This window comes from Diceros bicornis, chromosome 14 (genome assembly GCF_020826845.1).
Source record: "Diceros bicornis minor isolate mBicDic1 chromosome 14, mDicBic1.mat.cur, whole genome shotgun sequence".
Taxonomy (NCBI): domain Eukaryota; kingdom Metazoa; phylum Chordata; class Mammalia; order Perissodactyla; family Rhinocerotidae; genus Diceros; species Diceros bicornis.
Genome location: NC_080753.1, coordinates 34766862 through 34838950, shown reverse-complemented (window position 1 = coordinate 34838950; position 72089 = coordinate 34766862). Strand labels below are relative to the sequence as shown.

Genomic DNA, 72089 nt, shown 5'->3' with positions numbered 1-72089 from the left:
AAAGCTTGGTAGTAAGATAGGCCAAGTAGAAACCCCTGAAGTAGCCTTGCCACCTCAGCTAAGATAGAAAATAAAAATAAAATTGTATCTTGAGAGTAATGAAAGAGATTAATATTACCTTCAAATATATAAAGGATGCAGGAGCAGAGGGCAGCCCCAACATACAGACATTTCATTAACCAGTCTGGTTATTGCAAAAATTGTATAAATAATGGTAGGTGATAGTGGAAATTTAACCCCAATTAGCCTAATTGTAGCAGATGTGCTGAATGTGATATGTTTAATAGAACAGTTTTATACAGCTTCTGGTATGTGATAAGGTTATTGATGCCTAAAGTTATTCTTTAACTCAAGTTAGTTGCATAAACAAGTGGCTCAGACCTTCATGTCACCTACCATTGTTGTAACTTTGCCTTTTCCTCAGCTCTCACCTATGATCTAACAGAGAGTTCCTATGACCAGCTGACATAAGGAAAAAACTGAACTTGGCTCACAAATGTGTCAGTTCAGTATGTTGGTATGAGCCAAAAAGTGACTGCTGCTGCACTATAGTCTCACTCTGGATGACGAAAGACAGTGTTGAGGGAACTTCCTTCCAACGGGCAGAACTTCAGATGCTGCTCCTACTCACCCACTTTGTGTAGAGACAAAAGTGGCCTCAGGTAAGAATATGCACAAACTCACAGGCAGTGGCAATGGCTTAACTGGGAGGGTCCTGGACAGAGCAAGATTGGAAGATCAGGGACAAGGATATCTGGGAAGAGTCATGGTGACCCAGGCTTCAGGGGGATATTACCTATAGGAACCTAGTGGGAGTCAGATAGCATATTACCTAAAGAGCACAGTTAACAATGGGTAAGTTTATCATGCAGATTTAAGTCTTCATTTTCCATTCTGATAAGTTTCTAGGTAAGGCCATCCCCCACCCTCTTTCTGGTACAGGGAAGAAGATACATTTACAAATGGAGATTTTCTTTACAAATGTAAATGTATTTTATAAAGGGCAACCAGGACTAAGAATGGGCTTAGCACGGACCCACCCAGACACCGGAGATGTCTATAGTAATGGCCTTTTCTGGGAGCAGGCCTCCCATCCCAAACTCCTTTGGTCAGTTGGGGGGGGGGGGTCAAAATGTCATTCAGGCAGAGGCATATTTTGAATTGGCAAATTCCAATCCCCCGTAGTTACTAGCTGCTTAATCATCAATGGCTGTTTGCCAGTTTCAATTTCTCAAAATTATGAAATCTTAAAATTTGGATATTGATGGGGAAATGTTATATAATTGAATGGTTAAATGTACGGTATGCCAATCTGCCAAAAACATTGCATACATTTAATGTAGATTTAATTTTTTCCTTCAAAAGCTATTAAAAAATTAAGTGCAGCTTAGAAGTGATGAAAGTGCTGACATATTTTGAAGACTTTCCAGGTGCCAGGTGCCAGGCAAAGTCAGCTGTTCAAACCAAGCTGGAGAAGCACAGAGTCCTCATGGAACCCAATGACAAATGACCTTGTATTCCTTGTCTACCTGAGAGGTTGCTTCTCTAGATGTCAACCTCCACAGTCCCTGCCATCAGACAGGGTGATGAGGAGGAGGTCACCAGCAGTGTTTCTGATCCTGGCTAAGATGAAGAGGGGATTTGGTCTGCAAAGAAGACAAGAAGTGAAGAAACAAAGACTCCCAGATCTAACACCTGGTGAGCCCAAACACACCCCTAGGGAAGCCTCATGGCTAGAAAGATGAGGAAGGTTAACAGTCTCCCATCTCTGTGCTGCCCCATGTGGCCAAGCTCTCCCTTACTCCAGCTTAGAATAATGTCCCAGGGAGCCCACAGTCGTGAATATTGTAAATATGTCTTTGCTCATCTCCAGAACAGATCACCATGGCCACCCACTCCTGGGAAGTCCTATTCTATCTCTATGTATTAGTTAGGATATTAATTCAGGTGTGTTCATCAGATACTCAAATAACAGTGTCTAAACAGGATGATGCTTGTATGTGTCGCACATGACAGTGAGGCAGGTGGTCCAGGGCTGCTAGGGTGACTCTGCACCACGAGGTTGTCCAGGCATCCAGGTTCCTATCACCTTCCTTCTCTGCTGTCCCTGGGATGTTGCCCTTATTTGCATGACTCAAAGTACCTAAGACCATGTCATGGTCCGTGAGCAGGGCAGGGAGACCAGGGAAGGAGGAGAAGGGAAACCTTTCAAAGGCAAAACCCACAACTTCACATCTGCTTCATCATATTGGCCAGAATTTAGTCCCATGGACATAGCTAGTCTCAAGGGAGGCTGGAGAGTGAATGTAGTTTTTAATCTGTGTGGCCCTGTGCCCAGATAAAATTCTATTACGATGAAACAAGGATGATTTTTGCTATACTTTGTAAATTTTTTAAAATCATCGCACCAGAATTGTCATTATGAATATCTTAAACTGAACCAGGTTTGTATGTAAAAAATGGAATAATCTCAGAATATCTTAATTGAAAACAAAGGTGCAGGTAGAGTGTGTAGTGACCTGATAGAAAAGGAAATCTCTATAATGCTGTAGAAACTGGTAACAGTGGTTGGATCTAGGAAGGAATTTCGAAGAATCATGTGAGGGATTGAAAAGGAAATTTACTTTTTACTGTATATAGCTTTTATTATTTGAATTTTTTTAAACCTTGTGCATGTATGCTGTGACTTTGTTAACATTTGTTAAGTAGAGCACAGGGTGTGGACTAGTTCAAAAATAGACCAGAAGAGAAACTGAAACAGAGAAGTTTATTACTCACAGGTCCTGGAGGAAGTACACGACACGCCTCGAGGGGCCACATGGGGAGATAAAGGTAGGGTGTGGGCAGATTGATAGATAGGACGCGGGGCATATGCCTTTATTAGGGTCTGTGGGTGGAGTGCTTTGGAGTTCCCAGGCTAAGACCAGATTGGTGAATTCAAGCCAAAAAGAGCAGAGTTTTGGTAAGGCCTTAAGGAGCCACAAGGGGAAAGCCCTGGGAGGCAAGGGAGACTGTTGCTCACAGGGCTGATCAGGAAGTCATATCAGGAACTCACATTTCTTTGAGACTCTGCAGGCTGTTATCTAGGACATGCAATTGCAGGAGGGGCTAGTGTCAGTTCAAGGTCCCTGCAGGCCCCTTGGCCACACAAAGTAAATGCTGAGGCAGGAATATCATGGAGTAGTTTAGCTAAACTCTAGACAATGTTGAAATAAATTTTGAATTACCAAAGAAAATCCATGTTTTTTAGCAAACATTTGTTAGACAGTTCTTATGTGTCAGGTTCTCTGCTATGCCTCCCTGAGTGAAACATCAAGGAATTCACAATGGGGCTTAACAAGCTGGTAAGTGCAACATATAATTAGTGCTGGGAAACCACTTCCAGGAGGAAGCAATGTCTAACCTGACACCCGGAGGAGGAGTAGAGTGAATCCAGGTAAATGGGCAAAGGAAACCTTTTAGGGAAAGAGCATCACAAACAAAGGCTCAAATAGAGAGAGAGTGAGCACATGGGGAGTGTGGAGGAACTGTTAGCAGATCAACATGGAGATTAGAGAGAGAAGCTCACGGTGATGAAAAGCAAGAGGGGAGTGGTGACCATGCTCCAGACCATGAAGGCCCTCTCAGCTTGTTGAGAACCTTGGCTTTTAACCCTAGAACAACATGCAGCATATGGCGGCATTGAACCCAGGAAGAACCCTGATCAGATCAGCATTTTGGAAGAATCTGTCCAGTTGAAGTGTGAACAATGAATTGAGAGACACTAGACTGGATATATGGAAAAGGGGGTAGGCAGGGAAAACTGTCTCAGGAACAAGAGGAAGACTGCTAAGATGGAGGAATGGAGTAGAAAGGACCCAGAGAATTCTGAGGGATCAATACAGTACTCATCATGGAAGCAGTAGTGTGTGGAAAATGAGGTGGGAAAAAAGAATGGTCCCCAAATGGTCAGCATTCCACCCGGAAAAATGACATACAAGAGATTTTGGTCCATAGCTTAAGGAGTGAGTGCGTTCATACATTGGTGTTGATTAGGGAGGAACAAAGTTTAGTTCAACTCTACAAACATTCATTGAGTGCCAGGTATGGTGCTTCCTGCTGGAGACATAAGGAAATCAAAGATATACACCTTATCCCTTTGTGACTTATATGTCTTCTGATGAGGAACTTGCCAATCCATGATTTTCCAGGACTCCTACTAATTTTGTGGAGTCCCTATTTGGGAAGTGAGTTGAGACTTAGAGAGTCTCATTTGGTCTAAAACTTAGTAGGAAGGCTTGGTTAGAGAACACCAATTTCCTAATATAATTGACTAATCAATACAAGAGAAACAAAATAACTAAAAAAATAACCTGAATGAAGGGAAAGAAACAAAGTAGAATCACAAGAAGGGCCTTTGTGGGATCCCATATGAAAGCCAGCTGGAAGAAATAGTGGGACCCAGGATTTGCTGGCAGGATGACACATGGAGGAAAAAACCAGTTCAGTTTAGTGATGGTGCTTTCCTAGAGATGTAGGAGGTCTGAAAAGTGAAGGGGAAAATGTTCAGAGACGATGCTCTCACAGGTTCACACAGAACTGGAGAGAAAACTTCCCAATGAGAACTTTGCTTCTTGTATCCAGGACTGTGCTTTGATAAACACAGCTCAGCTCTGCAGATCGTCTTGTCCAGTGTGTAACCCACAGCTATAATGATCTTGTTCAGTGATCGTCCAGCCTGTGCATGAACACATCCAGTGCAGAGGCTTCACTAGCTCCGGTTCCTGCTGTCTTTGACCTGGAAGGTCCCTGTGCAGACAGATTCTAAGATGGTGCCCAGTGATCCCCTCCTCCTGAAATTCACACCCTTGTGGAATCTCCTTCCATTGAGTGTGGGAGGGACCTGTGACTATCTTTTAACCAACAGAATATGGCAACAGTGATGTCAGTCCTGTGATTAGATTATATAAGATCATGACTTCCATGTTGCTAGTCTCCATCTACTGCCTTCTCTTCTTTCGAGCTTTGATGAAGTGAACTGTCCTCTTGGAAAGGCCCAAATGGCAAGAAACTGAGGTGAGCCTCCAGCCAACATTTAGCAAGAAACAGAGGCCCTCAGTCTAACAGCCCACAAATAGTGAATCCTACCACAACCACATGAGCTTGGAAGTGGATCCTTCCCCAGTTCAGCCTTCAGATAAGAGCCCAGCCCTGGATGATGCTCTGAATAAAGCCTCACTCTGATTAAAGAGTGAGGAACTCTGCAGGAGAGGACCTAGTGAAGCCATGCTTGGACTCCTGATCCATAGAAAATAAGAGAAAGTAAACTTTCTCTTAATTTTTTAATTCTCTTATTTTTAAACTGCTACGTTTGTGGTAATTCGTTATGATGGGGTTCAGGGCAGGCCGTCCCAAGATGCGCCACTCTGGTATGCAGATTATTTCAAGCTGAAGACAATAAAGGCTCTGAAGACTCAGGAAAAACATTTGACCTTCCCCCAAATTGCCTAAAAGAATTTAAGATAGAAGGCCTGTTCCAGGAAGGAGCTAATACCACGAGATAACTATAGAATAATGTAAAATAGGTGTGATAAGAAAGCTACCTACAAGCCCATTTTATCCAAGTTCTATCTCTTGGGCCACATTCTCTATAGGTGGCCCAGCAAACAGTTGTCTAACAGGTGTTTGCTTTTCCACCTCCATGTGAATTGCCTTCCTTCCCTTTAGAAGTCCCAAATCACTACCCCCAGCGTCCTCCTTTATCTTTAGCTGAAGATGGTATTTAGGTGGTGACTTCGGCCACTGTGGCGAGTTGCTCAGTTTTCCTGGGTTTCTCCCATGTACACATGTTATTAAACTTTGTTTTACTTTCTCCTGCTGACCTGCCCTATGTCATTTTAAGTATTTGACCAGCCATAAGAACCAGAGGGAGGGGGGTGCAGAATTCTGCCTCTTCCCCAACAGTTACACAGCAATAGGTAACTGATAAACCTCCCATAGGTTTTACTGAGTTAAAGGTCCCTTAAGACCATTTAAAACTACTCTCACTCCTCTTCCCTGGGGCAGCCCTTCCCTTTCTTGAAGACAGACATCCTGCTTTCTCCTTGCCAACATAAATTTCAAGTTCTCTTACTATCCTAGTTGCTTTCCTCTCACTGAATCCAGAAGGCCCCAGTAGGGAGCAGCATGAAAGGTGGGAAGAAGTGAGCAGGAGTGTAGCTATTCCTCTCCTCACATTTTCACCTTGGAGAGCAGATGTTACCAGGAAGTCAGTTGGAAGAAGAGAAGTCAGGGGCAGCAGGGATGGGAAGGAGATGAGTGAACACCCCTGTGTCTCCCAAGCACATGTGTGGCTGTGCTTTTGGGCTGTGAAATAAAACAGTGAGGAATAAACTCTGCATGGCCATAGCTGGTCTTCACCCCTTCAGCATTCTGGACAGCCCACCTCACACCCCAAATGCAAACACCATTGATTCCCCACAGCCCAGAGGTGACCCTGCCTTCCTGCCACTCCATTAGTCAACATAGAATCACCTCTCCATCACTTCAAAGCCCATGGACTCACCTGTAGGGACTATGAGAAATGCCGTAGACTCCCAACCAGTCTCAGGGCCTAGAGAAGAAGCAGAAGCTGTCAGAGTCCACAGAAGGTGATCCTTAATGAGGCACGTGAACAGTGTACAGGAGTCAACATGACAGAGTGGGAACTTGGGCTCAGCAGTCAGACTGTTTCCTTAGAGTCACAGCTCAGCCAGTTGAAAGTTACTTCATTTTTTGGTGGCCTCAGTTTCTTTGTCTATAAAATGGAGTTGAAAGCTATATCTATCTCATTGGGGCCTTATGAGGTTTACGTTATTTAATTCATGTAAATCCCTTAAATCAGTGCCTGATAATTTTACAATCCTAATGCCTGTAAAGGGAGGGTGTCTCACCCATTTAGCTCCTGTGTCCTTATTCCAAGTGTGATGAGGACCAGTTCTTCCCAATAGTCATCATCCTGACTCCCTTCTTATTTGCTTGCAAATGGTAAACTATTATGTCCCTTACAACCCATGGGGTGCAGATGGGGCCACCAGTAAAAGGCCAGGGTGGAGCTCAGGATGCGGCAGTCTTAGAGTAACACACACACACACACACTGCAACACATACACATATAAACACCCATGCATACTTATATATGCACATATACACAAACCCCAACACAAACAAATACCCATACATGTTTATATACACATATGACTGACACAAACAGACACACACACACATTATACACTCCCTTCAGATTTGACAATTCAGTTTGGGGCCTGGTTTACTTTATCTCTTGTAAGAAATTTAGGATCGTGATGGAGGAAGACCTGGGAATTTTTGTCCAATGAGAATGAACTTCTCTCCCCAGACACTCTGGTACTTCTGGGCCTCATGTGGCCCTGCTCCTGGAACACTCACAGAGGAGCAGTGCATTGGAACTTAGATCAAGATCCTGGAGTCCAGAGGCAGCCATGTGCACTGGCCCACCCTGGGAATTGGGGCTCTGGGAGTCCGATAGGTCACCAGCCTCCCACCTTACCTCTAGCTTCTCAAACTGCCCTCCTACCAGCCAGGAGTCCCTCCTAGGCTTTGCTGCACAGCAGGGTGTCTGCACATTGGCTCCAGAAGCAACAGGAGCAGGATTTGCAATTTATCCCCTTGGGGTGAGACACTTTTAGATCAGAATGAGGAAGCCCAGATCCTCTTCCCCACCTGAGCTCTTGTTTCTCCAGAACACAAGCCCTGTGACCACAGCTCCAGCAAACACAACTCCAATGACGAAAGCTCCAAGGAGATCCTGATGGGCAAATGCTCCCTCAATTAGGAAGGCGGGCTGATAAGGTGGCTCTGGCAAGGGAAGGAAAAGTGAAGGACTCTGATCCCCAGATCTGAGTCCTGACCCTGCTGAAAGTAGCCAGAAGGGCTCCTGCTTTCCTTAAGAAGAGGCTCCGCCTCTCACCCCTCTCCTTATCCCATCTCAGGGGGACAGGCTCAGGAAGCCCCTCATGCTGCAGCTAAAGGAACAGATGTATCTGTGCTCCACTACCACTTTATTTACAAAAATAGGCAGTGGGCTAGATTTGACCTACGGGGCTGTAGTTTTCTGATCCCTGTGCTAATCCAATCCTGGATGTATCACTCTCCTCTTAGAGTGGCTTGCTGCTAGGGTTTGACAGTACCTAGATCATGAAAGGCATATGTGGTCCTATGGTCCTTTGATGTTCTATGATCAGATTCTCCATCTCTCCCAGGGCCCAGCAACATTCTAGGAGCTGTTTGTTGAATGGTGTATAGTTCTCCATAGCAGATGGGCACGCTTGTTACTCCAGAGACCTAGGGGTCTGCATTCAAGACCCTTCTATTGGAAACTAGCAAATTCCGCACGGCAAGGTTTCCTACCACACACACCTCTAGTACTATATCTGCTGGGTCAGATGGCCTAAAGAGCAAGGCTGCTTGATATAGCCTGGACCTGCTGGTACTGGGTTCCACTTAAAACCAGCAACCTGATATACAGGTCAGAACAATATTGCCATAGAATGAAATATGCTGCCTCTAAAACCTGAAGAGAGCTAGCAAATGTGGGGCTTCTTTCTTAGTAGCAGGAAGCACAAAGTGCGATAACCTGTCCCTTACCTTGGAGAGGATGTTCCATCATGCCACGGACCACTGGATCCCTCGAACTTTAACAACGTGGCAAGCCTCTGAATCTTTTTTTTTTTTTTTTGAGACCTAATTAACATATAACATTATGTTACTTTCAGGTGTACGACGTAAAGATTTGATATATGTATATAATGCAAAATGATTATGACAATATGTTTAATTAACATTCCTCACTTCACATAGTTACAATTTTCCCTTGTGATAAGACCTTTTAAAACTTACTTTCTTGACAACTTTCAAGTATACAATACAGCATTGTTAACTATAGTCACCATGCTGTACGTTGCATCCCCCAGGACTTATTTAATCTTATAACTGGAAGTTTGTACCTTTTAACCATCTTCATCTGTTACCCCGACTCCCTATCCCCCACCTCTGGCAACCACCAATCTGGTTTTTTTTTTTAATGAATTCAGTTTTTTTAGATTATGCTTAGATTCCTTTCTCTTTATCTATTGTGTATCTATCATACTTTGTGTCTACCATGAGGCTTACCTTATACTATATATGTTATCTTATATTTGAAACAGTCTATTTTAAGCTGATATCAGCATACTAAAGCACTGTATTGTTACTCTTCCCACACACAGGTTTTATGTTTTTGATGTCACAATTTACATCTTTTTACCTTGTGTATCCATTAACTAATTATTGTAGTTATGGTTGTTTGTACTACTCTTGCCTTTTAACATTTATATTAGATTTATAAGTGATTTACTCACTACCATTACAACATCAGATTATTCTGAATTTAACTATATAATTACCTTTACTGGTGAGATTTATACTTTTATATGTTTCCCTGTTGCTAATTAATATCCTTTTGTTTCAGTTTGAAGTTCCTTTAACATTTCTTTTAAGGCCGGTCTAGTGGTGATGTACTCCTTCAGCTTTTGCTTGTCTGGAAAACTTTTCATCTCTCCTCCAATTCTGAAGGACAAGTTTGCTGTGTAGAGTATTCTTGGTTGGCAGCTTTTTTTTTTTAGCCCTTTGAATATATCATGCCACTCCCTTCTGGCCTGAAAAGTTGCTGCTGAAAAAGCTGCTGATAGTCTTATGGGGGTCCCCTTGTATGTAACGAGTTCCTTTTGTCGTGTTGCTTTTTAAGATTCTTTCCTTGTTTTTAACTTTAACAGTTTCATTACCTTGTGTCTCAGTGTGGGTCTCTTTGGATTCTTCTTTTTTGAAACTCTCTGAGCTTCCTGGATCTTGATGTCTGTTTCTTTTCCCAGGTTAGGGAAGTTTTCAGCCATTATTTCTGTGAATAAGCATTCTGCCCCTTCCTCTCTCTCTTCTCCTTCTGGGAGCCCTATAATGTGAATATTGGTCCACTTGATGATGTCCCATAAATCCTTCAAACAACTTCACTCTTTTTCATTCTTTTTTCTTTTTGCTCCTCTTATAAGTGATCATAAGAGAGGCCATCTTGTTAAACCAAATGGCCCCAGCCCCTCCTCTGCATGACTACTCATTGTTCTGCATGTACTCTAAAAAATTCACATACTCTCCTGATTTATGGCCTTCGCTTAGCATGTACTCCTCAATAGCTTGATAAATTAAAAACTTTGTTCTACGAGTTTCTTTCCAGGAACAGGCTGACCACAGGCGGGAAACACACCTGCACAGTATCAATCACAGCTAACACAAGAATAGAACAATGTGATGCCCGGAGCCCGTCATGCCTGGGGACCAACATCCCTGGACCCCCTCCTTACTGTCCATTTTCCCTATATAACTGCCTCAAGATTCTGTAATCTTTGAAGATGGGTCTTTGAGACATTAGTCACTTGTCTTCCAATTTGCCAGCTAATCTATTTAAACTTTGTTTCTCAATCTCTAACTCTTCGTGATTAATTGGCTCAGATCGTGGTGAGCAGAGCGAGGCCATTGCTCAGTGTCACTCTGATTGGACGAGCTCCACTGCCCTGTGTTTGATTTCACTCATCCTTTCTTCCACTTGATCTAATCTGTTGTTGAACACTTCTATTGAATTTTTCAGTTTGGTTATTATATACTTCAGCTCTGTGATTCATTTAGTACTTTCTTATATTTTCTATCTCTTTGTTGAAACTCTCACTTTGTTCACGCGTTATTCTCCTGACCTCAGTTGAACATCTTTATGACCATTATTTTGAACTCTTTGTCAAGTAAATGACTTATCTCCATTTCATTAAGGTCTGTCTCTGGAATTTTATCTTGTTAATTTTTTTGGAAGATAATCTTATGTTGCTTTGTTTTCCTTGACTCTCTGTATTGATTTCTGTGCTTAGATAAAACAGCCACTTCTCCCAGTCTTTAGTGGTCTCGGTAGGACCATCATTCTCAGGTAGGACTTATCGTTCAGCCTGGCCCTAGCTATTGATTGTCTCTCAAATTTTTGTGATTGTGCAAGCCACTTTCTTTGTTTTTAGTGGCTCCCAGAAGTTGAGGGTGTGCTAAGACCCCTCCCCCCAAATAGGAGGGTTTCAATTAGCACCTAGATGAGGGCTGATTGGAAACTGGACCCTCAGGCAGCAGCTTTTAAAGTATGCAGATAGACCTCTTTCAGGAACTGGGAGCTGGGCATTTCTAACTGCTCCCTCTGTGCTGATCCCTAGGGGAAAGCTGGTTAAGAACTCTTTCTTTGCTTGCTACAGTTTTGTGGGACCCATGAACACAAGGCCCACTGGTCACAAAAGTCAGATGATCAAGGAGACTGTCCCCTGGGTGGCAGCCACTAAAGCTGGGGTGCCAGACATACGTACAAGCCCATTCCACGAGAGACACAGGCAACCCAGAGTGGGCCACAGGGAGAGTGCAGAGATGGCTCTTGCCACCTCGCCAGTCTCTAGGGAGGATCACAGTTTGTTGCTAGAAGTGTGCTAAATTAGAAGCTTGACCCTCAAGCAGCAGCTTTTAAAGTATGCAAATAGGCATCTTTCATGGAAAGACTGGGAGATGGGCCTTTCTGTCTGCTTCCTTTGCACTGAGTCCTGGGCAAGAAGTGTTTCTTTGATTGCTACAGTGCTGTGGTACCCGGAAATCAAGCCCTGCTGGCCACCAGAGCCAGGTAAGCAAGGGATGTGTCCCTGGGCAGCAGCCACAAAAGCTGGAGTCCACCATATGCACAGCCTCTTTTCAGAGAGACAACAGCACTGATGGCTTGGAGCTGAGCAGAGGGAGAACATGGGGATGCCACTGCCAGCCTCCCTGATCTCTGGAGAGGATGGCAGTTGGCCCCTAGATGTGTGCTAAATTAGGAGCCTGACCCTCAGAGTGCAGTTCTTAGGATGTGCTAATAGGCCTCTTTCAGGGAAAGACTAGGAGATGGGCTTTTCTGTCCTCTCCCTCTGTGCTGAGCCCTGAGGGTATAGTCATGGCAAACTTTGTGAGCCCATTAAGAATTGTTTCTTTGTTTGCTACGGTCTGATGGGTCTCATGAATGCAAATTCCATTGGTTTTCAGAGCCAGGTGTTTGGGGAACCATCCCTCAGGTGAAAGTCTTCAAAGTTGGGGTGCCAGATGCTGGGTCCAAACCCTTCCCTCCTCAGGAAGAAGCTGGGAGTTGTGAGTTCCCTCCTGATTTTATGTTGCTGTCGGAGGAAGAGGGAGAATCTCCCTCTGCCCTTTTCCTTTAGGTTCTTATGGCTGGCCAAATAATTAACAAGACAGGTTAGCAGGAGAAAATAATACCAAGTTTAATAACATGTATACATGGGAGAAAGCAGGGACACTGCGTTTCTCAACACAATAGCAGAAACTCTCGTCTTAAATACCATGTTCAGCCAACAACAAAGGAGGATGTTGGGGGTGGGGGGAGTCAGTTACAGGAGATTACCACTAAAGCACAGTAAACAAGAGTAAGGTTATTATGCAGATTTAAGGCCTCACCTTCCACATTGATAAGCCTCTAGAAATGAGGCCATCCCCTTCTCTTCCCAAAACAGAGAGGGAGATACCTTTACAAATGGAGATTTCCCTTATAAATGTAAATGATTGTCTGGCAGCTCCTCACAGGGCCATCCAGAGAATGTGGCCAGAGAGACAGAACTTCCGATAAGATGGGCTTGTTGGTGCCTTTTCTATTGTAACCTCTATCCTACGTTATCTTTACAGCCATCATGATAGATCTGTTCCAGGAAGGAGCCACTATGTCAAATTCTTTAGGCAGTTAGTGGGGGAGGTCAAATGTCCCTCAGAGAAAACAATCAAGGTAAAGAGATATATTTTAGGATGGCCAAATCTTGATCTCCCACATTGCCTTATTGGGAGTGTGGTTTATGGTGAGACTGTGCCTTAGACTTTCCTGCCCCTTTTTATGTGGGGTTTTTTGGTTGTGTTATGTGTAGGAGTCACTAAACTAGTTTCTGGATTTCTTTCAGAGGGAGTTATTCCATGTGTAGCTGTAGATTCAGTGTGTCCATGAGAAGAGGTGAGTTCAGGAGCCTCCTATGTCACCCTCTTGGATTGGAACCTTGATTCCTTTCATGTAGCAAAATGTATTAAAAGCTCATCTGTTTTGCAGCATGCATCAGTACTTCATTCTTTTTTGTCACCAAATAATATTCCACTGCATGTATATACCACATTTTATTTATGCATTCATCAATTGACAGACATAGAAGTTTTCACTACTTTTTGGCTATTATAAATAATACTGCTATGCATGTCATATACAAGTTTTTGTATGGACATATGTTTTCATTTCTCTTGAGTATATACTGATAAATAAATGACAAGCAAGAGGATATATAGGAGTATATGAGGAAGCCATTAGGCCTGACCTTGTTTTTCCAAAAGGGCCTGATGTAGCCATTGAGCATGCATTGTATATCTGCTTTAAGTATTCACTATGTGCCAAAGACAAGAACAATGCCCTTAAAAATAATGTAATTTCTGCCACATCCACATTTCCTTAAGGATAAGCATCTCTCCCTAGGCTAGGGATTGTTTGCTGACCCGTTGTGACCACCCAGCTCGAGACCACAGACCTGCTACCTGCTCTGTTCATCAATTGCTGTGTGAAATGCTGTGTGAAATGCTGTGCTAGCAAAGCAATCTCGTAACTATTGTAAAAGGTACATTCCAATCATATGTGATACATGCTCTTTGAGGGTATATGACCACTCTCTCAACCCCCACCTCTTTGGAGTGCTCCATTCCTTTGTGAAAGGACTCTCTTGGCTATATGGTCCTCAGATCTGGCTCATAATAAACTCACCCTAATTTTGATTTCTAGATTGGTTATGGATTATTTCTGTCAACAATACTGAGGAATGGAATTGCTGAGTTATATAGCTGACACTATGTTCAAACTTCAAGGAACAGCCAGATTGTTTTCCAAAGTGGCAGAACCATTTTACATTACCACCACAGAGTACAAGGGTTCCAATTTCTCCACATCCTCACTAGCATTTATTAATGTCTATCTTTTTTTAGTCTGGTCATCTTAGGGAGTGTGAAGTGGTATTTCATTGCAGTTCTGATTTGCGTTTCCCTAATGAATAATAATGTGAAGCATCTTTTCTGGAGCTTATTGGCCATTTTATATCTTCCATGGATAAATCTCTAATAAACATGTGCTCATTTTTTAATTAGGTCATTTTTCTTTTCATTATTGAGTTGTAAGAGTTCTTTTTATATTCTAGATACTAGTTCTTTAGATGTAAGGTTTGCAAATATTTTCTCCCAGTCTAGGGGCTGTATTTTCTTTTTTAATGGTAGTCTCTGAAACAAAAAAGTTTTTAAATTTATGAAGTCCAATGTCACTATATTCTTTTGTTACTTGTGTTTGGGTGTCATTTAAGAAACAACCAATTAGTCCAAGATTATGAAAATTTATGCATATATTTTCTGCCTATAAAGAATTTTGTAGTTTTGACATTTACATTTAGGTCTTTGATCCACCTTGGAATAATTTTTTCATATGGTGGGAGGTAAGGGTCCAACCTGATTCTTTTGCATGTGGATACACAATTATGTCAGCAGATTAGCCTTTCCTAATTAAATTGTCTCAGCACTCTTGCTGAATTCAATTAACCATAAATGTGATGCTTGATTTCTGACCTCTCAACTCTATTCCATTGATCTATATGTCTATCCTTATGCCAGTATCACACTGTGTTGATTACCGTAGCTTTGCAGGAAATTTTGAAACTGGGAGTGTCAGATCTCAAACTTGGTTCTCCTTTTTCAAGAGTGTTTTGTCTAGTCCTTCGAATTTTCATATAACTTTTTTTTTTTTGTAGATCAGCCCTGAGCTAACATCCATGCTAATCCTTCTCTTTTTGCTAAGCAAGACCATCTCTGAGCTAACATCTATTGCCAATCCTCCTTTTGTTCCCCAAAGTCCCAGCAGATAGTTGTATGTCATAGTTGCACATCCTTCTAGTTGCTGTATGTGGGACACGGCCTCAGCATGGCTGGAGAAGCAGTGCGTTGGTGCGTGCCTGGGATCCGAACCCGGGCCGCCAGTAGCGGAGCGTGCACACTTAACCGCTAAGCCACAGGGCCGGCCCCATATAACTTCTAGGATCAACTCATCAGTTTCTGCAAAGAAACCAGCTGGGATTTTTATAGAGATTGCATTGAATCTGTAGATCAATTTCAAGATATAACCACCTTAACAGAACTTCTTTGTTATCCCATACTGCAACTATATTCCCAATAAACACTAACTCCCAATTCACCCCTTCCTCAGACCCTAGACACCACCAGGCATACATGTATAAATACTAATTACATCCTAATGGGTGTGAAGTGGTGTCTCATTGTGGTTTTGAAATTCATTTCCCTAATGATTAATGATGTCGAGCATCTTTTCATGTGCCATTTGCCATTTATATATCTTTTTTGGAGAAATGTCCATTTGATTCTTTTGCGCATTTTAAAATAGAGTTGTTTGTCTTTTTGTTAAGTTGTTGGAGTTCTTTCTATAATCTGGGTATTAATCAGATACATGATTGGCAAATATTTTCCTTCATTCTGTGGTTGCCTTTTTACTCTGTTGATATGGTACTTTGATACACAGAAGTTTTTAATTTTGGTGAACTCCCATTAGCCTATTTTTTCTTTTGTTGCCTCTTCCTTTTGTGTCATATCAAAGAAATCGTTCCAAACCCAATGTCATGAAGACTTTCCCCTATGTTTTATTCTAAGAGTTTTACAGTTTTAGCTCTTATGTTTAGGTCTTTGGTCCATTTTATTTTGATGTTTGTATATGGTCTAAAGTAAGTATGCAACTTCATTATTTTGCATGTGGCTATCCAGTTGTCCCAGCACCATTTGTTGAAAAGGCTATTCTTTCCACAAAGGAATGATCTTGGCACTTTCGTTGCAAGTCAGTTAATCATGGACACTTGGTTTTATTTGTGGACTCTTACCTCTAGTCCATTGATCTTTATGTCTATTTATATGCCAGTACCACATTGTCTTGATTACTGTTGCTCTGTAGAAATTTTTGAAAATGTAAGTCCTCCTACTTTGTTCTCCTTTTATAAGATTGGCTATTGTAGGTCTCTTGAATTTCCATGTGAATTTAGAATCAGAGTGTCAATTCCTAAAAGAAGTCAGTTAGGTATCTGATAAGGAGTGTGTTGAACCTATAGATCAATTTGAGGAGTATTGCCATCTTAACAATATTAAGTCTTCTTATCCATGAACATTTTTCCATTTGTGTAGATATTCTGTAATTTCTTTCACTGATGTTTTCTTTCACCGCAGTATAAGTTTTGCATTTTTTATTAAACGTATTCCTAATATTTTATTCCTTTAAATGTTATCGTAAATGAAATTGTTATCTTAATTTCATTCTTGGATTATTCTTTGGTGTGTAGAAATAGAATAGATTTTTGTATATTGACCTCATATCCTGCAACCTTGCTGAGCTTGTTTAGTATTTCTTGCCACTTTTTAGTGGAGTCCTTAGGATTTTTTTATGTACAAGATTACATCATCTATGAATAGAGGTAGTTTTACTTCTTCCTTTCCAATCTACATACATTTTACCTCTTTTTCTTGCACATTGGCTCTGGCTAGAACCTTAGCACAATGTTGAAAGAAGTGGTGAGAGCGGACATGCTTGTCTTACTGCTGATTTAGGAGGAAAACAACCAGTCTTTTACTATTAAGTATATTGTTAGCTGTACTGTTTTCATAAGTGCCCTTAATCAGATTGAGGAAATTCTTTTCTATTACTAGTTTGCTGAGTTTTTTTTTTTTTATGAAAAGGTGTCAGATTTTCTCAAATACTTTTTCTCCATCTATTGAGATAAGCATGTGGTTTTTGTTTTTTATTATATTAACATGGTGTATTACATTAATTGATTTTTTGAATGTTAAACCAATCTTGCATCCCTGGAATAAATTCCATTAGTCATAGTGTATAATTCTTTTTATATGTTTCTGGATTTGATTTGCTATATTTTGTTGAGGATTTTTGTGTCGACATTCATAAGAGATCTTGGTCTGTAATTTTCTTTTCTTGTGATATCTGTGTCTGAATTTGGTATCTGAATAATACTGCCCATACTGCCCTCACAGAATGAGCTGGATAATGTTCCCTTCTCTTCTCTCTTTGGAAGAGTTTATAAAAAATTGTTATTAATTTTTATTTAAATATTTGGTAGAATTCACCAGTGAAGCCATTTGGGCCTGGACTTCTATTTGTGGGTAGTTTTTGATAACTGATTCGATCTTTTAACTTGTTAAATGTATATTCAGGTTGTCTATTTCTTCTTGAATTAGCTTTAGTAGTTTGTATCTTTCTATGAATTTGTTTCATCGAAGTTATCTAATTTCTTGGCATAAAATTTTTTTAATATTCTTTTATAATTCTCTTTATTTCTTTTTTGTGTGTGTGTGAGGAAGATCAGCCCTGAGCTAACATCCATGCCAATCCTCCTCTTTTTGCTGAGGAAGACTGGCCCTGGGCTAACATCTATCACCAATCTTCCTCCTTTTTTTCCCTTTCTCTCCCCAAAGCCCCAGTAGATAGTTGTATGTCATAGCTGCACATCCTGCTATTTGCCGTATGTGGGACGCGGCCTCAGCATGGCTGGAGAAGTGGTACATCGGTGCGCGCCCGGGATCTGAATGGGGCCGCCAGTAGCGGAGAGCACACTTAACCGCTAAGCCACCAGGCCGACCCCTAATTCTCTTTATTTATATATGATCAGTTGTAATGTCTCCTCTTTTATTGCTGATCCTAATAATTTGAGATTTCTCTCTGTATATTTTTCTCTTTATTATAGTAAGTCTAGTTGAAGATTTGTCAGTTTTGTTGCTCTTTCAAAGAACCAAATTAGATTTAGTTAATTTTTATTTTTTTTTCCTCTATTTTCTTTTCTCTACTTCATTAATTTTCCCTCTAATCTTTAATTTTTATTTCCTCTGCTTGCTTTTGGTTTAGTTTGCTCCTCTTTTTCCTGTGACTTAAGGTAGAATGCTGGGTAATTGATTTGAGATGTTTCTTTTTTAATGTAAGCATTTACAGCTGATAAATTTCCCTCTAAGTACTTCTTTAGTAATATCCCACAAGTTTTGGTATGCTGTGTCTTCATTTCATTAAGCTCAAAGTATTTTCAGATTTCCATTTTGATATCTCTTTGGCCCATTTGTTATGTAGAAGTGTGTTGTTTAATTTCCACAAATTTGTGAGCCTCCTAGATTTCTTTCAGTTATTTATTGATTTATAATTTCATTTCACTGTGGTAAGAGAATATACTTTGCATTGTTTCTATCCTTTTAAATTTATTGAGGTTTGTTTTATGGCTTCACATAGCATTTATCGTGAGGAATGCTCCGTGCACATTCAGAAGAAGATATATTCTGCTATTGCTGGGTGGAGTGTTCCAGAAATATCTGTTAGGTTTATACTGTTGGTTTAGAGTGTTGTTCAAGTCTTATTTTTCTTTGTTGACCTTCTGCATGGTTGTTCTATCCAGAATTGAAAGTGGTATATTGAAGTCTCTGACTATTATTGTCGTATTGTCTATTTCTCTCTTAATTTTTGTCAATTTTGTTTTCATGTATTTGGTGCTCACTTATTAGGTGCATATATGTCTATAATTGTTTTATCTTTCTGATGGGCTGACCTTTTTATTGTTATAAAACATCTGTTTGTCTCTACTAGCATTTTTTTTACTGTGTCTTTCATCTATTACTGTAATCCCTCCAGCCTTCTCACAGTTACCATTTGCCTGAGATAGCTTTTCTCTCCTTTTAATTTTACTCCATTTGTAATTGAATCTCAGCTGTGTCTACAGTAGACAGCATAACTGGATACCGGGTTTCTTCAGTCTAACAATTTGTGCTTTGATTGACATCTTTAATCCATTAAGATTTGATGTTAATATGTATACAGTGGATTTATGTTGCCATTTTACTTTCTATGTATTTCATGTCTTTTTCCTCCCTCTATTCCTCTTTTACTGATTCCTTTGTACTAAGTGGGTATTTTCTATTGTAATCTTTTAATTATTTAATGATTTTTCACTTTATTTTTGAGTTATTTTCTTAGTAATTGCTCTAGAGTTTGCGCTATACTTATCAAAATCCATTTCAGATTTACACTAACTTAATTTCAGTGAGATATAGAAACATGACTATAACTCTATTTCTACTTCTTCCTTTTGGGTCTGTTTTGTTATACAAATCATATCTAAATATGTTACAAACCCAACAATAAATTTTAAAGATTATTAATTTGTATGATTTTGGAGAGTGTGTATTAATGTGTCTTCAAGGTCACTGATCTTTTTTCTGTATTGTCCAATCTACCATTAACTCCATCTCTCATACAGTGTATTTCTCAAATCAGACATTATTATTTCTAGGAGTTTGATTTTGGTTTGATCTTTCATATATCTTTCATGTCTCTTATGTAACTTTTTCCACATAGGAGTACATTTACAATAACTGTTTTAATGTCATTGTCTGCTAATTCTAACATCTGTGTCAGATCTAGTTTAGTTTAAATTGATTCTTTTTTTATTTTTATTTTCTTTAATTTATTTTTTTATTGCAGTAACATAAAAAAATTAAAAAATAAATTGATTCTTTTCTGTATAACTAATTTATGGCCTTATGGGTCATATTTTTTCTTTTTTTTTTTTTGCATTCTTGGTTATTTTTTATTTGATACAAGATATCATGATTTTACCTTATTAGATGCTAGACATTTATGCATTCCACAAGTATTCTTCAGCTTTTATTTTTGGGACATAAGTTATTTGGAACTTGTTGGATCCTTTTGGGTCTTGCTTTTAATACTTGTTAGGCAAAACCAAAAAATGTTTAGATCAAAGCAAATTATCACCAACTGCTGACACAAGACTCTTCTGAATATTCTACCCAATGCCCAGAAAATTACAAAGTTTTCCAGTCTGGCTGGTGGGAACACGCACTATTCTTAGACCTATAGAGCTATAGGTACTGTTCCCCGTAGTCTTTCTGGGTTAGTCTTTCTCTGTCCTTGGATAGTTTCCTTACATGCATGGACTGATGAGCTGAAGACTTGAGGGGAACCCTCTGCAGACTTCCAGTGCTTTTTCTGTTCAGCTCTCTTCTCTATGTGCCTTCACCTTCAGTTATGGCTGTCCCGGCCTCCCCAGTTCACAACTCTGTCCTCTCAATTCAATGAGACTCCTGGGCTCTGTTTAGGCTCCTCCTCCCAGCACAGTGTCCTGGAAACACTTTCCAGGAAGGAAGATGGACAATCATAGGCCTCACCTCTTTTGGTTCCTTCTCTTAGGGATCAAATTCTTGTGCTGCCTGTTGTCCAAGGTCTGAACACCATTGTTTCATATCTTTATCTGAAATTGTGGTTGTTTAAGACAGAAGAGTAAATCTGGTCCTTATTACCCCATCATGGCCTAAAGCAAAAGACCATGAACTAAGTTTTTAATTCAAATTATTATAATTTTAATTTCTAAGAACTATATTTGGTTCTTGTGAAAGCTAGTTATGTTACATTTGGTTTCCTATGCTCTGAAGGCATTTTCAATTTTATCATTTAATCCTGGTTTTGTTATATTTTCTTTTTTTAATTAGTTTTTTTTTAATGACCTCAATCCTCCTTCTTTTTTTTTTTTTTAAACTTTATTTATTTATTTTTCCCCCCAAAGCCCGAGTAGATAGTTGTATGTCATAGTTGCACATCCTTCTAGTTGCTATATGTGGGACTCAGCCTCAGCATGGCCGGAGAAGCGGTGCGTAGGTGCACCCGGGATCCGAACCGGGGCCGCCAGCAGCAGAGCGCGCGCACTTAACCGCTAAGCCACGGGGCCAGCCCCTATATTCTATGTCTCATAATTTCAATATTGAAATTTTATGAGCCTCTTTACACTATCCTTTTTTCTACTACTTCTCAGTCGTAGTCTTTTTTCCACTTGTACTTATACATTTCTTGCCATGGGCCGTTTTTTTTTCCTTGTGCAATTATTTGTGTAAATTCTTTGACACCTAGGTTAAATATGGATTTCTCTAGATACTTTTGTTTCTTTCTTTCAATTTTTAGGTCATTATGAATCCAGGACAATTATAATCACAGCTTGAGGTTATTTGGCCCAAAATGATAAAGTAAATTTGGACTACAAGTCACAGGAGTGCTAGCTGGTGGTTACAAATTCTCAGAAACAGTTGTTTGCTCCCTTTTTTGCTGGCTCAAAGGCAAATTTCCTAGGAATACTCTTATATTAGGGGATGAAGCAGACTTTGTTTTGTTTCACCCTTACTCTGAGGATATGAATCTGTTTCCCCAGATTTTCAGGGAGGGGATGTCTCTTATGCTCCCCACATGAATAAGCTCTGGGCATCAGTCCTGTGTATTGCAGTTCATGAGCCTGAGAAAACCAAAGCTAAGATTTTTTCCAAATGTGGCAAATGCCCAAAGGATAAAAATAACTTTTCTCTCTGGACTATTGCCCACATTTATATTTTGGCCTAAATAATTTTTCTCTTGATTTTTCTGCTATACTTTTGGATGCTTTTTGTATTTTATCTACTATTTTCAATTGTTTTCAGTAGAAGAGGCAGCCTTGAAATGTAGCCTACTATATCATTGAAATGGAATTCTCATTAACTATTTATTGATTCCTGATACTCATCTGGCACCAGGGTAGGTCCTAGAATACAAATCCACCTAAAACAATGCTACTTAGTGCAGTCTGTGAGCCAGCACTGGCCTGTGAGGTGTTTGTTACCAGCCTGCAATAAGATGCATACAGAAATTGAAAGTGAGTGTAAGCAAATAAACCTTTACCTTATCTTGTCCCAGGTCGGTAATTGTCAAGGAAAAGATGAGCGCTTATATTATGTTCTCAGGACTGCTAAAAAGAGTTTGGTTGTTAGCTGTTCATAGACCAGAGTTCGAATAGCACAGTGTCTAAACTACAATGGATTTTGAGGGGTTTTTTTTGGGGGGGGGTCACATAAAAACTGATGAATGTTACAGATACTCTCCCCAGAAATATGTGCCCACACACAGAAATATAAAAGTTAATATAAAATGTCAGTAGATAAAAGGATCCTCTGAAGTCTTATGGATCATGTTTTTTTAATCCTATCAAGCAACAAAGGCAGGGAGAAGACTATTCGAGAAATCAGTTCATGATCCCACAATGCCACTCCACTTATCTGAGAGTATGAACTGGAGTAGACAAAAGCTGGACCCCATAACCAATTACCAAGAGAATAAGTTGAAAGATGTCATTTATTAGTCACTCACTCATCCAACCAAACTTGAGTGCCTACAATGTACCAGCTCAAGTTCTAGTCTCAGATCACTGCTCCAAAAATTGACATTTGTCATTTTTTTATTCAATTCCTTTCACCCCCAACTTCCACCCTCAGAACCTTCTTCCCACATTAGGGGAATTCCATACTTAAAGAGTCTTTTGTTCCAGATTTATTGAGATATAATTGACATATAACACTGTGTAAGTTTAAAGTGTATGTGTTGATTTGATACATTTATATATTACAAAATGTTAACACAATAGCATTAGCTAATACCATTATCCTTTCACATAATTACCATTTTTTATGTAAGAATACTTAAGATGTACTGTCTCAGCAACTTTCAATTATATAATACAGTTTTTATTAGCTATAATCACCATGATGTACATTAGATCCACATACCTTGTTAATCTTATACTTGGAAGTTTGTACACTTTTACCAATATCTTCTCATTTCCCCAATCCCCTAGCACTAAATAACTACCACTCTACTGTCTGTTTCTCAGAGTTTGGCTTTTTTAGATTCCGTATGTAAGTAACATTACACAGTTTTTGTTTTCTCCATCTGACTTATTTTACTTACCATAAAGCCCTCAAGTTTCATCCACCTTTTCACAAAAGGCAGGATTTCCTTTCTCAGGACTGAATAATATTCCATTGTATATATATACACCACGTCTTCTTTATCCATTCGCCAGTTGATGGACTCAGGCTGTTTCTATATCTTGGCTATTGTATATATTGCTGCAATAAACATAGGGGTGCAGATATCTCTTCAAGATCCTGTTTTCATTTCCTTCAGATAGAAACTCAGAAGTGGGGCTGCTGGAGCATATAGTAGTTCTAGTTTTAATCTTCTGAGGAATCTCTATACTGTTTTCCATAGTGGATGTACCAATTTACATTCCCATCAACAGTGCACAAGGGTTCAAATTTTTCCTGAGTACATGGTGACACAGAGAGGCTGGGACTGTGCAGAATGCATTTAGCAAGGTAGTGTGAGTAGCAGTAGCGACATCCAGTTGCCAAGAGCAGCAGCAATAGCAGTCCTAGCTGCAGGTCTAGTGTCCAGCATCAGGGTGTCAGTGGTGTGAACAGTGACATCTGTGCCCAGCAGCAGGGGCAGTGGTTCCTATGTGGAACACAATTTAAAATGGGATTATGGATTTTGTTCCTGTGTTGCTTCAAGACTATTTTGTGGCTTTCCTTGAAATAAAATGAGCCCCCGATTTGTATGTGTGTGTGTATATATATAAATGCACACATATATATATAAATTTATGTTTCAATCGGAAAAATTTTGATTCTGTTCTTCACATCAAGAAGTGAGGGAGATTCTGGGAGGTTCTCAGTGCTTCCATTCAATTCTTTCAAAACTAAGAATCTTCCTCTCCTTTAATTAACCCACCAACCCTACCTCATGAAAAGAATTAGAAAAAACAAATCCACATCCAGATTCTCATTTTCAATAAGGAAGTAAAAAGTTGCAGCTTTGTGCAACATGAAATTAAGACAGGGATGGAGATGGCCTAGCCTGCCTCTGCTGGAATAGGAAAGTCAATCAGGGAAGAAAACACAGGTCAGTGCACGGAGGCGGTCAGGGTCTCCCCATGTGATCCAGTCTCCCCACCTCCCCTCATCATGGTGATAGGAAAGCAGACACATTCAGATGCCAGCTGCAGAAAGAGAAGTTAGGGTTTTGAAGTCACAACGGGAGGCAGGGCATGAACAGTCGTGCATCACTCAGGCCCCCAAAAGGCCACTGTCTCATACTGTGAAAGAAAATAATCATGAATAAATTCAGTTCAGCCACTGTAAGTGGTGCATTCTAAACAGTTCGCCATGTGCTCAGAATGTCCCACTCAAAGAATCCTCATAACGCAGTCATGTCGCTTCTGCTCCAGCCATCTTCCCACTTCAGGCTCTCCAGGATCTCACCTCTAGGAGCCATGAGAGAAGCATCAGAGCTCTGGCCACTGTCACTGCCTGGGGTAGAGCAAAAACAGGACCTAGTCAGAGCCCACAGGAGGAGATATGGCAGAAGGAGGAATTATGGGGTGGATCAGCTCCCCACACGGGCTCCCGTCTACAATATCCCAGGGGTCTCAGGGATCACCTCCTCCCACCCAAACTTACATGTAGCCTAAGTGTAGCGTCCTCATTTTCCATCTGTGGGAAGAAAATGTCCCATAAGAGGCCAAGGAGATGACTGGGTCATGAGATCCTAAAGGAACTCCCTAGTCCTGGACCAAAGGGAAGTTTCCAGAACTATGACTGAAGACCCAGGGCAGGATCAGGAAACATGAAGAAAGTAGATGTGTGAGAACTGCACCAACCACCCGCCTAGAAATCTGTCCTCAGGAGTGACCCTCTCTGACCTTCAACTGCTGAGAATCAGCTCCCTATCACCAGATTCATCAAGTTGATAAATTTGTCTTCATTTTCACATGTGCTTTACTAAAGAGTAAGTGTTAGCAAATGGCCCCAGACTGACAAGCACATGTGTGTGGATGGTACTTCTCATTAATGAAGCACGGCAAACTTCTACCTAGGCTTGAAATTCCCCAGTGGGACAAAAAAAACCTCAGACCCCACCCCTTCCCTACCTGAGAGTTTTCTTCCTCCAGCTCACAGATCTAACCACGACAGCTCCAGAGACCACAGCTCCAAGGAAAACCAGGCCAACAAAGATTCCCAAAATGGCAATGGTGGCCTGAGGAGGGGACTCTGGAAAGGGAAAAGAAGGTGAGGACCCTGACTCCATACCTCAGCCCCGACCCTGCTGAAGTTCCCCAGAAGGGCTCCTAATTTCCCTGGGAAGAGGCTCTATGCCCACATCTCCCTCCTTACCCCATTTCAGAGTGACAGGCTCAGGCAGCCCCTCATGCTGCACATGGCAGGTGTATCTCTGCTCCTCTCCAGAAGGCACCACCACGGCCGCCCACTTCTGAAAGGTCCCGTCCCCCCCAGGCCTGGTGTCCACAAGCTCCGTGTCCTGAGTGAGGTCCTCCCCATCACGCTGCCAGGTCAGGGTGATCTCCGCAGGGTAGAAGCCCAGGGCCCAGCACCTCAGGGTGACCTCATGGTCAGAGATGGGGTGATGGGTCATGTGTGTTCTGGGAGGCTCTGTGGTAGACAAAGCAGGGAGGCTCAGGCAAGGGCTTGTTGAACAGCATCTACTCCAAAGACCAAGATGCCATAACTCCTGAAGGCTTGGCTGCCAACCAGGGCGAGGCAGGAAGCATCCTTGATCGGGGGTAGATGGAACCGGCACTAAGCTAAGCAGTGTCCAAAAAAACGGTGAGGGAACTCAGTCCAACGTTCCCTTCCAGGGTAAGAGCCTCTTCAAAGATTCTCCACCCTCTCATCAAGCTTATTACTCAATGTTTCTAGACAAATGTTCATAGGCACTCACAGCTGCTATAGCTCTAGTGGGACAGGGCCAGAAGTGCGAAAAACCTCCCAGAACCCAGGAACCAGCCCTGTGCTCTCCTGAGAGTAGTTTCACCCCAGGGTGAGCCCAAGAAGAATGGGTGGGTCAGATGACACTGCCCAGGAGACTCAAGATGGGAGGCTCCCCAAATCCACATCTCTGGCTTGTGCGGAAGACATCCTCAGCACAGGGGCCCCTCCCATCCCACACTAGATATCCTACACCCCTATACTGGATCAGCTCTTAGAGATACTCCCACCCACACTCTGGAGAAAAAACTGGCCCAAGCTGGGAATGTGGGAAGAGCTGAGTGGGTGGGCTGTGGGAGGTCATTACCAGTGCGGTTCAAGCTCTCCCCTCCAAACTCCAAGTATCTCCGCAGCCACAGGATGCACTCCTTCTCCAAATAGATCTTGTCTCTCTCTATGAAGTTCCCACTGGCCTCCCATTTTTGCTTGGTGTAGCGGGCAATGAATGAGACCGCCGTGTATTGCAGAGGGTCCACATCCAAACTCAGGTAGTCGTCACCATCATAGCCATATTGCCAGTGCCAGGTGGTCCCGCCGTCCTCCCGGAGCTCACAGCCGTAGGTGAACTGGAGGTTGTGGGTGCCTGCCCACCCCCCAGGACCAAGCAGTGTCATTAAGGGCAGAGTGTGCCCCCAAGGCCTTTCCATCAATGGTCCCTGCTCCCCCATCCACTTCACTCCACCTTATCTCTTGGTGACATTCTCCTTAGATGGCATTCATGTTCTAGACAAACTAGTTTGGTCCTCTGATTCTAATCTCTTTTACTTGCTGTCGACTCTGCAGTGGGGAGTGGTCTATGCTCTGTTCCAAAATATATTGAAAAAGCATTGGATGAGGGGTTACAAACTTGGGCTTTGCCATGACTGTGTCATTTGGACAAGTTATTGAACCTCCATGGTTCTATGTTTATCTTGTGTAAATGTAAGGTTAAACTATGACCCCACAGGTCTCCTGTGCTAACACTCTCAGATTCTAAGTGTAAGTTCTTGAAAACAGAATTACAGTACATACAGTGTTAACGTAAGAGGGCACAATGTGCTCAGTATAGTTTTCCTTGAGAGTTATGGACGGAATTATGTCCCCCCAAAATTCATATGTGAAAGCTGTAACCCTCAATGCAATGTATTTGGAGATTTTAGGAGATAATTAAGGTTAAATGAGGTCTTGAGGGTGGGGCCCTAATCCAATAAGATTGGTGACCTTTTAAGAAAGAAGAGATGAAGATCTCTCGCTCTCTCCATGTGCACACACCAAGGAAAGCAAGAAGATAGCCGTCTGCAAGCCAGACAGGGAACCGTCACCAGAAAGCAAACCCTGCCAGACCTTGATCTTGCACTTTCCAGCCTCTAGAACTGTCAGAAAATAAACTTCTGTTACTAAGTCATGCAGTAGGTGGTATTTTGGTATGTAAGCCAAAACAAACTAATACATTGAGGTACTAGAGAAGGCAAACAACTTAATATTAACAAGCACCAAGCTTCTGCTTAAAAATTTCCTGCATGAATTTCAGAATCAAATAGAAATAACTCTGAGATTGCCATAGCCTGGATTAACCACATCCTCCTCTGGGCTCCCACAGTCTGCCTTGTCAAGCTTCTAGTCCAACACTTACACGCTCTAACAAACCTTATTGTGTATCATTTCTCTCCTCTTATGCTGTGAGTCCTTAGAAGGTGGGGACTATGTTGGCACCTGCAGCATAATGATCTAGCAAACCTTTGTGGAATTCACGTTCCTATAAAGAGCAACTGATAAAAGCTGGGCAGTCTTACTATTCAGCTTTATAACTCTCACTGATTTATGCCTTGATTTGGCATTCAAGGCCCTTCACAAACTTGTTTCAATAGTGCCAAGCAAATGGGATACATTTACTAAAAATTATCAAACTACAATCTATCCCCTGAGCTCATGTGTCGAATCCCACCCCACACTGCACCCTAATTTCCTATTGCTTGGAACATCTTTTATTTTCTTCAATGACCCAAATCATACATATCCAACAGGTTCTATACAAAGTTCTACCTCATTTATGAAGCTCTCCCTATCCACTGGAGTGTCTCATCTATGAACTTTGGTAAGCTATTATCTCTGTGTCTCACTTGACATTTAAGGAGGTTCTGGTCTTTGACATCACTTGGTGCATCAAAGGGTCAATAAACTGTTCCCAAAAGTATACATGCCTCCCCATATTAATTGTAAGCTCTCAGAAGACAAATACCAGGTTATACTTTTCTGGTTCCCCACTTACAGTGTCCAAAAGATATGTGCAAAGCATGTATCCATGACCCAATGAGACTGTTGAATTAATTAGTTAATGTCAAACAGAGGGCCAGCCCCGTGGCTTAGCGGTTAATTGCACACGCTCCGCTACTGGCGGCCCAGGTTCAGATCCCAGGCATGCACAGACGCACTGCTTGTCCGGCCATGCTGAGGCCACGTCCCACATACAGCAACTAGAAGGATGTGCAACTATGACATAACTATCTACTGGGGCTTTGGGGAGAAAAAAGGGAAAAAAGAAAAATGTCAAATAGACCCTGCCCCCTTGTGACTAGACTGGGCCGGCCTTCACTTTCAAGTGATAGCTTGTGCACAGTTGCCTGCCCCACCTGACCCTATGGGAATAGCTGTCAAGAGGGTCTCCCACCCCTGGGGATTGTGGTGAAGTAATGAGCATTGCTTGCCCCTGCTTTCTCACAGGCACCCACCTGCTTGTTTTTGTGGGTGTTCTTTGTTCAGACCATGCTTCGTGGTTCCGTTGTAGTATCACTGCACATTCCTCAAATTTAACCGGAAAATCTTCATCCGATTTGTGAAGATATTGGTCTCATCATCAAAGTAACTTGGCTCCTCCATCAGCCACTGAACGCAAGATTTTGCCTTCATCTCTTCACTGTCATAGCGGATGAAAGGTTGATTGTCCACAAAGCCAAAAGCAGTAAATGCAGGGACTCCTGGACCTGGCTCAGACACAGCCGAGTAGAAATACTGCAGAGAGTGCGATCCTGAGGTAGGAACCAGAGAATGTGGATCAGAGCAAGCTCCAGTATTTATGAGTGAGGACCCACTTCCCAACGTGTGGGGAATGAGTATTTATGTCCATGTGAGTGTGTGTGTGTCTGTGTGTGTACAACAGGAGAGAGAGGACACACAACATAAAACAATGGAAAAACAATTATACAACAACCCCCTTCATAAACGAATCCAAATCCCACACCAAGTGTGCACTGAGAGAATTCAGAGTGACAAGAGATTTTCACATATTAAGGTATATGGGATAACTATTCAAGCTCAAAACTGGTTCAGCTTGAACTAAAAAGCCTGACTTATGGCCTATCAAACATACATTGTACATCTGCTTAACCATTAAAGTAAAGAATACACTCTCTTAAGATAAGAATGCATACTTCCCCTCCTACGCCCAGTATTAGTAACACCCAACGCCCTATTGGTAACGCCCAAATTAGTCCCTTTCCTGACATCATGGTCACATTGACCTGCTAATTTGCAATTGAATACCTCTTTGAAATTTTGATACAAATGTATCCTGGGTGTGTTTAATGTATGTTCTTTGTTCTAAAAAGATAGAAGACTGTACTGAAAACCATGCTTCTCTGGAACACTTTCTAAGGCCTTCCCCGGTTATAATCCTCACTCTAGCTCAAGTAAACTCACCTTATTTCTCTTATCTATAGAATGGTTATTGGTTATTTTACATTGACAAGAGAAACAAAAAAGACTTATTAGTACAACACCTTCATGAGAAAAGTATCCATGAAGAGCTGTCCTTGAGCAGGACTTGAAGAAGTGGAGGGATCTAGAGAAGTGGAGGAGTTTTAGAAATATTCTCATAGCTTGGACTAAGGTATGAGTTTACTGGAAATGGGACCCTCTTCTGGGTCCCCAACTATGATGTTGCAGCATCTCAACTCCCGACTATTCTCTTGCCGTCTCCCCAATATCCCCTTCATCTTCGCTGTCACTGTAGAACACATATTGGCCTCAGAGAAAGGAAATTCCAATCCTTCCACACCCTCTGTTTTCTGGGGTAGTCACTTCCCTCTCTGGGTGGGAGATGGAAATCAGAGGACGATCCAGCCAGAGATAGGCACTCTGTAAATGCTGTCCAGAGAAGTCCCATTGGAGCCGGTTTCCATAGAAGATGAAATATCCCAGGCGAACAGAAATTGCCCCCCCATCCCACATTGCCAACACCATACCAAGTCAGCCAGCAGCCCAGGGTTGGTCCAGCTGGACCCACACCTTTGCTGGGCTTAGGATCCTGTGCAGGTCTCTCAGTTTCTTCCTTACCCAAATGCAAATAATGTTAATCTATACATGAAAAACCAAGGAGCAGTTAAAAGGGTGATTAGCAACTGGAAAAAATGTAGCTATACATATGTTAAGTGGTGGTAAGTAGTACTTATTTCTTTATACACTAAAGGGAATGTTTCTATAAATTCCTTATTTAAGCAGAAATGCTGAATCAAAGGTTATTTTGAATATTAATATGTACATCAAATTGCTCCACAAAAAGGTTCAGTTTACACCCACATCAACAGGAGAGGTTGAAATATATACATACAGTTTTAATTTATTTCTGTTATAATTGGAGAAGTGGAACATAATTTCATATTTATTGGCCAACTGAATTTATTCTTCTGTAAATTACTTATTCAAATTATTTATATGCTTTTAGCAGTATTTTTCCCTTTTAAGAAGAACCTCTCCACCTCTGCCCCTCGGCATGGACTCCTCTTTTGGTGAGCAAGCCTCTCTCACTGTGAACTGACTCTGACCATACCCAGCTCTGGACCCCATAGAGAAGCCTCTGCTGAGTCAAGTCAGGAAGTCCTTCCTGGGACCCAGACAGTGGACATATGGAAGTGTTCACCCCATACTCCCATTAAACACCCTCACCAGACCAGTTAGGTTTGCACAGAAAAAAATTCTGTTTCCTGAAAATTACCAATGTGTTGCTCTGTAGTGTATGCTTTTATTTCCTTGTTTTAATTCTTTTAATAACCATGTGAGGTAGACATTTAAACTCCACATTAGAGATGAGAAAACTGAGGCTTAGTAGCAAAGCTTTCATTAGAACTCATCTCTCTTGCTCACAAATAGGTGAGACTCTATAAAAAAACAGAGTGGTCTGTGTACTTCATCCCCACTTCTTGGGGAAAATCCCACAAATCGCTCGGGTGCCAGATATGAATATCAAGATTTTGTTTCATTTTCCATCAAGCTGTTGACTGCTGGTGGGAAAACATTTCACTCAGCAGTTAAGTTGTGATCCTGCCCTTCACCTGGTGCACCTCTAGACTCCGGAGTTCCACAACAGCTGCTGCCCAACCATGCTAGGAGCCCTAAGGCTGGGGACAATGGCTCCTCAGTAGTTTGCATAAGGGAAAATAGAAATACAGTAGCTGGAGGGACGAGGGGAGACCTTTACATAATTTAGGGATGGGATTTTCCTGGATGAGTCAAATTTTAATGAGTACATTAATCATGCACTTCTTCCATTTGAATGTAAGATGTGTGTGTGCATGTGATCTCTTTCAGCTCTAACCATTGATGGGGTTCAGGGCAGGCCACCCTAAGATGTGCCATTCTGGTATGCAGATTATTTCGAGCTGAAGAAAATAAAGGCTCAGAAGACTCAGAAAGAAACTTTGACCTCTCCCCCACTGACTGCCTGAAAGAATTTAAGATAGAAGGCCCGTCCCCAGGACAGGCCATCGCCATAGATAACTCTGGGTATGGATAGACTGGGAGGGTCCTTGCTGAGCCCATTCTTATCAAAGCTCTGAAAACCAAGTAAAGGTAGAAGTTACCCTTTGTAAGAGACATTTACATTTATAAGGGGAATCTTCATTTGTAAAGGTATCGCCCTCTCCATGCCAAGAAGGAGGAGGGATGACCTTATCTCTAGAAACTCTTATCTGCATGGAAGGCCAGGACTTAAATCTGCATATTAACCTTACTCTTGTTTACTGTACTTTTTTGGTAATCTCCCATAGCTGACTCCCCCCACCCCCAACATCCTCCTTTGTCTTTAGCTGAAGATAGTATTTAAGATGAGAACCTCTGCCATTTTGTCGAGTTACTCAGTTTCCCTGGGTCTCTCCCATGTATACATGTTATTAAACTTTGTTTTGTTTTCTCCTGCTAACCTGCTTTTTTAATTATTTGGCCAGCCATAAGAACCCTAAGGGAAAGGGTGGGGATGATTCTCCCTCTTCCCCCTACACCATCATTAACCAAGGATCAAAATGAACTCACCTTAGAACCAGACCATCAAAGTGCTATATCACAAATTGTTAAGATATAATTTTCAAAAATGATTAAGCATAATCAGTCACATTGCTCTCAGTTAAAAATATTATAAATAACAATTTTGTAAGGGCAAAAATATTCTTTGTATTTATAATAAATAAAAATACTTAAATTATTGTATTTTATTCCATGTTTTTGAGTTTCTGTTTTTATACGTATTTTATGAGTTGTATAATGCATTGGTACAGTAGAACATCTATATGCTTTATAAATAAATAAACAAACATACACTTTAAACTCTAAGAAGGATAATTTTACATTGGATACCATCAGTCCCAAACTCCTGCTTCTGGCTGTGGGTTGGCCTTCTAAGTATTCAACAAGCCTCTCTCTTCTAACTGGCTTTTAAAGAGCAGAACATCTATTTTGAGCACAGCAGGGGTACAGAATTCATGACTTCCAGCCTGGCTCAGAGATCAGCCAGCTTCTTTCTTGTCTGCACCACATGCCCTTCTTAGCCAGAGTCTGCCCAATGCTGAGCCTGTGACCGCCTGCGTCAGGATTTTAAAAGTCACCTCTGAGCTTCCAGATGCCCTGAGACTCCAGTTTGGATTCTTTCTCTCTCCTGTTGGGTTTCCCCTGCAACTCTTCCCAGCCCGGCCCCCCCCTCCAGTTCCCCACTCACGGGCTCGGGTCACCTGCAGGAAGCTCAGGAGCGAGGGCAAGAGGGCAAGAGTCCACAGCATCGCCTCGGCTGTTAGCACTGGTCCTAACACTCCCTGGGCACAACGGAGTCGAGGCACACAACGGGACAGCCTCACTCCCATTCATATGGAAACTGTGGGAGGATCCTCAGAAGAATAGAAACTGCTGAGGCTGAGCAGGAAAGGTCACGGCAGGGAAATCAGAGGACCAGCCAGCCAGAGATAAGCACTCTGTAAACGCTGTCCAGAGAAGTCCTGTTGGAGCTAATTTCCAAAGATGAAAAGTCCCAGGTGAACAGAAAACGCCCCATATCCCGCGTGGCCGACACCACACGAAGCCAGCCAGCAGCCCAGGGCTGGTCCCCACACACCCACCCCCTTACTGGGCGCACGACCCTGGGCAGGTCTCTCAGTTTCTTCCTTACCCAAACGCAATTAATGTTAATCTACGCCTGAAAAAACCACGGAGCAGTTAAAGAGTGATTAGCAACTTGGAAAACATAGCTATGTATATGTTAAGTGGGGAGAAAGTAGTAAACATATAATTAAAACTGAATTGGCAGTCATGTTTAAAAAAAAAATTACGTATTTAGAGGAGGAAAATGGCAAGAAATATATAAAAATAAGGTTCTGTTTTGATGTTCTGATTTGGGGTAATTCCTTCCAATTCCAAGTTTTATGGAACGCATTGCCCTTCAATTACAATGTCCAATTAATCAGTCATATTAGTAATCGTTTCAAAATATATACATATATCAAATCATTGTGTTGTACACGTAAACTAATATAATGTCAATTATACCACAATAAAACTGGGGTAAAAAATAAAACGTCCAATTAAAAGGAGAACTTTTGAGGCTCGTCAACACCAAAACTCAGAGTGAGAAACCTTTGAGAGGCAGTTCCCCACCTACATGTGGGGGAAGTGAGGGCGGTTAGAGCTGGTTTCAGTGGTGGGTGGATATGGGCAGGGTCTGGACAGCAAACTAACTTGCAACAGTGGTGTGCACAAGAGGTGGCTGAAAGCATCTTGAGATAGACAGACAGACACACAGACATAGATATAGACCAGGAAAAAGGCCCGACCCAACATTTTCACATAACTGTTCCCAATTGATTATTTAAATTTTTTCTACAAAAATAATTTTAATTAAATGCACACATTTAATTATTATGGAGTTTGATCACATATGTATGTCCGACCTGGTTGCCTTGGAAGGCTTGAGGAAAAACCCAGATTCCTAAACTCACACACACACACACCCTTCCTTAGTGGCTTAGTTACACTTTCAGCAGGGTGTAACTCTTTTCCTGTTTACTTCTTGATGATTGGCTGCAGGTCCAAGGGAAGAAATGTTTACCCCTCAATTGTTAAGTGATCTGGAGTGCAGCCGGGGCCAACAAACAGTAGTCCCAGCATGAGAAGTTGTTGCGCCCCGTTCTCTCACGCCCTTCACAATGGAGGATCCCTAAAATGGGGCTATAGCATCTGTAAAATAGGGGTTCCAGGGTAAGGATGGGCAGTCCCTCTGCTGGGCATGGGCCACTGAGAATTTTCCCTGGGGCATGTCTGCAAAGCCAGGGTTGCTATGGGGAAAGTTCACCTCCTCAGTTTTGGGGTTCAGGGTACCCCCACAGTGTGTTGTTGGGGATTGGGGAAGATGGTGCCGCCTGGGATGAGGAAGTGGAGCCAAGAGAAAGCAAAAAAAAACAAACCAAAGACATCCTTCCCCTTTCCATGTCTGCCTGGCTTCTCTTTTGCTCACATCTGGGAGGTTGACAGTACACCCTGACAGGAGCCAGCCACGCTGGCTCATTTTGTCCTGCTCTGTGGAGAAAACGCAGAAGAAAAAAGCAGAAGGAAAGGCAAACTGAGCAGAACGCTCTCTAGAGAATCATGATCACAGAAGCAGAGCTCCTAACCCTCCTTTGAAGAGTAACCATATTTTCATTTATAGAGAACCTACTGTATGCAAGATTCATGCCTGGAAAGTGGTCCCTTCTTGCATCAAGAATCTCAAAGACTTGCCTGGGTGCTTGCTGAGAGACAGACAAGCAAGTGGCCAGTGTTCTGAAGGAAGTTCATAGGGGCCGAGGGAGTGGTCCCTATTCAGACAGAGGCTGAGGTGGTGTGGGGTGGCAGGGGATCTTCTTGAAGAGAAAAACTTGAGCTGGGATGTTTAGAATGAGCAGAAAAATTAGCTCTGGAGGGCAGCTAGGCGAAGAAGCTTTCCAGCTTAAAGGAATAGCCTGTGAGAAGGCACAAAATTCACCTTAACGTCTTTGATCTTGTATTATTTAGAAGGCTTGCATTACTGAGTTCTCACTACATGTCAGGCACTATTGTAAGGTCTTTGCCTGCCCAAACTCAAGTATATAGAGAAGAAGTCATTTGGAAGGAATGAGGTTTTCACAAAAAAAGCCTGGTCTTAACATCCAGAGACTGGCTTCTACTTCTGTCTGCTACTACATTTAGTATGTGTGGATGCTGTGGGGGAAGGGGAGAACAACCTGTCTGACCACCAAGGCAAATGTGCTTCCGCAAAATGAACAAAAATGTCATTATCCAGACTGCTTTTTAAGGAAAGACATGAATGTGTACAAGAGCCCTACCAGGTGCCATGTGACCTCACACATATTATTCTACCTAATCTATAGCTACCCTGACAAAAAAGAGCATTGTCTCAACAGTATTAGAAAATTGAGCCCCTGAGAGTGAAAATGAGGTTTCCCAGGTGACAAAGATTAAGGTAGGAGGGCAGCAGGGACCAGAAGTCAGGACTTCTCCCACCTTCCATCTCACTAATCTCCCTGACTCTGCTTCCCCTAGATCATCACACCCTCACCCCACCCCATCCCAAGGGCCGTACTCACTGGCAAGGATGGCCTCGGGGGCTCCCTGGAACAGCAGCAAGAGGAGGAGAACGCTCATCTTTCCGATTCTTACTATCAGGTGTTTTCAGGTATAAGGCCATTCAGGAGGACCCAGTACAACACAACTTGCAAGTTGCAGCTGAAGCCAGGGGAGCAGAAAGAACAAGAGATGTGTGCTGATCCTCGGCATGAAGCAAATGATTGAGGCTGAGGGTTCAGCAACTACTAGTTCCTTTCAGAATTGATACTGTAGCTTTGTGGTAAGTTTTGAAATCAGGAAGTGTGAGCATTCTGACTTTTTTCTTCATTTCATGATTATTTTGGCTATTCTGGTTCTCTCTGGTTGAGAGAGAAATATGGTTGAGAGAAATATGAATTTTAGGATCAGCTTGTCAATTTCTGCAAAAAGTTAGCTGTGATTTCACAGGGATTGCATTGAATCTGTAGCTCAATTTGGAGAATATTGCCATCTCAACAATGTTAAGTCTTCTGATCCATGGATGTGATATATCTCTCCATTTATTTAGATCTCCTTTAATTTCTTTCAGCAATATTTTATCATTTCAGAGTATAAGTTATACACTTATACATTAAATTTATTCCTAAATATCTTATTCTTTTTGATGCTATCGTTAATGGAACTGTGTTCATAAGTTTATTTTGGATTACTCCTTACTAGTGTATAGAAATACAATTGATTCTTGAATATTAATCTTTGTATTTGTTTTTCATTGCTCTGTAACAATATTATCACAAACTTGGCAGCTTAACAAAACAGTATCTTATCTCACACAATTTATCTCACAGTTTCTGTTCTGGATTCTGGCCATTCTAATAGGTGTGTAGTGGTAACTCATTGTTTTAATTTGCATTTCCCTGATAATATGTTGTAGAGCATCTTTTCACACGATTATTTGCTACCTGTGTGTCTTCTTTGGTGAGGTTTCAGTTAAGGTCTCTGACCCATTTTTTAATTGGGTCCTTTGTTTACTTATTGTTGAGTTTTAAGCATTCTTTGTATATTTTGGATACCTTTATCAGATGTCTTTTGCAAATATTTTGTCCTTGTCTATGGGTTGTCTTATCTTGACATTGTCTTTCACAGATCAGCTTTTTTTAATTGATGTCATAATAGTTTATAATATTGTGAAATTTCAGTTGTACATTATTATTTGTCAGTCACCACATAAAATGTGCCCCTTCACCCCTTCACAGATCAGTTTTTAATTTTAATGAATTCCAGTTTATCAGTTGTTACTTTCATGGACTGTGTCTGGGGATTGTGTCCCTAGTGAGCTTTTTATTTCAACTCTTTCTAATTCCAACTCCACAATAGCTACTTGGTCCTTTTTCTTTTTATGATTTCTAATCTCTTTATTGGTAATCTCTATTTATCGAGTCATTGTCATCATCCTTTCTTTAATTCTTTAAACATGGTTTCCTTTAGTTCCTTGAGCATATTTATAATAGCTGCTTTGTGGTCTTTGTCTGCTACATCTTACATCTCAGAGCCCCCTTAGAGGGCCCTCTCAGAGACAGTTTCTATTGACTGTTTTCCCTGGTGAATGGGTCATATTTTCTTATTTCTTTGCATGTTTGTAACTTTTGTTGAAAACTAGACATTTGAAACAATATATTGTAGCAGACCTGGATTTCCATTCCTCTTGCCTGAGGGTGGGTAGTGGTTGTTCTTGTTTGTTTCACTTTGTATAGTGACTTGCCTGTACTAATCCTGTGGAGTCTCTTCCCCTTGCAGTGTAGGGTTCAGATATCTCTGCTCAGTTTTTTAAATTCTTATTTATTTTTAAATCTGATTTCCTGGGGGTCATCCCTAGATCAGCACAGCTTAATGATTAGCCAATGATTGGTCAGAGTGTACTTAAACACCTTGAGCCAGCAAGGCTTCCACTTTCTGTCTTTGGAGCTGTATGTGGTTTGGGAAATGCTTTCAAGTTAAGAGTTTACAAGTTGGACCTGGCTTTACTTTCTGCATTTATAAGGCCTCACGTTCAGCTGGCAGGGATGAGAAGTAGCCTCCTATGGCCATCTCCAGTCTTTCCTAAGCAGGTCTAGCCTTGGGCTTGCACGCAGCCTTCTAAGCCATCAAGGTTAAATGCCATATTACCAAGGTCCTCTTTGGCTGCCTCACTCGTTTGATGCTCCTTTTAAATTTCTGGCTGGTCTGATGTTTTGGTTTTTTGCCCCAGCCTGTATTATGACTTCAGGTGAGCCACAATGTTAGCCTCTCTAATGAATTCTTATGTAAAAAATAGCTGTCACCCCCCCACCTCCGCATTTATTTATTTATTCAAGTATTTATTTTTATCAGTATGGACTCATGGATATTTATTTTATTCAATTGGTTTTAATCCGATTCTATCATTATTTATGATGTTGCTCAATTGGATGCTTTCAGGTTGGCTCCTGTGTCCCTTTGACCTTTCCCCACCATTGTACTGAGTACTTTCTGACACCACAATATGCCCCAGTCCTAGAACCAACCGTTTCTCCAAGGAGCCAGAGTGTGCCTTATGCATGTATTATAATTTATTTCACCATCATCTTACTGTTAGATATTTTTTATTTTTGGTTGTTAATTTTCTATTACATAAAATTACCATTATGTAAAATTTCCAACATAAAAATTAAAGAGAATAGTAAAATGATCCCATCACCCATCTTCAATAATTATCCCTCCTTTAGAGAATTATAGCAGCCTGGACAGGGACGTGAATCAGTGAAGCCTGTTTAGGTAACTAAGGCAGTGAAGAATCATCTTCATTAATTCTATGGGACCAGTTTTCAACAGCAAGACCTTTAATAGTGAAAGGCAACAGGTTCTTTTTTTCCCCTTCTTAGGACTGGAGGTGGCTCTGAGCATACCCTTTGACTGTGGGGTACTTAGATATTTCAGATGAAACCTTAAGAAGTATCAGAATAAATCACTGGAAAAATAAAGAAGCTGTGAATATAATTGTATCTTGGATTTTTAGGGGAAGTTCATATTAGTTACAGTTAGAACAGTATTGATTCTCTCTACAACCAAGGTTCTTCCGTGGTCATAAGAGAAGATTTTCCAGGGGAGTTTTAAACCACAAGAAACGACATTTAGTCTAAACTATGGTTCATTGTCATAATCAGCTCCCAAGAGAAGACTTTGTTGATGCCTGTGGGACTTTTTGGGAGAGTGGAGGCCGAATATAGTATATACTACATAGATATAGATATACACACATATACATATGTTCAATTAGTGCCTTTAACAACTCCCTCTATTCATTGTGAGGCTTCATGTGTCTATTAGCTCCCTCTATCATCTAGAAAAAAACTACTAGAATTATTGGAATGTAGTATCCATGAGGGGAAGGAAGGCTGCAGACCCAGCAGATGGCTGGAGCACTAATCAAGAAGCCAAGGCCGAGGACAGATCTTGCAGACATGTAGTACCTTTGTTTGTCAGATGCTATCAAGAGATCTTAGATGGGCAGTTCTGTCTCCTTGTCTATTTCTCCCTTTTCCTCCCACATGACTGGACCTTTCTCCAGGAAGTATGCTCCTCTCAGCACACAGATGTGAAAATGTTCTCAGGGCACCAGAGAAGTGAAACTGTGTTCAATCAGGTGCACAGATTATATATCTGGGGCCCCCAGCAGAGGTGTACCCAGTCCTACTCAGGAATGGTCTCCTTAGATATCTCCTCACAGTCCTTGCCCCAGGGAGAAGGGGTGCATTTTCAAAGATATTATGTTTCAGCTTTGTCCTTTTGAAAAAAATTTTACTATGGAAATTTTAAATACATACGAAGTAGAGAAAATAGTATAATGAACCATCATGTACGCATCACCCAGGTGTCAGCTTCAACAATCACAAACCCATAGCTAACCTTGCATCATTTATACCCCCACCTCGTTCCTCACTCCCAATACATACTGGATATTTTGAACAAAAGTACAGATATATCATTTCACCTGCAAATATTTTTAATGGATCCCTAAAAGACAATTTTATAAATTTCATAATTTATAATATCATTTCTAAAAACAACAATAATTCACAATATCATCAAATATCCAGTGTGTATTCACATTTCCCTGATTATCTTATATATTTTTCTTAACAATTGAGGTGTTTAAACGAGCATCAGAAGAGATGTATTCATTGCTTTTTGTTGTTATGTCTCTTAAGCATCTTTTAACTTATTAGTTCCCTCCCTTTTCTTCTTCTTTTATTTTCCTGTTTTAATTTATTTGGTTAGAAACCAGTGAAGGCTGGTTCTAAAAGTCACCTTCTCATGGGATTAGTGGTGTTTTTAACACCTGGTAAAGGGGACTGCAATTCGCCGTGGGCCCCCAGGTCGCCATTTATTGGGCAGCTGGCATTCCCAAACATCTCTGATATATTATCTATTACTGCATAACAAATTACTCCAAAATAAGAGGCTTAAAACAACACACATTTATCATCTCACAGTTTCTGCCGGTCAGCAGTTTAAGCACAGCATTGCTGGGTTGTCTGCTTCAGGGTCTCTCACAGGCTACAATCAAGGTGTTGGCCGCAGTGGGATACCAACTGAAGACTCAACTAGGAAAGGACTTACTTTCAAGCTTACTGACACATTTGTTGGCAGGATTCAGCTCCTTGGTTGTTGGACCGAGGGCTTCAGATGCTCACTGGCTGTGGCACAGGGGAGACCACTCTCAGTTCTTTACCACTTGGGCCTCTCCAACATGGCAGCGAGCTTCATCAAAGACAGTAAAGGAAAAGTCTCCTCACAAGATGAAAGTCAGACTTTTATAACCTACTCACGGAAGTGACGTCCTTTCACCTTTGCCATATTCTATTGGTTAGATGCAAGTTGCTAGATCCAGCCTACACTCAAGAGGAGGGGACTTCACAAGGGTGTGAATACCAGTGGAGGAGCGTCATTGAGGGACACCTTAGAAGTCTGCTTACCACATCCTGTAAACAGCTGACCCTCTAACCCGGAATGCTTGGTGCCTGAGCAGCTTGTGTCTCCTCATTGATAAGATTGCTCTTGTGCTTGCCTTACAAAGGAGAGCAACAATGCAGCAGGATCCGTCCACTGCCACACTCCTCTACCCTGCATGCCCAGGAGGGTGCTTGCTTTGCTGCTCTATGGAATAACAGAAAGAATGGGACTCATGCCTTCTCTTTACTTGCTGACACTGAATTGAAAGTTTCCCCAAAAGCCTGTTTCTTAAACCATAGTATATGATATTGTGGTTTTCATCTGAGTCCTGGTGAACAACAGGTGACCCCAAAGGGACCTGCTTTGCATAACAACCTTGCACCTGTTTTTCCTCTCTCAGCCCAGTTCCTCCCCTTTGCTTTCTAAGTCCAGTTTCGCTCCTGAACACTGCTTTTTGGGTATTTCATGGCTCCTGTCTGCAGCTTAAGGGACTGATTCTCCCCACCCTTTGGTCACCAGCTGCTCCAGTGTGAGATGTCAAGGAGCGCAGTTCTGACATTCTTAATCAGCTTTCCTCTACACCAGCACACACATACAGACGCACACACACTTTCTAGTGGGCACCGGTAGCCACAGTCTTATGGACACCCCCTTGTACTTGTTAAGTACACATGTATGTACTTAACAATATATACATCAAACAATCTTCACTGGTCCTCACTGGTCCTCACACCCACTATTAATGCTTTATGCACAAACTAAATCATGCATTCTTCCCTAATTAGACTCCATATTTCCTTTCCTTTTCTAGAAGTCTGAATAAAATCTCCAGCTTTGGAATCAGGATGTCTGGTTCCAAATCTCAGCTTAGCTTTTTACTAGTTGTGTGCTCTTGAGAAAATTATTGAACCTTCTCTAGTCATCAGCTTGCTTCACCTGTAGAGTGGGGTGATAACTGTTCCCATCTCAGGCACAATGTTAGGATTAAATGCACACAAAGCCCTCAGTATACTACCTGGTATGCAATGAGAGTGGAATAGATGTTTATATATATTAACTCATTTAATTCTCACAATAACCATATGAGTAGTTACTATTAGTCTCACTGTTTTAAGGTGAGGAAAATGTGGCCAGAGCAACTGAGGAGCTGGATATAAAATATACACCAGATTTCAAAGAATTAGTATGAAAAAAAGAACACAAAAATATCTCATTAATAAGTTTTTATCTTGAGTACATGTTGCAATGCTAATATACTAAATTTTTTGGGTTAAATAAACTATATTAAAATTATTTTCATCTGTTTGCTTTTACTTTATTAATATGGCCACTGGAAAATCTTAAATTACACGTGACATGCGTTTTATTTCTATTGAACAGTGCTGATCTAGATAACAAACACAACTCCCGTCTGCACTGCCCACATTCTGTTTTCTAAGTATGAAATAACTAGCAGAGAATGATGGTAAACCCCATCCCTGCACTAAGTACTTAATAACATCTAGCTGCAGATTATAACGTAACTACCTATATCCAGACCACCTCATCTGACTTTAGAAATAAAGTGAAGGCAATTTCTCATTTTTATTCAAACTCAGTTTATCTACCTTTGTTCATTCAGCTGAAAGGAATCCAGAAAAAACAGACCACCACCCTCACCCCTCGCTCCACAAGAGCCATGCATTAGAAGGAAGAATCCTACATCCTGAGGCCCCTTATTACTGTCACTTCTAATTGTGCCCCACCTGACTCCCAGACCTAACCAGCTCAATACTTAAATGGTAAAATTCATAGTATATTAACTAATGTTCATAGAGCTCTTTACAGTATTCTATTTCACATCAGTATTCAGCCAGTATGACTAGTAAGCCATACTGATTGTTAAAGAAAATAGAATAGCAACTGTGATAAGCAGTAAAATTAACAAGTTCTATAAATTCTAACATATACTCATGAGCAATGTCTGGGCTGTCACAATGACTAACAGTAGATGGGTTCCTGTCATTGTAACATCTGAGACACATTTGTGGCACCAGCTGCCAGTTCAGCCACGTCAGGACAAGCTTCATGGTCGGAGTGTACAGTCTTCATTCCGACATTTACAAAAATCATCATATTGCTCATACTGCCAAAACTTCTAAATAGTAGATATGTTCGGCTTTTCCTTTGTTCTTATTGTTAGTGTGCTGTTATTCTTGTGGAAATAATAGTTGTGCAGTGTTTTGATATCTATAAATTCAAGAACTTAAAATAGAATATGAAGAATAAACAGTAAGAACGAAGTGACAAAGTTTGGATACATTTTTAACATTGTTTCTAAATATTATAAACATTAATCTTCTAGATTCGAGAGGGAACAAGGAAGCAATGACATTAATCATGAATCACGGTCTGGAACGTTTGATATTGTACAAAATTCATGACAAGTGGTAATGCCTTTAATATTGTGTAAGATTCAGGTCAAAGTAAACAATAATTTTCATTTCTAACACTTAAAAAATTCCTGGTAATTCTGACAAAACTCACAGGTGCCTTACAATTGCTTGCAATGTATACATTGGATACAAATGATGCTCAAACACTGTATGCTGACAAGTTGAAAGTGCTAAGCACATTCTATCAGTGCTCGGAATTCAAAGAAAAAATTAGCAATAATCAAGAAGAATTTACAGAACATTAAGAATTAACTTCATGCAATAAAATATTTAAAATAATTAAAACTCATTAAACAAATTTTATTTTATCATAAAATCAACAAAACATTGAAAAAGTGCCATCAGAAGTTTGAACTATCTAGTGTGTAATTAAACATAGCATTTTACATGCTAAATAGAAGGTTTTTAAAAGATTATAAGTAGTGCATATCATTGCAGTGTAGATAATGGTTCTGCTGGTTGCAAAACTATGTATATCTACATAATGAGACAATGTTTTGGAAAACTCATAAATCTAGGCAATAAATCATTATCAATGAAGTGTCAACTATGTCACAAAAATGTGTTTTAATCAATCAGTTACTTACATACTAAATTTAAGACTTATAAACTGATTTTTTGTTGTTGTTGATTTGAGGAACTCAATATAACTTACTCATCGGTGCTCAATAAAGATGTTCTCAATGTGCCATAGTTACATGATGGTGCCAATGGTGCCAGTGAATGCCACAAAGAAAGTTCAGGGTCTCAGCCAAAATTTTAGAAATATTTCCGGATGTTTTAATTTGGAATTATATAAGTCACTGTATTCAATGATTTCAGGATGATGCAGCAAAATGTTTACATGAAATAAATCACTTTACATATTTGCCTCAAGAAACTTTTTATTCACTGCCATACATTAAAAAGGATCAGAGAAAAATAAATAATATATCTGAGGAGGTTGGAATGAAATCACAAAACTGGGAAGTTTTGAGCCTCCTGTAGTGCTAGGAGGGCAAAAGCATTAGGAGATTTTATCAGATCTTTTATATTCATTTTAATAGAAATTGTGAAATCAAAGTAGATAAATGTTTGGCAAATAAACTTTCTTTTCAGAGATTTGGCTTTAATCACTCATATTTTAGTAGAGATGTCAATACTATCTTAAGCCTTACCAGAAAAAAATGTTAATTATTAAAGAAGCTGGATTCATTTGACAAAAATAAAAATCATTTAACAAATAAAATTAAATACAAGAAACAAAGAGGAAAAAAGCAGATAAAATTATTTTTTACAAAGAAATATGATACACCATTTGAAAGAAAAATGTTGACTTCAAGAGAAAAGACAATTAGATTATCTAATAATTTATATGATTGCAATTATAATTTGAGGACAAAAGTGAAACATATCAAGAACTTTAAATTTTTAAATTTAATCAATTCTGAATGATGCTACAAAGCTAACAGATGTAATTAATTACATTAACAAAATTTAATTGAATTGATAAAATTAAGTCAACTGATTAAATGTGGCATTATAATAAATGATTTTTGTGACTGAGTAAACAACAGAGATGCCAAATATATAACAATTTCAGACAGTATTACAAGCATTAAAAAAATCTTTAATGTAATTGCTAAAGTGGGAGGATTTACTACATATGTTGTTAATAAAAGACAATTTAATGGGGAAATCATTGGAAGCTTTTCATGTGGTTCACTTGTCAAATCATGGCTCACATAAACACATCACTTAGCTAATGACAACTATGTCAAAAATTCATGCCAAAATTTTCTAAAAATCAATAAATAATTTGGAAATTGTTATAATGTTTTAAAAATTATTTCCACAACTTATATCACTTGGTAAGTAGTTTTATAATAGTTTAGTTAGAGAATAAAAAGAATTCAGTTGCTATAGACTGAAAATTCCCCCCAAAATTCATATGTTGAAACCCTAATCCCCCACGTGATGGCATTAGGAGGTGGGGCCTTTAGGAGATGATTAGGTCATGAGGTGGAGCGCTCATGAATGTGATTAGTGCCCTTATAGAGTAGCCCAAGAAAGCTCCCTTGTCCCTTCTACTATGGGAGAACACAGTAAAAAGACATTATGTATGAACAAGGAAGCAGATCTTCACCAGACATCGAATCTGCCAGCGCCTTTGATCTTGGACTTTCCAGCCTCCAGAACTGTGACAAATAAATTTCTGTTGTTTATAAGTCATCCAGTCTCTGGTATTTGTTATAGCAGCCCAAACAGACTAAGACAATAATTTAAATTTTGTGTGTGTGTGTGTGAGGAAGATCAGCCCTCAGCTAACATCCATGCTAATCCTCCTCTTTTTTTTTTTGCTGAGGAAGACGGGCTCTGAGCTAACATCTATTGCCAATCCTTCTCCTTTTTTTCCCCCAAAGCCCCAGTAGATAGTTGTGTGTCATAGTTGCACATCCTTCTAGTTGCTGTATGTGGGACGTGGCCTCAGCATGGCCGGAGAAGTGGTGCGTCGGTGCGCTCCTGGGATCCAAACCCGGGCCACCAGTAGCAAAGCGCGCACACTTAACCACTAAGCCAGGGGGCCGGCCCTAAAATTTTTTATTTGCATTTTAATTTACATTGCCATACCAGTTGTCAAATGTTTTGAACACTACCCTTGCTCTTACATACAGTGTGCTTGTTATAAGTGTTAATTGAATGATATCTGATATAAATAAATGGAGACGACAAGGTAGACACCCAGGACAATCAAAGCAAAGAGCTGAGGGAGTCTAAGAGGTTATAATCCATATTATTATCTCTTGCTGAGACATTTAGAAACAGAAAGCATAAGTACATGGAGGAATGTAACAGCAGAAGTCATGTGACTTTCTCATGCTTACACTTCCCTGTTTGGACTCTGCCAACTTGTCTAGAAGGTTTTGTTTTTATTTTTTTAGGATAATGTTTCCCAGCCAGCAGCCCCATTGCTATGAGACTCTAAGAAGACTGTTATTTCCCTCCAAGGGCAACTGAGGCACAAGATTCATCCTGTGCCTTGAGTGAAAATGTCCCAGAGGTCAACACTTCCGCCTGTGACAAATCAAACTTACCTTCAGGCCCCAGCAGCACACCAGTTATGTACACTTTCATGTCACAAACTCTCACTGGGTCAACTTTGTGCCCATGGGACAGATAAGACACAGACTTGGCCTTTGGGGAACTCAGGGTCTGGGGGGAGGGGAATGGCAGAAATGTAAATAAGGATAATACAACCTGTGATTGCTGTGGTGATGGGGCACTAAAAGTGACAGGTGATATTTATTCTTTATTGTTCTGCACACTCGTCATGTGTGAACTCACTTAGTCTTCATAAATGGTACTATGAAGTGACGTATCAGAATACATTCTGCTGTCAGGAGGTCCACATGGGCATCTCCATAACTGTACTTCTTTCTTGTCTATTTATAGATGAAGCCAAATTCTTTGTTCACTTTGGTTGCCACCACTAGCTCTGCTTTCGGACTGCACTTGTGTGGGAAGAGTTCATGAAAATATCAAGTTCTCTAAGCAGCTCCAATTGGGGGGAAGTGGTGTGGGGTGGGGGCGGGTATTTCCTGAGTGACTCACTTACTGAGGGACTGACTCAGTAAGATTACCAGAATTAGACAGAACTAGTTGGGAAAGAAATAATTTCCTCATTGCCTGTGGGGAAAAAGAAACTTTAATCCGTAGGTGGAATAATCTGGGTGAGCTCCAACACAAGAAACAAAAGTGAAGGCAGAGTATTCTCCTGAAGAGGGGCAGATGGAGGGCACCATCCACTCCCACAGTGGAGCTCTCCTAGAGCCCTTGCAGGGAGTCCTCTTCTCCCAGAATCTACTCGTTATTCTGCTGTCCCCACCCTGCTTGAAAGAAATGAGGAGAATGGCTGGGGAGGGAGTCAAACAGGCTGACGACAGAAGGGTGTGTGCCCTGGCTCACCGGGTCCCAGGGTTCAACATTAACATGGGTCAACAGCAATTACTTAGCTGAACCTTTGTCTACAACTCTAGGAAGGGAGGGGTGAATGGAACACTGTCTATCTTAGCTCCTTATGGGAAAGTTTCACATCAGAGTGGGTAAAATTATTGTTTCTTTTCTCTTTTCTGGGGTTTTCCCATCTCTCCCAGGTTAACCACTCCATGTTGCAGCAGGTAGAGGATCTCAGGCAACACCTAGTATTTTCCTCCCACCCTCCCTCCCTTCCTTCTTCATCATATGTTGTGTTCAGGATGAATTCTCTTGGAATTGATTTTTGGAGCGGGAAAAGGCAGACAGGACTGATTTGCATCTCAATCACATATCTGCACGTAGTACCTGAGGAGACAGGAGAAGAGTGGAGGGAAGGGAACAATTATATTGCTCAGTAGTCTTGAGAAAGGAAACAAAACAATTTTCATTCATTTTTCTCTTACCAAATACACTTTTCACCTTGCTTTTTCCTCCTAAGGAGCCACCACATTTCTTATTTCACCCCTTGAAGCCACTTGGGAGCGACAAAGGCTCATGGGACTGGTGGGCCTTCATGCACTGTTACCTGATATGGTCTCCCAAGTTAGTTCCCAAAGCCATCCCTGGTTACACCGGGGGAGAATAGAGAAATTACTAGTATTATGTTAGGTAGTGGGATTGCAGGTGAATTTTTTCTTTCCCATTTAAAAAATCCTTTTACTGTTGTTGGTGTAATGATATCCAATTAAAAAAAATTGAGATGAAAAAAGAGTTGACTTGGGTTTTCATAACGCAAAGCAAAAAGCGATAAAAAAGAAAAACAAAGATTTACATGTATTATCCAATATAATCCATTTACAATTCTGTGAAGTTGTCAGATATTATTATCCCAGCTTAACTCACAAATGTTAGGAACGAGCCTCAGATATGCCCAGCCCAAGGTCACACAGCTAGTGGGACCCAGGTCCTCTGACACCCAGCCCAGTGCTCGATCTACTGGGGCAACTTCCGTGAGGAAAGAGCTTCAGAGATCAGGTGGTTGGTCCCCTCAAAATGTCAAAATTCTCTACACAACATCAAGAGTGAGTGGCTGGATCCCTTAATGATGGAGAACTACCTGCCTACCAAGGAAGCTTATTCCTATGTTAAATCTAATTTTTAAAAACCCTTATACTGCTGAAATCCATCTTCCGGAAGGTTCTACTGAAATGACCAACTTCTGATCTCCATAGTTGAACATAATATGTATAATTCTTCATATAACAGCCCTTCAAATATTTCAAATCTCTGTAGTCACAAGGTATATTGCATCGAAATAAATAGCTGTTTTTAGTAGGACACTTAGTCCAAATGTCCTAGTCTGCCATTGCCAGAAACAAGAAGCCATCCCTAACTACTTTTTGGGGAACTATATTAATTTATTAACTCAAAATATATTTATTTTTGGTTTGATATCTGCCAGGCACTGGGGATGCATTAATGAGCAAGTCAAATGTGCTCTGTGTGTTTCTACACTAAAGCGTTGAGCTGGAAAGACAGGCATTTAGAATAGAGAGCAAGGACACCCACCCTGGACTAGGAGCAACTCAGGCCATCCTCCCTGAGGAGGTGATATTTGAACTGAGCCTTGAGGAAGAACAGGAGTTGACAGGGGAAGTGTGGTTTATATAGAGGGAAATAGCTGGGGAGAAGTCCTAGATATTGGACAGAGCAGCAGGTTCACAGGACTGACCAAGTCCAGGGAAGCTGGAGGCAGCTGCAGCATGGTGCTGAAGAGTATGAGCCTCGACCTGGACCACCTAGATTCTAGTATTTCCTCCAAAACCCACTTAGCTGTGGGAACCCAGACAAGTTACTTACCCACCATATGCTTTAGTTTCCTCACCTGTAAAATGGGTGATGTTTTAGGGATGTGGCGAGGATTGGTTGAGTTGATAAATCTGAAGTGCTTAGAACGGGCACATAGTAGATGCTCAACCAATGCTTGTTCTCATGGCTGGAGGAAAACAAGGTGGGGAGAGAAAGGAGGCTGATGATAGAGGCTGGACTCTGTAAGCCCTCCTTGACTGGCACGGTAAACAGAGAAGTGAAGATGAGAGTCTATTTTGAGAAAAGCCACGCTGGCGCAGTGTGGAGAAGAGATTGGAGAGGGTGAGAATGTATCTGCGGGGACCAGTTAGGAGGCTATTGCAGGGTCCCAACACTAGTGGCATACATTATCCCTCTCCATCCTAAATAACTCCTTTTCCCATGTTAATTCCTTTGCACATTCCTAACTACATCCTCCTCCTGTGACAGTCAAAGTTAGTCAAGAAGGAATTGCTGAGCACACCTTGGACAGCAGTCATGGCAACTGGGCCCACTATTGGGAAACTCCTGGAAGAGGTGACCTGCAGTGTCCGCCTGGAGCACATGAAGGACCTATGAGCATCTTCTGTGGCTGCAGCTTCTGCCAGGCCTGCATCACTGAGTGCTGTGTCACTTTCAGATCCACTAAGGGAGCCATGTGCCGTCCATTCTGCAAAAGACATTTCAAGAGGGGGACATCAGGCCCAACTGGATTTTGGCCAGTTTGGTCTCCATCCTCCTAACACTGGAGCCCAGGAGTGAGAATCCAGCCCAGGAAGTTTGATTCTGTGAGCAGCACAGGAAAAGGGCCTTTTTCTATTTCCAGAAGGACCAGCAATTCCTGTGTGTGGTTTGCAAAGATCTCATAGAGCACAAATGTCACTTGGTGCTGCAGAAGGATGAAGGTCCTAGGACTTATGAAGTAGATAAATCCTTTTACTGTCTAGTCTAAACTTGGGACAAATCTTTGGGTGGCTTGTTCTATTATTGGCTTTAGCTCTATTACAAAAAAATAAACCTCTGAATTCTAAACACAATTCTGAATGCAACAATAGCTTTCAATCCTGAATTATATTGGTAAAAGTTACTTGAGAATGCATTCTATTTTACTTCAAAATTCTCAGGCACCAGAAGGCCTGAGGATTTCTCTACCTACACAACATAGACATAAGTGTTAATACAGGACTTCACACACCCTCTGGAATCCCCTGGAGATTTCTGAGTGTGAAGAAAACATTACTGAACACAAAGTTAAAAATGACAACAAAGCCCTCGATAGATAGGGCTTTGGTTTGATTTGGGCTATACTCTCTGGGCAAATGAAAACACTATAATTTCTAGGAAAGTGAAATCTGGATAAATTAATCAGGTCCCTTTTTTTAGCTGAAAATGGCAAAATCTAACTCAAGCTCGCCAAAATGGGGATTCAGTGTCTTATTTAACAAACTAAAGGAAAAGCAGGGACGCAACTGAACCTCAGGTATAACTAGAACCAGGGACTCAAATGCGACTTAAGACCCTCCCATCTCTTATTTCCTCTTTTCTCTGTATTGGTTCCATTTTTTTTCAGACTCATTTCTGGCACAAGTTGTAATCATAGCCACCTCTAGGATCATACCTCTCATCTTTGCCAACAAAGAAAGATGGAGTTACTCTTTCTGGTCCAGAAGTAGAAAAATCCAAGAAAGAACTCCCAAACAAGGGTCTGAATGCTGGCATATCTGTGCTGTGCAGAGTTGAGAGACCGGCTGAAGAGGAAGCTAGCAGCAGCCATCCTCGGTTTAGGAGCTGATCTAGGAATCAAACATTCTAGTGTAACCGTGCATCAGGATACACTAGGTTAGGCTGAGGTAACAAAATCCCATAGTCCAGTGGGTTAAAACAAAATGCCTTTTCTTTCTCATGCTATCTGTCTACAGGTTGGTGAGGGGGGCTCTGCTCACCGTACTCACTTGGAGATCCAGGCTTGCAGAACAGCCACCACTTTCAATACGGGCTATTGCCAAGCCAATGGGAAAAAAGAGCTCTGGAGGATCTTGCATCAGCAGTTAATGCCCAGTCCAGGAGAAATCTACTTCTGCTAACAACTCATTGGGCAACACTAATTTGGCCCCCCCACCCCCCACAAACAACAATAGGACCAGGAAGTGCAATCCTACCATGAATCCAGAATGGGGAGAGGAGGAGAGGAAGTCAAGATGGCGGCGTAGGCAGACTCTGAACTCACCTCCTCCCGCGAACACAGCCAATTTACAACTACTCGTGGAAAAATTACCCCTGAGACAGAACTGAAAACTGGATAAGAGGAACTCCTGCAACAACGGACAATCCTAACTGAGGTAGAACAGGCAGAAACTCCCTTCTGGAGAGGAAAAACGCCCCCTTCACAAGCTGCAACGCCTCACGGCCGCCTGGGAGCGGCCCACAGGTACGCAGCCTCCCTGGAAGCGCAGGGCCCTGAGCCGGGAGCGCCCCCGCTGGGGGCATTTTGTGGACCCAGCACAATCAAGACGAGTGGCAGAATATCTGACTTTGCCTGCTACTAAAACATTGGGGAGCACCCCCAGAAAAGCTAGTTCACAAAGAAATTAAAACCGGCTCTTAAAGGGCCCACGCACAAACTCACCCGTTTCAGAAAGCAACCTAAAATCACCAGAAAGAAAGGTGCACAGTGCTTTGGTGAAAAGACATTCACCTGATAGGCTCTGAGCGCATCTCGGTGAGAGGTGAGACCTCTGCAGGGAGTGGGACATTGGCAGCGGTCATTGTTGTGGCCTGGTGTGGGTGTGCTGACACAGACACTGGCAGAGGCCATTGGAGTTCTCCCTGGGGCCCGCCAGCCCAGGGTCTGCCCCACCCACTAGAGCACCGATTTAATCCAGCTCAGCCAGGGCAGGCAGCCCACCCTAGGGATGGGCCCCACCCAACAACAAGCCCTCAGGCAACTTGTGGGCCTGCATAGATTGGTGACTGGATTCTCTGCAGCCTGGTGACTGGGCCCACTTCAGTGGGGCAGGGTGTGCACCAGGAGCGGGTGGAGAGTGTGGGGCGGTGGCCGAGTGTGTGGGGCTCCCGCCGTAGAGAGACTGGGTCTGCTTCGGGAGGTCGGGGCACGCACACGGGGCAGGACTGTGTTGACTGTGTGTGTGGATCTGTGGGCGGCAGGGCTTGTCAGCTGCAGAAGACTTGTGCTTCTCAAAGACCCACATAGGGGGTTTGCCCCACCTTCCAAAGCATGAAACAATTGGGGGCTCCCGTGCCTCAGGCAAACCCCACCCAGCTGCAATCCTCAGAGAGCTGACAAGAGACCTAAAGGCTGGAGGCTTATAGCAATTGTAAGCCCCTGAGCCTAACAACCTGCCACGCTGGGGGCCTACTCACTTAAAAGAAATACTGCAACACAAATGTGGTATTAGAACTTGCAGCCAACTGTGCTGGGGCTCCCCACACCTGATAAAGAGACTGAAGGGCCCACAACAACGACAAGCAGCTGAGCATTACAACAGCTGGCCAGGAGCATAGCTCAGCCTCCCTGGGCGCATACAGGGAGAGCAAACAGGCCACAACAGAAGGACACACTTAGCCCACATACGGGTCACCCCTGGAATATTGAGAACTGAAGGAAGCACACTGCAGGCCTCCTAAGCCATCACTTACATAAGGTCACCTATCCAAGAGCAGGAGACGTAGCTGACCTACCTAATACGTAGACACAAGCACAGGGAAAGAGGCAAAATGAGGAGGCAAAGCAATACATTCCAAGTAAGGGAACAGGACAAAACCCCAGAAAAGGAACTAAGTGAAACAGAAATGAGCAACCTACCTGACAGAGAGTTCAAACAAAGAGTGTTAAGGATGCTTACTGATCTGGGGAGAAGAATAGATGAACTTAGTGAGAATGTCAACAAAGAAATGGAAGATATAAAAAAGAACCAATCAGAAATGAAGAATACAATACTGGAAATGAAAAATTCACTAAAGGGACTCAAAAGCAGAGTAGAGGATACAGAAGAACAGAATGGGGAGAACCACAAATATTTGGTGAACAATTCTGATGCCACCACACCCAGCTATGCTCATCCTAGTCTCATCAATGGTAGCTGAGGATGGGGACGGAGCTGCACAGGAGACTGCTAAAGAGATTGATGTTCTTAATTGAACCACAGTGGAAGGTGAAATGGGCACTTTCTGGAAAAATGGAGGCACTCTACCAGCTAAATTAAAACAAAAAATGTTTCCTACACTGAGTAAAAAGCGAGCAAAAACGTTATTCCCCCAAAAGAAAATCTTAATCAGCTCTGCTTGTTTCTTTGGACCTATATCTTGGGACTCTAGACGAAATTGGTCCTAAATCTTAATTCCAACAAAAAATTCTGTTCCCAACCTCCTGAGCTGTCATTAATTGTCTGAAAACCAAAGGAGTTATTAACCTCGACAGAGAGAGGCTCCATTTCTGTATTAGTCAAGTTTGGCTGCTATAAAAAAAATACCAGAGACTGGGTGGCTTAAACAACAGAAATTTATTTCTTACAGTTGGAGGCTGGAAAGTCCAAGATCAAGGTGACAGCCGATTTGGTTGAGCTCCAAATTTGGTTAGATTAGGGCCCCATTCTTACGACCTCATTTAATCTGTAACACCTCCTCGCAGGCCCTATCTCCAAATATAGTCACATTGGGCTCCAACATATGAATTGGGGAGTACACTAACAATCAGTCCATAACAATTTCCTTACCGTTTCTTCCATTCAACATCAATCTGATTTTCTCCTTCCTTCACCATAAAAATTGCTAGCTTACTCTTCCTCAAGTCTCTGAAGAACACCAAACATACCAGGATTCAGGCTCTTAATTCCATGATTGCCTGTAATTCATTCTCTGAATAAGAGGCCATCAATAATATAATCAATAGGAGAATAAAAGAGGAGCAGGGAAGTGTTCTTTATCAGACAAATGGTTAGAGTGAGGCAGGGTCAATCAAGGAAAATTTGCTGGAAGAATCCTCCATTTAATGATCCTGAATATCAATGTTGATGTGGTCTAATTTTACATAACCCTCACCCTATTCCTGATCACATCCTAATTCACTCCCTCTTCCTATTTGTATCTCACTTTCTCCATAAGCCCTTTTGGATCTCTATGGACATACGTGTGAGTCCATCATTAACCTAGCTTAGGATGATGTGAATCCTTGGAAATACGGAGATGTTGACGTTAAACTCTTGAATCATGAAGACTATGACTGTCCTATATTCATAGGATCAAATACAGAGCTGCTTAGTGAGTCTGAAGAAAGAGAGGGAGGAGATTAAGAGGACGAGGCAGCCGGGAGAAGAGACAGCATAGGTTTTGCTTTTGGTTTTGTTTTTTGTTTTTTTTTTGTGAGGAAAATCAGACCTGAGCTAACATCTGTTGCCAATCCTCCTCTTTTTGCTAAAGAAGATTGACCCTGGGCTAACATCCACGCCCATCTTCGTCTACTTTATATGGGACGCCACCACAGCATGGCTTGATAAGCGGTGCGTTGGTGCGCACCCAGGATCCGAACTCCAGGCTGCCGCAGCAGAGCGTGCAAACTTAACCGCTATGCCACCGGGCCGGCCCCTTAATATTTTATTTAAACCCAAAACACAGATGACAACAGTGATGACCTCTCAGGCTTGAGGATCCTCTGACTCTGAGGGAGTATCTAGAGATCATCTAATTACTCTCCTTTCTTTCCCTCAGGTGGAAGTGGATGCAGTTTCTAATCCCCGTAGCTATGTCCCCAGCCCTTGAAAAGACATTCCTTGAAATCACGACTAAGACAGATGTACTGCGGGAGTCTGAAGCATTTCAAATGTCAGAAAGGTTTTTGCTGTTAGACTCCTGCTCTCGCTTCTACCTGATAAATGTAAAGAATTTATAATGGAGTGTTAGATTATTGGTCTATTTTTTTTAAAGCATTGCATATTAGGTGAAGGAAAACAACATCTTTTAGACCAGGAATCACATCCACTGATATTTTCTTTGAAATCAGTAAATTTGTGGAATAATAATAAAGAACCTTATTGAGCACATCTTAGATGCCAGCATCACACTCAGTGCTTTCATTTTTCTCAATATACTCACATTACTTACTACCCTTCATTTTACTTACGATAGAACTGAGCTTGGAGAAATAATATGATTTATTCAAGGTTGCACAATTAGGAGGCCGAGTCAGGATCCAAACCCAGTTTTCCTTCATTTGAAAGATCCTGCTCTTTGCTGCATCATACTCTACAGCTTTTCAAAGTGATCCAACAGCTACAACAAAAATCAGTCGACTTCATGGGCCTACTAAGCAGGAAGTTGCCCTTAATGAGTTCACCTAATGGCAGGGCCAGTTCACGGCAAGATTTCTCCCCCTTCTCCCTCTTTTTTAATTTATTTTCTTAAATTAATTTTTTAAATTGAGGTAACATTGATTTATAACACTGTATAAATTTCAGGTGTATATCATTATATTTCACGTTCTGTATAGACTACATGGTGTTCACCACCAAAAGTCTAGTTTCCATCCATCACTATATACCTGTGCCCCTTTACCCCTTTTGCCCTTCCCCCACCACCTTTCCCCACTGGTAACCACCAACCTGTTCTTTGTATTCACGTGTTTGTTTGTTTCTCTCTCACATATGAGTGAAATCATATAGGCTTTGTATGTCTCCATCTAACTTATTTTGCTTAGCATAATACCTCAGGATCCATCCATGTTGTTAGAAATGGCAAGATTTCATCTTTTTCATGGCCGAGTAGTATTCCATTGTGTATATATACCACATTTTTGGCCATTCATCCACCGATGGGCATTTGGGCTGTTTCCAAGTCTTGGCTACTGTGAATAATGCTGCAATGAACATAGGGGAGCATATATCTTTTCGAGTTAGTGTTTTTTGTGTTCCTTGGATAAATACACAGAAGTGGAATAGCTAGATCATCTGGTAGTTTTTTTTTTAATTTGTTGAGGAATCTCCATACTGTTTTCCATAGTGGCTACACTAATTCACATTCCCAACAGCAGTGTATGAGGATTCTCCTTTCTCCACATCCTCTCCAACCCTTGTTATTTGTCTTTTTAATAATAACTATTCTGATGGGCATGAGGTGATATCTCACTGTGGTTTTGATTTGTATTTCCCTACTATTAGTGATGTTGAACACCTTTCATGTGCCTGTTGGCCATCTGTATATCTTCTTTTGGAAAATATCTATTCAGATGATCCACCCATTTTTTGATCAGGTTGTTTTGTTGTTGTTGTTGAGTTGTATGAGTTCTTTACATATTTTGGATATTAACCCCTTATCTGCTATATGATTTGCAACTATCTTCTCCAAATTGATAGATTGTATTTTTGTTTTGTTGATGGTTTCCTTTTGTGCAGAATCTTTTTAGTTTGATGTAGTCCCATTTGTTTATTTTTTTCTTTTGTTTCCTTGCTTAGGGAGCTATATTCAAAAAGATACTGCTAAGACCAATGTCAAAGAGCATACTCTCTATGTTTTCTTCTAGTGTTATGGTTTCAGGTCTTACATTCAAGTCTTTAATCATTATATTGTACACCTGACACTAACATAATGTTATATGTGAATTATATCTCAATAAAAATAAAGCAATCTATAACATAAAGATATCTAGAAAATCCCCAAATATTTGGAAATTAATCAACATACTTTATTTTTTTGTTTGTTTGTTTGAGGAAGATTTTCCCTGAGTTAACATCTGTTGCCAATCGTACTCTTTTTCTATGTGAGCCACCACCACAGCACGGCCACTGACAGATGAGTGGTGTAGGTCTGTGCCCAGGAATGAACCCAGGCCACTGAAGCAGAGCATGCCAAACTTAACCACTAGGCCACCAAGGCTGGCCCTCAACATACTTTAAACCCCTGGGTTATCATGGCTTAAAGAAGAAATCACAAGAGAAATTAGCATTCTTTTTAACTGAATGAAAACATACTAAAAGTTTGTGGAATGCAGGAAAAGCAGTGTTCAGAGGGAAATTTATAACAGTAAATGGATAATAAAAGACTATTATAAACAACTTAAGCAAATAGATTTTATAACTGACATAAAATGGACAAATTTCTTTAAAATCAGTTTATCAAATTGTATTAAGAAGAAATAGGAAACCTAAATAATCCTGTGTGAATTAAAGAAATTAAATTGATAATTTAAAATTATTCCACAAAGAAAACTCCAGGGTCAGATGGCTTCATTGGTGAATTCTAGCACTTAAATATTAAAACAAGCCCTACACAAACTCTTGGAGAAAAGAGGAGGAAGAAACACTTTCCAAATCACTTTATAAGGCTAGTATAACGCTGATACCAAAACTAAACAAAGACATCAAAGGGTAATTTCAAACCAACATCTCTCATAAATTCTTAAGGAAATATCAGCAAATTGAATCCAACATATTATGATCAAGTAAGTTTTATCTCAGGATGCAAATTTGGATGAATATATAGGCACTCACATTAAAAGAATGAAGAACAATAACGATAGGACCATCTCCATACAGAAAAATCATTTAAAAAATTCAACACCCATTTATGATAAAATCTCTCATTATACTAGGAACAAAAGGCCACTTCTTCAATTTGATAAAGGGCAACTATGAAAAACCTACAGCTGACATACTTTATGGTGAAACTGAATACTTTCTACTTAAGGAACAAGGCAAGGGTGTTGACTCTCATAATTTCTATTAAACATCATACTAGAGGTCCTAGTCAGAGTATTAATGCAAGAAAAATTAATAAAGGAAGGATTCAAGATGGCAGGGTAGGAAGATTCTGAACTCACCTCCTCCCACAGACACAACAAATTTACAGCTACATATGGAATAATTTTCCTCTGAAAAGGACTTGAGAACTACATGAACAGTGCCTCCACAACAAAAGATAAAAGAGACACATCAAGACAGGTAGGAGAGACAGAGACACGGTCTCATCCAGGACACCGCCGCAGGGGCAGTGACCCACAATTGGGAAGCGCTCCTAAAAATACAGAACTTTTCCTGGAGGAGTGAAGGGACTGTGTCCCACATCAGGCACCCTGACCCTTGGGTCCTGCACCAGAAAGATGAGCCCCCAAAACATCTGGTTTTGAAAATCAACAGGAGTTAAGTCCAAGAGAACCATCATACTGCAGGGAATGGAGAACAGTTCATAAAAGACCCATTCATAGACCCACTCATCGTGAGATCCAGCGCAAAAGCAACAGTTTGAAAAGTGCCTAGACGATAAGTGAGGGAGACTCACTTACAAATCCTAAAGCTGCTGCCAGAGAGGTAGGAAACTGCAGTGACTTTCTCTGGGGTTAGACGTGCTGCTGGGCTCCAGTTTTGGTGCCCACCCCCTAGGCTTCTAGCACTGGTAGGTGTGCTCCACAACGTGCCCACCCCAATAGGACTGAGTTAGCACCCCACGCCCCACACATCTCACACCCTAGCCACAGCCCCACCACAACAGCCAGGGGTTGGGTGCCTCTTGAGCACCTGGCTCTAGAAGCCAGAGGTGTCTGCACTTCTGGGCCCCAAAAACCATCTCCTAACAAGACCACTCCTTCAAGACTGGGAGAGGAAGCTGTTTCACCTAATACATATAGACAAACACAGAAAATCAAGCAACATGAGGAGATGAAGTAACATGTTGAAAATCAAAGAACAAGACAAATCCCCAGAAAAAAACCTTAATGAAACAGAGGTAAGCAACCTACCTGATAAAGAAAGAGTGCAAAGTAATGGTCATAAAGATGCTCACTGAACTTGAGAGAGGAATAGATGAACACAGTGAGAACTTCAACAAAGAGACAGAAAATATAAGAAACTGCCAAACAGAAGTTATAACTGAAAGGAAAAATACCTTAGAGGGGTTCGACAGCAGACTGGATGAAGCAGAAGCATGAATCAGTGAGCTGGAAGACAAAGCAACGGATCTCACCCAGATAGAGTGGAAAAATGAAAAAGAATTTTAAAAAGTGAGGATACCTTAGGAGACATCTGGGGCAACATGAACTAGATAATGTTTGCATTATAGGGATGCCAGAAGGAGAAGAGAGAGAGAAAGGGCCAGAAAACTTATTTAAAGAAATAATGGCTGAAAACTTCCCTAATGTGGGGAAGGAAAGAGACATCCCAGGAAGCCCAGAAAGTTCCAAACAAGACAAACCCAAAGACAACCACACCAAGACACATTTTAATTAAAATGGTAAAACTTAAAGGTAAAGCGAGAATCTTAAAAGCAGCTGGAGGAAAACAACTTATGATATACAAGGGAAACCCCATAAGGCTACCAGCAGATTTCTCAGCAGAAACTTTACAGGCCAGAAGGGAGTGGCATGACATATTCAATGTGCTGAAAGGAAAAAACTTCCAACCAAGAATTCTCTACCCAGCAAGGTTACCTTCAGAATTGAAGGAGAGATTAAGAATTTTCCAGATAAGCAAAAGCTAAAGAAGTTCATCACCACTAAACCAGCCTTACAAGAAATGTTAAAGAAACTTCTCTAAGATGAAAAGAAAAGACACTAATTAATAATAAGAAAATATATGAAAGTAATAATCTCACTTGAAAAGGTAAAAATATAGTAAAGGTTGTGGATCAATCACTTATAAAGCAAGTATGAAGGTCAAAAGATAAAAATAGTAAAAGTAACTAAAATTACAATAATTAGATAAGGGATGAATAAAATAAGAAGATGCAAAATGTGTCATCAAAAATATAAAATGTGGATGGGCCTTACAAGACTGATATATCCATAGGATGTTTTATGTGAACCTCATGGAAACCACAAAGAAAAACTTATAGTAAATACACAAAAGAAAATGAGAAATGAATCTAAATATAACACTAAAGAAAGCCATAAAAACACAAGGGAAGAAGGAAAGAGAAGAAAAAAGAAACATAGAGGGGGCCGGCCCCATGGCGTAGCTGTTAAGTGCCTGCGCTCCACTGCTGGCGGCCCAGGTTCGGATCCCAGGCATGCACCAATGCTCTGCTTGTCAGGCCATGCTGTGGCAGCGTCCCATATAAAAAGTGGAGGAAGATAGGCACAGATGTTAGCCCAGGGCCAGTCTTCCTCAGCAAAAAGAGGAGGATTGGCATGGATGTTATCTCAGGGCTGATCTTCCTCACAAAAAAAAAAGAAAAGAAAAAAGGAACACAGAGAAACTACAAAAATTAGCCAGAAAACAAATAACAAAATGGCAATAAGTACATACTTATCAATAATACTTTAAATGTAAATGGACTAAGTTTGCTAATCAAAGGACAAAGACTGGTTGAATGAAGAAAAAACAAGACCCAACTATATGCTGCCTACCAGAGACTCACTTCAAAAGTAAGGACACACACAGGCTGAACATGGATTGTTGGAAAAAGATATTCCATGCAAATGGAAACAAAAAGAAAGCTGGTGTAGCTATACTCATATGAGACAAAATAGACTTTAAAACAATGACTATAATAAAAGACAAAGGAAGGCACTACATAATGATAAAAGGGTCAATCTAGCAAGAAGATATAACATTTATATATATGCACCCAACACTGGAGCACCAAAATATAAAAAGCAAATACTAACAGACCTAAAGGGAGAAATTTAAAGCAATGTAATAATAGTAGGGAACTTGAACACCCCATTTATAGCAATGGGTAAATCATCCAGACAAAATCAACAAGGAAATATTAGCCTTACATGACACATTACACCAGATGGACTTAACGGACATTTACAGAACATTCCATCCAAAAGCAGCAGCATACACATTCTTCTCAAGTGCACATGGAACATTCTCTAGGATAGCTCACAGGCTGGGCCACAAAACAAGTCTCAACAAATTCAAGAAGACTGAAATCATGTCAAGCATTTTCTCCAACCACAATGATAAGAATCTAGAACTAAATTACAATAAGAAAGCTGGAAAAAACAAAAAAACATGGAACGTAAACAACATTCTACTGAACAACCAATGAGTCATCAAAAAAAAATTAAAGGACAAATCAAAAAATACCTAGAGACAAATGAAAATGGAAATATGACACACCAAAATCTACAGGATTCACCAAAAGCAGTTTTAAGAGGGAAGTTCATGGCAATACGGGCTTACCTCAAGAAACAAGAAAAATCTCAAATAAACAATCTACCCTTAGGAGGGTAGGAACTAGAAAAAGAAGAACAAATGAAGCCCAAAGTTAGTAGAAGGAAGAAAATAATAAAGATCAGAGTAAAAATAAATGAAATAAACACTAAAAAGACAACAGAAAAGATCAATAAAACTAAGAGCTGGTTCTTTGAAAAGAAAAATAAAATTGACAAACCTTTAGTTAGACTAGCCAAGAAGAATAAGCCAGAGGGCTCAAGTAAATAAAATTAGAAATGAAAAAGAAGGTACAACGGATGCCACAGTAATACAAAGGATTATAAGAGATTACAACGAACAATTATATGCCATCAAATTGGACAACCTAGAAGAAAGGGATAAATTCCTAGAAACATACAATCTTCCAAGACTGAATCATGAAGAAATAGAAAACCTGAATAGACCAATTACTAATGAGGAGATTGAGTCAGTAATCAAAAAACTCCCAGTGAAGAAAAACAGGACCAGATGGCTTCACCAATGAATTCTACCAAACATTCAAAGAAGATTTAATACCTATCCTTCTCACACTCTTCCAAAAAATTGAAGAGGAAGGAATGTTTCCAAACACATTTTACAAGGCCAGCACTACCCTTATACCAAAACCAGACAGGGACAACACAAAAAAAAAGAAAATTACAGGCCAATATCCTTGAGGAACATAGGTGCAAAAATCCTCAACAAAATGTTAGCAAACCAAATTCAACAATATATTAAAAAGATCAAGTGGGTTTTTTTCCAGGGATACAAGAATGGTTCAACATTCACAAATCAATCAATGTGATACATCACATTAACAAAATGAAGGATAGAAATCATATGATGATCTCAATAGATGCAAAAAAAAGCATTCGATAAAATTCAACATTCCTTTATGACAAAAACTCTCAACAAAGTGCATATAGAGGGAACATACCTCAACATAATAAAGGCCATATATACGACAAACCCACAGCTAACATCATACTTGACAGGGAAAAGCTGGAAGCTTTTCCTCTAAGATCAGGAACAAGACAAGGATGCCTACTCTCCTCACTTTTATCCAACATGGTATTGGATGTCCTAGCCACAACAATTAGTCAGGAAAAAGAAATAAAAGGCATCTAAATCAGAAAAGAAGAAGTAAAACTGTCACTATTTGCAGATGACATGAAACTATTTATAGAAAACCCTAATCTCCACCAAAAACTGTTAAACTAAATAATGAATTCAGTAAAGTCACAGGATACAAAATCAATATAGATAAATCTGTGGCATTTCTATATACTAATAATGAACTTAAAGAAAACAATCCCATTTGCAGTTGCATCAAAATGAATAAAATACCTAGGAATAAATTTAACCAAGGAGGTGAAGACCTGTACACTGTAAACTATAAGACACTGATGAAAGAAATTGAAGAAGATAGAAATAAATGGAAAGATATTCTGTACTCATAGATTGGGGAGAATTAATATTGTTAAAATAGCCATACTACCCAAAGCAACATACAGATTCAATGCAATCCCTACCAAAATTCCAACTGCATACTTTACAGAACTAGAACAAATAATTCTAAAATTTGTTTGGAACCACAAAAGATCCTGAATAGCTAAAGCAATCTTGAGAAAGAAGAACAAAGCTGGAGATATCATGCTCCCTGATTTAAAACTATACTGCAAAGCTACAGTAATGAAAACAGCATGGTACTGGCACAAAAACAGACACAAAGATAAATGGAACAGAATTGAGAGTCCAAAAATAAACCTACACATATACAGACAATTAATTTACAACAAAGAAACCAAGAACGTGAAAAAAAAAAAAAACAGTCTGGGTAAAGGTTAAATGGAATTCATTCAAATAATCAAAGTGACGAACTCAAGTCCCAGGAAACAGTCCAACAGAGTATTCTGAGGAACTGCTCCTAGGTGCACAGTTTATATACTTTTTTTTTAACAAAGTAATGTATGTGCTGAAAAAGAGCTTACACATCTAATATTCATATACCGCAAAGATAACATGACAAGAGTTTTTGGTTATACATCAAACAAGGTTTGTAATGTTGGTGTTATCTATGTGTGGAAGGAGGCAAGGACCAGGGTCGTCACTTTTTCTCTCAATCTCGAAGAAATGCAGCTGGGAAATGTGAGAGTGAGGTACCCTTTATCTTTTCTGTTGTGGATCTGTCCAGCATGCATCTTCAGCCGTGAGGTATGAGATTGCAAAGTCATTCTAACACAGGCTTAAGATGGCCAGCATGGCTGCTTCACAGCACAGCATGGATTTTGTACTGACTGTAAGCCTCTGCAGCTTGCTTGCTAGATTTGCCTGTTAGAGCAGGAAGAAGCGTCCCAAAAGTTCGTTCACAAAATACAATGGAGAGGGCCGGCCCTGTGGCTTAGCGGTTAAGTGCGTGCACTCCACTGCTGGTGGCCCGGGGTTCGGATCCCAGGCGCACACCGGCGCATTGCTTCTCTGGCCATGCTGAGGCCGCATCCACATACAGCAACTAGAAGGATGAGCAACTATGACATACAACTATCTACTGTGGCTTTGGGGAAAAAAAAGGAGGAGGATTGGCAATAGGTGTTAGCTCAGAGCCGGTCTTCCTCAGCAAAAAGAGGAGGATTAGCATGGATGTTAGCTCAGGGCTGATCTTCCTCACACACACACAAAAAAATACAGTGGAGAAAGAACAGTCTCTTCAATAAATGGTATTGGGAAAACCAGACATCCACACGCAAAAGAATGAAACTAGACCACTATCTTACACCATAAACAAAAATTAACTCAAAATGGATTAGACTTGAATGTTAAGACCTGAAGCCATAAAATTCCTAGAAGAAAACATAGGCAGTAAGCTCCTTGTATCAGTCTTTGTGATGTTTTTCTGGATCTGACTCCAAAGGGAAGGGAAACAAAAGCAAAAATAAACAAACGGGACTACATCAAACTAAAAAGCTTCTGCACAACGAAGGAAACCATCATCAAAACAAAAAGGCAGTCTAGTGAATGGGAGAAGATACTTGCAAATCATATATCCAACAAGAGGTTAATATTGAAAATATATAAAGAACGCATACGCTCAACAACAAAAAAACAAACAATCCAATTAAAAAATGGGCAGGGGATCTGAATAGATATTTTTCCAAAGAAGACACACAGATGGCCAACAGGCACATGAAAAGATGTTCAACATCACTAATTATTTGGAAAATGCAAATCAAGACTACAATGAGATATCACCTCATACCTGTTAGAATGGCTATTATCAAAAAGACAAGAAATAACAAGTGTTAGAGAGAATGTGGAGAAAAGGGAACCCTCATACACTGTTGGTGGGATTGTAAATTGGTGCAGCCACTCTGGAAAACAGTACAAAGATTCCTCAAAAAATTAAGAATAGAACTACCATATGATCCAGCTATTTTTATCCAAAAAATACAAAAACACTAATTCAGAAAAATATATGCACCCCTATGTTCATTGCAGCATTATTTATAATATCCAAGATATAGAAATAACCAAAGTGTCCATTGATGGATGAATGCATACAGAAGATGTGATAGGGCCGGCCCCGTGGCTTGGTGGTTAAGTGCGCGCGCTCCGCTGCTGGCGGCCCGGGGTTCAGATCCCGGGCGCGCACCGACGCACCACTTCTCCGCCCATGCTGAGGCCGTGTCCCACATACAGCAGCTAGAAGCATGTGCAGCTATGACATACAACTATCTACTGGGGCTTTGGGGGGAAAATAAATAAAAAAATCAAAATCTTAAAAAAAAAAAGACGTGATATATATATGTGTATATATATATATACACATATATACACAATGGAATATTAGCCATTAAAAAGAATGAAATCTTGCCATTTGCAATAACATGGATAGACCCTGAGGGTATCATGCTAAGTGAAATAATTCAAAAGGAGAAAGATAAATACCATATGATTTCACTTATATGTGGAATCTAAGAAAACAAAAAATGAATACACAAAACAAAACAAAACAAACTCAGATACAGACAATAGATCAGTGGTTACCAGTGGGGAAAGGTGTTGGGGGTTGGGCAAAAGGGGTGAAGGGGGTCAATTGTAGGGTGATGGATGGTAACTAGACTTTTGGGGGTGATCACTTTATAGTGTATACAGATGTCAAATTATAATGTTGGACACCTGAAACATAGAATAATAATAAAAAGAGCAATTAAGAAAAAAAGATGAAGACCAAATCAATTGTATTCACTTCTTTGCTTTCCTTGCAAGTCCCCTAGAGCATTTTTAAGAAGAACATCTTTCAAAACATTTACAACATCTTTCATAATTATTTGTCTATTCAGCTTTTCTCCCTGTTATTGAGACAATTTGGGCAATTTATGTCTTCTCGGCAAAAAGGATCTTTTTCATTGGGATTTTCAAATTTAACAGCACAGAGTTAAACATTTTAGTTGCCAATGATATTCAAATCTCCACACTATCTGCTGTTATACCTCCTTTCTTATTCATCATTTTCTAAAAGTCTCTTGTTTCACTTTTGTGGATCCAAATAGTCAATACTGTATCTAACTCATTAAACTTTACTAAAAACCAGATCTTGAATATATTTTTACATAATATCAGTTTGCAAATTTCATTTTCCATTTTTATTTACTTTGATTAACTTTATTGTGCTCATTGCTAATTTTCTAAGTCTAAAATTAAGTTCTGAATTTCTCTATTTTTACTTTTTGTATCATCACATCTTTAGAGTCAGCTATTTTTGGCTAGTGTCATCATGAATCTAATTTATTCAACTGATCAGCAAATACTAGATCACCCTCATCATACCAACCACTGTGCTAGACATTGGAATTAAAATAGCAAAAAAATGAAATAAAGAAAAAGAAATAAAAGAGATATAGATTACAAAGAAGTAAAGTCTTACATTTCAGCTGACATGATCATGTACGTAGAAATTTCTAAGGCAAAGAAAGCTTCTAGAACTAACAGGTGAATTTAGCAAGACTGCAGGGTATGAGATCAATTGTGTTCCTATGTATCAGCAATGCAATTAAATTTCATTTAAAATAGCATCAAAATAAACTATTAAGGTATCAATTTAAAGAAAGTGAGCAAGATTTGTACACTGAAATCTACATAGCACGACTGAGAGAAAGTAAAGAAAAACTAAATAAATGGAGAGAAATACTATATTCAAGGATTGGAATACTCCACAATGTTAAGGCATCAATTCTCCCAAAATTTATCTATAGATTAAATGCAATTCAATCCTGACTCTTAAATGCCAATCAAAATCCGATCACGTATTTTTTTGAAGAAATCGTCAAGTTGCTTCTATAACATATGCAAATACAATGGACTTTGAATGGTCAAAATAATTTTTTGAAAAGGAAAAAAAAAGGATGCACACGACCTGATTTCAAGACTTACTACAGCTCCAGTAACCAAAATAAAGTGCTCTTGGCATATGAATAGTCTAGACCAATAGAATAGAATAAAGAGTGCATAAATAGAACTGCATGTATATACTCATGAAAAGGAGTCAAGCTAATTCAATAAGGAAAGGATAGTCTTTTCCGAAAGTGATGCTGGAACAAACAGATACAAGAAAAAATGCTAACACTAGCTACAAAAGCTAACTTGAAATGAAGCATAGACCTAAACATAAGAACTAAAATTATTCAGCTTTTAAAACAGTGCTAGAAGTATAATTTGAGCCACAGATATAATTTTAAATGTCTTAGTAGCCACACTTTAAAAAGTGAAAAAGTGGATGAAAATAATTTTAACATATTTTTATTTTTATTTTTTTATTTTTGAGAGGAAGATTAGCCCTGAGCTAACATCCATGCCAATCCTCCTCTTTTTGCTGAGGAACACTGGCCCTGGGCTAACATCCGTGCTCATCTTCCTCTACTTTATATGGGATACCGCCACAGCATGTCTTGACAAGCGGTGCGTAGGTGCGCGCCCGGGATCCGAACCCCAGGCTGCCGCAGCGGAGCGCGCACTTAACCGCTGTGCCACCAGCCGGCCCCTTGGTATTTTATTTAAACCCAAAACATTAAAAGTATTATAATTTCAGCATGTAACCAATAAAAAGATTATTAATGAGATATTTTACATTCTTTTTCTCATAATTTACCTTTCTTGAAATTATTGTTCTCGATCTCCAGGGGATTAGAAATTCCTTAATTTTATGTCCTGCCAGATGATGACTTTACTCCAGATCCGGCCATCCTAGGATTTGCTGATCACATCAAAATCACTTACCCCTCAAACTAGACGCAGGAGACAGTGAGCACAGAGACAGAGCTGGGGGCAGGACCCCACCTCAGCTTCCTCCCTCCTCTCCCAACTTTCCTCCATTCACAGGCCCTCCATCCTCCTCCAATCTCCAGGATTTCATGAATCCCCAGGCACAAATGGGGAGCAGGTCATGAGATATACAAACCTAGATCCCCACAATTCCTCTACAGGAAGTCCTTCCTGAAGTCTGCCCACTCCCATTCCTGCTGTAGCCCCAGTGCTTTCCCCAGTAGAGCCCCAGGTCTGTGATCCTAGAACACTTTTCCTCCCTATAACTGCAGGGCTCACTCCTCACCTCCTTCAGGACTTAGCTCAAATGTCACCTCTCAGGAAAGCCTTTCTGAGGATAATATTTAAAATTACAACCAGGCCCCTCATCTTTCCTACCTTGTTCTTTTCAGCATGTAAGCTCCATGAGGCAGGAATTTTGCGTGAGTTAGTCTGATATATCCCAAAGTGCCTAGAATAGAGCTGGCACAGAGCAGACGCTCAATAAGCATTTGTTAATGAATGAAGAAGTCTAGGGACCAGATCTCAAAGCTGAGACTGACACAGGAGAGTTGAGTGGTTTCCCGGTAAGAGATTGGAGGTAAGAGGTGTTTCTCAGACTTTCCTTGTTTTTGATGACCTTGACATTTTTTTGTGTGTGTCAGGAAGATCAGCCCTGAGCTAACATCCGTGCTGATCTTCCTCCACTTTATGTGGGACGCCACCACAGCAGGGCCTGACAAGCAGTGTCTCGGTGCGTGCCCAGGATCCGAACCCGGGCCGCCAGCAGCAGAGCACGCACACTTAACCGCTACACCACAGGGCAGGCCCGACCTTGACATTTTGGAGGAGTGCTGCTCAGTTGTATGGCAGACTGTCCCTCGATTTGAGTTTGGTTGACTGGGGTATGGGGTTTTGGAAGTAGACCTCAGAGGTGAAGTGCCATTCTCCACACAACATATGGATGGTATATAATATCCACTTGATTGATCACTGATGATGTTCACCTTCACCACCTGGCTAAGGTCATGTTTCCCAGATTTCTCCCTGTGAAGTTCCTTTTATTCTTTGTCCCTCTCCACACAGTATCCTTGAAAGGAAGTCACTATGCACAGCTCACACTTAAGGGATGTTCTGCTATAAACATTTGCACGCAGGTTTTTGTGCAAATTTAAGTTTTCAAATGAGTCAGGTAAATACCTAGGAGAGTGATGTTTAGCTTTATAAGAAACTGCTGAATATCTTCCACAATGGCTGTGCTATTTTGTATTCCTGCCCACAGTGAATGAGGGCTCCACTTGCTCCACATCCTGGTCAGCACTTGGCATTACCAGTTTTTGGATTTAGGATATTCTAATAGGTGTGTAATGCTATAGCACTGTTGTTTTCATTTGCATTTCCCTAATGACATATGATGTTGAGCATCTTTTCATATTATTATTAGCCATCAATATACCTTCTTTGGTAAGGTGTCTGTTCAGACTTTTGCTCATTTTTTAATTATTTGTTTGCTTACTGTCAAGTTTTAAGGGTTCTATATATATTCTAAAACAAGTCCCTTATCAGATATGTGATTTGCAATTATTTTCTCCTGTCTGGCCTGAGCTCTTTTACAGATGTAACAGTATACATTAATGCATACATATATTTTTCTGAGAAGAGAAATGAGAAATTGCTAACTGTGATGGGTTAGAGATAGAGGACTAGGGTGAATGGAGGATGGGGGAAGGATGATGTGACTTATGTTTGTATATTCTTGAGTATCGTTTGAATTCTCTTGTGTGTACGTGAATAATGTTTGAAAAATAAATTACATTAAAATCCCTTACACTTGTAAAACACATGACAGATCATCCTCAAATCATCTGTTAAGACTCAGATTCTGATCCTCTACTCGAGGACCAATCATCTTTTCACTGAACTCTCCTGCCTTAGATTTTCCATGTCTAAAAAAGGTAGGCTAGACTGTACAGACCAATACTCCCACTGAAAATACCTAACAATGCCATGTAAACTACAAAAACCATCTTCTTAAAAGCATCAAAGCTGACAAGATACTAATAAATGACCACATCCCCAAAAAGAAGGGAAAGATCCTTTTTGGTTTCCACAGAGAATACCATCCTGAGAAATGGAGAAAAGGCTCTGTGAGTTCATTGCCCAGACATGGAGCCCAGCACTTTCAGCTCTATGCCCCGACCTCTGAACTCTCCTACCCATCTGCTTCCCTTTTAAAAATTTAAACAAAGCTTTTTGTGTATATGTATAATGTATAATATATATGGTATAATATATATTCACTGTAGAAAAATTATAAAATGTTAAAAGTTATATATGACAAAGTAAAAATAACTGTGATCCTCACACTTGCAGATGTTCTGTTGCATTTTCTCCTAGTCCCTTATATATCCTCCTGCTGCTGCCCCAGTGCTGATGAGCACAGAGCTCACGGGCCTCCAGCCCTGCTCTCTCCAGATGCCATTTCCTGAGGCAGTTCACTCTCACACCTCCTGAGGGGGCTATTTCTCACTTTCTCCTCCCACCTTAATCCCCTTCACTCTCTCCCCATTCCCCACTCTCAGATGATAAGCTTCTTTCTTTTTTAACTCAGAGAAAAGGACTAGGTGAGAACTGCACTGTCACTCCTCCAGCCCCCCACATCTATATCTGATCTTCTGCCTGCATTCATATATTGATAGAAATAACGCACATACGCAAAATTATCCTTGGGGTCCTCACTAATTTGTGCGCTTGTATAGATATCCTGAAACCAAAATGTGTGACAACCCCTCATGTACACAGAGGGCGCGGCTCTCAGCCCGAGCGTGTAGTCTGGGACTGGGAAACTCAGTATCGCGGAGTCCCCACTTCGCTGAGTTGCAGTTCCGCCTCTCACAACCTCTGTCAAGTCCTTCCGCCTGGAGACTCATGTCGCGGCCCCAGTTCTCACTCCCATTGCGTTTCCGTTTTCTAGAGCAGCCAATCAACGTCTCCGCGGTTCCCGGTTATCAAGTCTCCACCACAGACCAGAACTCAGATTCATCCCAGACTGGCAGGATGCGGGACGTGGGGCTCCGAAACCTCCTCCTGCTGTTTTGGGAGGCCTTGGTCCTGACCCGGACCTGGGCAGGTGAGTGCTCGGTAGGGATGGAAGGGGCCTCTGCGGAGGGGGGAGCGAGGGGACCGCGCGGCGGGGGCGCAGGACAGGGGAAGGCGCGTCTCTGCGGACACCTGCCCAGACCGCCTCCTTCACCTCGGCCCCGCCCCGTCCTGACTCCTCCTCCAACTTACCCACTTCTTCCTCCTCCCCTGTCCCTCCTTAGCCTCCCGCCGCCTCCTCTCACCCACTCGGGTCTCCCACCCCTAAGTCCTCACCCTTCTCCGTCCGCTGCCCCTTCTCCGTCTCAAGACCCCCGCGCCCCCTCCCCGCTCCCGGCCACATCACCCTTGGACCCGGGACCCGCGCCGGGAGGAGGATCGGGTCGGGTCTCAGCCCCTCCCCGCCCCCAGGCTCGCACTCCATGAGATATTTCCACACTGTGGCGTCCCGGCCCGGCCGCGGGGAGCCCCGCCTCATCGTCGTCGGCTACGTGGACGACACGCAGTTCGTGCGGTTCGACAGCGACGCCGCGAGTCCGAGGATGGAGCCGCGGGCGCCGTGGATGGAGCAGGAGGGGCCGGAGTATTGGGAGGAGCAGACACGGAACGCCAAGGATCACGCACAGAATTTCCGAGGGAACCTGAACAACCTGCGCGGCTACTACAACCAGAGCGAGGCCGGTGAGCTACGCGGACCCGGGTCCAGGTCACGACCCCCATCCCCATGGAAGGGCTGGGGTCTCCCCGAGTCTCCGGGTCCGAGCTTCACCCGTGAAGCCGCGAGACCCGCTCAGCCCCCAGACCCTGGAAGAGCTGGTGGAGACTTATCTGCGGTTTCATTTTCAGTTTGGGCATAATCACTGCGGGTGGTCGGGGGGCGGGGCTCAGTGGGCGGGGCTGACCGCGGGGCGGGGTCAGGGTCTCACACCCTCCAGTGGATGTACGGCTGCGACGTGGGGCCGGACGGGCGCCTCCTCCGCGGGTACAGTCAACACGCCTACGACGGCGCCGATTACATCTCCCTGAACGAGGACCTGCGCTCCTGGACCGCGGCGGACACGGCGGCTCAGATCTCCCGGCAGAAGTGGGAGGCGGCCGGTGAGGCGGAGCTTGACAGGAACTACCTGGAGGGCGAGTGTGTGAAGTGGCTCCTCAGACACCTGAAGAACGGGAAGGAGACGCTGCAGCGCGCAGGTACGAGGGGCCGCGGGGCCTCCCGATCTCCCCTGGGGCTGGGCTGACATCCCACAGAGAGGGGAGGAAAATGGGATCAGTGTCAGAATCCTGCCCCTCGGGAGAGGGAGGAATCCACCCAGGTTTTCATATTCTGTACTAATGACTCTCGGAGAGGCCCGATCTTCTCTAACGGAAAGTTAAGGAATCCAGTTTTTTCAGGAATAGAAGAGGAGACCGTCCCTGAAATCGCCCATCACTGGTGCCCTTTGATCCTGGCAGCCATCACCATGACTTTCTCTCTCAAGGCCTGGTTCTCGGCCTGAGAACATCTTTGCAGGTCCCACTCCAGCTTTTCTGAGTCATTCACCCTCTACCCAGGTCAGGCCCAGAAGTCTGTGTTCTGCTCCTTTGAGACCTGGAGCCTCCCACTATAGGCTCTCACTCTGATTCTAGAATTTTCCAAGAAATGGGAGATCATCCGAGATCTGCAAGTCTA

General features: G+C 41.2%; 1 protein-coding gene, 1 long non-coding RNA gene and 1 pseudogene across 3 annotated transcripts in view; 1 reads left to right on the top strand and 2 right to left on the bottom strand.

Annotated features, from left to right (window-relative positions):
• Window positions 1–22345: 22345 nt before the first annotated feature.
• Window positions 22346–32897, bottom strand: LOC131413914 (putative HLA class I histocompatibility antigen, alpha chain H; annotated as a pseudogene).
• Window positions 32898–45974: 13077 nt separating this feature from the next.
• LOC131413921 (uncharacterized) lies at window positions 45975–47706 on the bottom strand. The gene is made up of 2 exons (XR_009222066.1): window positions 47492–47706; window positions 45975–46939 (listed from the first exon to the last, which is right to left on the bottom strand). It is a non-coding gene; the product is annotated as an uncharacterized LOC131413921 (long non-coding RNA).
• Window positions 47707–70227: 22521 nt separating this feature from the next.
• The window catches only part of LOC131413913 (saoe class I histocompatibility antigen, A alpha chain-like), a 3481-nt gene continuing 1619 nt past the window's right edge, over window positions 70228–72089 (top strand). For both annotated transcript variants that reach the window (XM_058554911.1, XM_058554910.1), the window contains exons 1-3: window positions 70228–70448; window positions 70829–71098; window positions 71336–71611. In XM_058554911.1, coding sequence (XP_058410894.1) covers window positions 70247–70448; window positions 70829–71098; window positions 71336–71611 — 748 coding nt within the window. In that variant the 5' untranslated portion in view covers window positions 70228–70246. The remainder of the gene's footprint in view (window positions 70449–70828; window positions 71099–71335; window positions 71612–72089) is intronic.